The 72,089-nt window shown below is 37.2% G+C and overlaps 3 protein-coding genes across 4 annotated transcripts; 2 read left to right on the top strand and 1 right to left on the bottom strand.

Moving 5' to 3' along the window:
* The first annotated feature begins 21,295 nt into the window (after positions 1-21,295).
* LOC136225872 (probable LRR receptor-like serine/threonine-protein kinase At1g53430) lies at positions 21,296-34,071 on the top strand. 2 transcript variants are annotated; one of them, XM_066014014.1, is made up of 24 exons: positions 21,296-21,704; positions 23,159-23,321; positions 23,456-23,527; positions 23,869-23,940; positions 24,429-24,500; positions 24,597-24,668; positions 24,804-24,875; positions 24,990-25,061; positions 25,143-25,214; positions 25,345-25,416; positions 25,509-25,580; positions 26,021-26,092; positions 26,189-26,257; positions 26,624-26,683; positions 26,764-26,802; positions 26,888-26,937; positions 27,303-27,673; positions 28,149-28,347; positions 29,554-29,700; positions 29,942-30,060; positions 30,155-30,365; positions 31,279-31,516; positions 31,867-32,017; positions 33,263-34,070. In XM_066014014.1, exons 1-24 carry the CDS (start codon positions 21,599-21,601, stop codon positions 33,656-33,658), a joined length of 3,039 nt encoding a protein of 1,012 aa, XP_065870086.1. In that variant the 5' UTR covers positions 21,296-21,598; the 3' UTR covers positions 33,659-34,070. The 2 variants fall into 2 exon arrangements, with proteins under 2 accessions (XP_065870086.1, XP_065870092.1); XM_066014020.1 differs by lacking the exon at positions 21,296-21,704 and having other exon boundaries at positions 23,165-23,382; positions 33,263-34,071.
* A 25,568-nt stretch (positions 34,072-59,639) lies between these two features.
* LOC136225864 (protein IQ-DOMAIN 23-like) lies at positions 59,640-63,980 on the top strand. Its single transcript, XM_066014004.1, has 3 exons — positions 59,640-60,168; positions 62,609-62,809; positions 63,014-63,980. The coding sequence occupies exons 1-3, from the start codon at positions 59,800-59,802 to the stop codon at positions 63,752-63,754; spliced, it is 1,311 nt and encodes a 436-aa protein (XP_065870076.1). The 5' UTR covers positions 59,640-59,799; the 3' UTR covers positions 63,755-63,980.
* Positions 63,981-68,063: 4,083 nt separating this feature from the next.
* LOC136207067 (putative non-specific lipid-transfer protein 14) lies at positions 68,064-68,406 on the bottom strand. Its single transcript, XM_065998366.1, has one exon. The coding sequence runs from the start codon at positions 68,385-68,387 to the stop codon at positions 68,064-68,066; it is 324 nt and encodes a 107-aa protein (XP_065854438.1). The 5' UTR covers positions 68,388-68,406.
* Positions 68,407-72,089: the final 3,683 nt, after the last annotated feature.

Here is a 72,089-nt window from a genome sequence, read left to right as displayed (position 1 = left end):
ACAAAAAAAGACATTGTCGTCCTTTATTTATTGATTCTAATATTTATTTATTCTATAATAAATCTATTATTCTAATTAATTTCCATAAACCTGCGTTTTATAGCAGAAAAAAGACGACTTAACATGTACTGATCATATAAAATGACATGTAATATGAAACACAAAAGAATCTTTAGAAAAACATGTAATATGAAATAAAAAAGAAACTCTAGAAAGACATGTAATATGAAATGGAAATTGATCTCACTGGGAAGGGGGTTTTATCATATTATAATGCAATCAGCTGAAGCTTTAGAATTGGTCTGGGGTCAAGGGGCTATCAGTTTGAAGCCTGGCATTATGCGTCTTATACCATGGACTCCAGGGTTCAATCTGGATTCACATAAATCTACATCGGCTCAGGTTTGGGTTCGCTTCTACAATCTCCTATGGTAATTTTGGGATAAACGAATCATGGCCAACATTACTCGGGCTGTGGGGGTATCGCTTAGGTTTGATCGGAACACTGTGGATGGGGAATTGGGCCATTATGCTAGAATTCTTATTGATGTTGATCTCTCTCGCGATCTTCAATACAAAATTCGAGTTAACACGAAAACTATGATGCATTGGGTCCACCTTGAATACGAGCGGCTGCCTGATATATGCTCCATATGCAAATCAATTGGCCACTCGGCTATAAAATGTAGATGGAACCCGGGTAGGGAAGAGCCTGTGAATGTGTCTGTGCATCAAAGGAAGGGAAAGCAGCATGTCACGGAGCCTGGTGAGGCGCCTCAGCGTGTTTGGAAACAGAAATCTTCCTCCAAGGATAATCCCAAATCAGTCGCGAACTCTGGTAAACAAATCGTTCTTCATGAGAGGGGTGCCTCTTTTGCCTGGGCTGATTGTGTATCAGAAAATGAATTAGAACACAGTTCGGCTGAGTCGGATAACCCCTCAAATCAGCTGGAGAAGGATCTAGAAGAGCTCGGTTGGAAACTATCGGTCCTCCACAGTTTATCAGACCTATTTCCGAAGATCTTTCTGGATTTACAATGCCGATTAGTGATTTAAATAAGGATTCTTCTAATTCTATTCAAATTGTTGAGGAACCGGAAGAGAGGGACTGGACAACTGTCAAAAAAAAGAATAAGGGTAGCAGCGCTATCACTGTTTCCTCAGAACCTCGTGCTAAAAGGCTTAGCCGGCCACCCTCACGTTTCCAATGATTGTGTTATTATGGAATTGCAGAGGTATTGGAAACTGTCAAACTCAAAGGGCCCTTAAGCTTCTGTGTCTTCATCATCGTCCGGATATCCTTTGTCTTGCCGAGCCTCTTGTCGATTTTTCTAGTATTTCAACACAGTTTTGGAGCTCTATGCAGATTTCTTTAGTTGCGCAGAATGATCTTGCCGCCCCATCTATTTGGGTATTCGCTCGTGATCCTGCTTCGGTCTCTGATATATCATCTCTCAAACAACATGTTTCTCTTCGATTCCTTTCTCGGGGAACTTCTCATAAAATTTCATTTGTTTATGGACATAACTCGGCTTTGGATAGACGCACCCTTTGGTCCGAGCTCGCTCTTATGGGAGGTGACTCTTCTGAGAGTTGGCTCATTTTTGGAGCTTTTAATGCTGTGGTCGGAGCTCATGAGAAAACCGATCTTCCGCCCACTTCGGGCTCCTGCGAGGACTTCTGGAATTTTATCAGTGACTGTGATCTCTATGATGTGGAAACTTCTGGGCATAGTTACACTTGGACAAATGGTCGTCGGGGCTCCGCTCATGTTGAGTGCCGTCTTGACCGGGTGTTGGTTTCAGGGGGTTTTCTTGAGGCATGGGATTCGCTCTCTTTCATTGCTTTGGCTCGTTATCGATCGGATCATTGCCCGATGTTATTAAAATGCTCTTCTAGTATTCCCCATGTCGCTAGGTTCAGATTTCATGCTATGTGGCTGACTCATGCCTCTCTCAGAGATGTAATTGCTAGGCACTGGGAATCTTCTTCCGTTTCGCTGCCCCCGGCGCAACTCTTATGTCACAAGCTTCGTTTTCTCCGTCCAGTTCTCCGGGAATGGAATAAAACTGTTTTTTGTCACGTCGATAATAATATTAGACTTGCTGAAGGTAGGCTCAACGACATCCAATCACTAATTGAAACTGAAGGTTGCTTTGATGATTTGATTGACCGCAAAACAGAGGCTAAAAAAGAGCTTGACCTTCATTTACTTCAGCAAGAACTATTGGGTAAAGAAAAAAGTCGTGCGAAATGGCTGGAGGCTGGGGATCGCAACACTCAGTTTTTCCATTGAGCTGCGCAGATCCGTAAGACTCAGTCTGGGATTAATTCGTTAATTATTGAGGGGGATAAACCGTCTTCTGATCCTGTCCAAATTGAAAATCACATCGTCAGTTATTTTTCTTCTCTGTTTAGAAGTGAGGGGGGCCGCGCTGATTTATCTGAGGTTGCTTCGGTTATCCCTACCTTGGTCACCAACGAGGATAACTCCTCCTTGACTGACAAACCCTCTTCTGATGAAATCCATCGCACGGTTTTCCTTATGGATGCGGATAGCGCTCCTGGTCCCGGTGGCTTCGGGGGGTTGTTCTATCAGAATTTTTGGAATGTGGTGGGGCAAGATGTCTGCAACATGGTGCATAGTTTCTTTGAAAATGGTTACGTTTTCCCTGGGCTTAACTCCAACTTGATGGCCTTAATTCCAAAATTCATCGGGGCTGACAAAATTGAAAACTTCAGACCTATTATTATGAGCAACTTCTGTTCTAGCAGAATTGTCTCTTGTAACCAGTTCGGGTTTATAAAAGGTAGAAGCGCTCACCACAGTATTTCCATTGCTTCGGAAGGTATCAATCTGCTTGACAGAAGGGGGTTTGGAGGTAATATGGCCATCAAAATTGATATCAGGAAAGCGTTTGATACGTTGGATTGGGGTTTTCTTCTGGAGGTTATGGAGGCTTTTGGCTTTTCCCTAACTTTCCGTGACTAGATTTTAAACATCCTTGCATCTACTAAAATCTCAGTCTTAATTGGTGGAGTGGCAAAAGGTTATTTTGGTTGTTCTCAGGGTGTTCGTCAAGGGGACCCCCTCTCCCCGATTCTCTTTAGCATTGTGGAGGACTTCTTGTCGCACTGGCTGTCGAAAATCGAATTGGATGGCTGTTTTACGCCTATGCACTACTCTGGTGGTCAGAATTTTGCTTCTCACCTCCTCTATGCTGATGACATGTTAGTTTTTGCTAAAGCAACTATGCGCAACGTCAAAACCCTGAGGGATTTCTTCCAGTTTTATGGGAATATTTCGGGTCAAAAGGTCAGCTGGAATAAATCTTGTGTGTATTTTGGTCGGCATGTCTCTCGGGTGAGGGCGTCCCGTCTTGTCAGCTGTTTGGGCATCCGTATGAATTGTCTTCCATTCAATTATCTTGGGGTTCCTTTGTTTAAAGGTGTGCCCTGTGCTAGGTACCTAAATTCTATGATGGATAAATTCCTATCACAGTTCAGTCACTGGAAAGGTACATCTCTTTCTTTCACAGGCCGGTTAACTTTGATAAAAGCGGTTGTTTCTGGTTCTTTTGTGCACTCTTTCTTGATTTATAAATGGCCGATTGGGCTTCTGAAGAAATTAAACCGTGTTGTGAGGAATTTCCTCTGGACGGGTAATGTTGATAAAAGAAAACTTATAACGGTGCCTTGGAGGACCTGTTGCAGGAGCATCGAGTCGGGGTGTCTTGGTATTAAAGACTTTGGTCTTTTTAATCGTGCACTTATTGGTAAAATTTGCTGGGATTTGATCCAAGGTTCTGGTTTTGCTGTGGATTTGTTGAAATCTCGATTTCTTTCTATATCCGGCCTCCCCAAGAATTGTATTTCGCCATCTTCCATTTGGAATTCTTGCAAGTCCGTCTATGGAATCATTCGGCAACAGACTCTATGGTGGATTGGGGAATCTTCGCAGCTCAATTTTTGGACGGATAATTGGATTTCTCCTACCATCGCGGACCGGATGCTCATCCCTGCCCCGGAGCAGCAACGCCTCTACGAACGTGTATGTGATTTCAGAAATGGGGATCTTTGGTGTAACCTTGATCACTTGCCAGTCGACCTTAGAAACTCTATCTTTGCTGTTCAGAGAGGTTTGGATATGGATGACTTTTGTATTTGGATGCCGGATAAAAAAGGATCCTTTACTGTGAAGCAATTTTATTCTGAACTTGTGTCTTCCTCTGCTCCTGTTATTTGGCACCGTTTTATTTGGGGAAGCCACATTCCGCCCTCTCGCTCGACAATTTGCTGGCGGCTTATCCTTAATCACATCCCAACTCAAGATGCTATTCAGCATAGAGGGATGGTGCCAGCTTCGCGCTGTGAACTGTGTTTGGCTGCTGGTGAATCTGCTGCTCATATCTTTCTCGAGTGCTCGTTTGCTATGTCTCTTTGGCGAGAGATCGACTATATCTTTGAAGAGGAAATACTCCCTCTTCCTAATTTTGAACTCTTTTTTGACACGCTTATCTCCCGTTTCTTCGACGGACAGGTTTCCAAGCTCTGGAGCTCGGCTATTACGAACTGTATTTGGCTCATTTGGAAAGCTAGGAACGCTGCTATTTTTTATTCAGATCGGCCTTCGATCCAAAATTCTTTATATTCCCTTCGGTCGCTTATTCAGGAAAGTAGCTTTTCAAGGCATGGCTATTGCTCCTCCCGTCGAGATTAGAGGATTTTATCTCGCATCAGGGTTGTTGCCCATCCTCCTCCTGCACCGAATATCAAATTAATCCGTTGGGTTCGGCCTGCTACGGGTTGGATTAAAGCCAATGTCGACGGCTCCGCGTTGGGAGCTTCAGGTTTGGCAGGTGCTGGTGGAATTTTTAGAACTCATCGGGGGTTCCCTAGAGGCTGTTTTGCTTTCTCGATCCCTCTTACTTTTGCATATCTCGCGGAGCTAAAAGCGGTTATTTCCGCGGTTGATATGGCTTGGGAAAAAACTGGCATCTCTTATGGATTGAATCGGACTCCTTATACACGGTAAACATGCTCAAATCAAAGTCAACTTTGGTACCTTGGTCAGTTCGGCAATCTTGGCTCCGTTGTCTGGATCAATGCTCTAGGATGCAAATCTGCGTTACTCATATTTATAGAGAGGGAAACAGAGTTGTTGATGCCCTGGCTCATTATGGTGTCTCTTCTGCAGATATCACTTGGTGGCCTTCTGCTCCCACGTTCTACCACTCGTTGATCTCTGATGATTTGTGTAACATTAGCCATGCTCGTTTTGTTTGATGCTTTGTTTTTATTCTCCTTCCCCCCTCTTTTGTTTCTCTCTGACACTATTTTTTCTTTTTTTTAATAATATATTCGGGTTTTTCAGTCCTTGTGTCGGGGTTCCAGCATATCTGGGATGTCGATTTCAAGTGGCTGAATCGTCACAATCTTAAGAAAAAAAGACATGTAATATGAAACGAATATAGTAATTTAAAAGATCAAATACCTAATTAATGAAAAGTAAATAGTCAGCGTCAAATATACATTTTATATATTATATAGAAAAATTTATATAGAAATTCAGATTTGAAAAATTATTTACAACTATGTCAAGTATTAATTTAACTAATGTAAAAAACAAAGTAAGCATACCTTCTACCATTTTTAAGAATTATATTTTATGAATTAGGGGTCTAAAATATATTTTTTAGAGTTTAAAATTTATGAATTGAGGTCTAAAATTTATAAATTAGGATATAAAGTCATATATTTTTTATAATATATAAAAAATAATAACATATTGAGAATTAAATTTTGTAATATGATTTAATTATAATTTTATAATCAGATATAATTTTTATGTAAATAGTCCTATAATTATATTTGTAATTTCAAGGATGATATAGTCAACTATAATAATTATAGCGGACCATATAAGAAATATTCAAGTTTAATATTATCCCATACTTAATTTGGATGGGTCAAATCCATGATTAAGTAGGATAATTAAATTAATCATGGATCAAATTCAGAAAGACATTAGAGAGGAAAAAAAATTGCTTTTACATATATACAGTATGAAAGTTTACTAATAAAATTATGTGATATGTTGTATTTACGAATCAAAATATTTTAAATGCACCAAGTATTTTTATTTTTAAAAAGTATATATATATCTTTTTTTGAATGAAGGTTGGGACGCGAAGGAAGGCTGGACATTCCAACTATGTTGGCACCCCCAGCACAACCAACAACCCTTTTATTAATAAAGAAAAGAAAAAAGTACAGAAGAAGGAAGGAAGAAGAAAAAAGAAAACAGAAGAAAGCAAGAGATTACATAAAGCGAATATGCGCTACATTGCAAATATCGTCAAACACCAGGGCCTGACAGAAGTGAGGTGCCGAATGCCACCAACAGGTAGAGGAAGCCGATTGTCCATGACTCGCAAGCCTATCTGTTGTTTGATTCCCTTCCCTGAAAATATGAGTGGCTCTCCAATTCATTGCCGAAAGCTGAGTTAGACAAGTTTGCCATTCTCTTCTGATTCTCCATGGAACCTCTGTGTGATTATTGTTCAACAATTGAACAGCATAAGATGAATCTGATTCGATCCAAAGGCTCCACCAATTCCTTTCCCACGCAGCTTTGACTGCAAAGGCAATCGCTTTGAGTTCTGCTATGTGTGCGGGCAAATTCTGAATAGGGAAAGCTAAGCAGCCGAGAGCAAAACCCCTAGAGTTTCGAAAAATACCACCTGCCCCGACATTACCAGATGTGCACAAAGCTCCATCTGTGTTTACCTTCAACCAATTAATCGGCGGGGCAATCCAACGCACAACCGCATAGTCGGGATCAGGGGGGCGGTCGAATATCAGCAACAGCAGAGGCGCAACCCTCATTAATTAGATGCAGCAGCCTGTACTTTAACATTTGGATTGAAGGAAGCTCACAGTCAAAAATAGCACGGTTTCGTATAAGCCATATAAACCAAGTGCAGGTAATTACAACAAAAATCCATCTTTTCCTCCTACTGCGTCTAACTCGTATATCACGAATCACGGAGAAAAAATCAGCAAAGCAAGAATTGAGACTACAGTTAACATCAAAGACATTGAAAATCAAAGCTCAGAGCTCCCTTGCAACAGCGCAGCTCACAAATAAATGAGAAGCATTTTCTTCATTATTTTTGCATAGTTCACAACGTTGAGCCATAGAGAAGCCATAATTTTGCAGCAGGGATTGGAGAGCAAGTTTTCCATGCAGCAGCTTCCAGCATGTGGCGGCACAGCAGGGAGGAACAAAAGAGTTCCAGATGAACCGGCTCCACGCTACCGGATCGCCCTGAAGGAGATGCGAATAAACTGAGCGAGCCGTTAGTCTTCCAAAATCCGAAGGCTGCCAAACACAAAGGTCATTTCCTTCAAAAGCTTCCACTTGTCTGATGTTAAATTGGATTTGCGCAGGGAGCTCATGCAAATTAATCCAAGCACCATTCAGCCTGAAGTTCTGAATAGAATCATAAAGCTTTGCCTGTTTTTTTTTAGGGATGCCAATCTGATCCGCAACCGATGGCACAATCCATCTGTCAGTCCAAAAATTCAGATTTGAACCTTCACCAAACCACCAAACCGATTCTTCTTTAATCAAATCAAAATTAGCTCTTATCGAAGACCAGATGGAAGAGTTTGCAATGTATCTTCTAGGCATCCCAGAAGGCTCGAGGAATCGGAGTCTGATCATATTGATGATAAAACCATTACCCTGTATGAGATCCCAACTGAATTTAGCAAGCAGGGCAGTGTTAAAAATTCTGAAGTCTTTGACACCCAAACCACCATTTGCAATTTGTTGACAGCAAGTTCTCCAGGGAACTACAATGAGTTTTCTTCGATCCCTGTCCCCCGTCCAAAGGAAATTATGGATAGCTCTATTAACCCGCGCAATTGGAGAGGCAGGCCAACGATACAGAAGAAATGAACGCATAAGAGCACTAGTTAATGCAGATTTCACCAGGGTGAGCCTACCAGCAAAAGATAAAGATTGCCCCCTCCAAAGACTGAATTTACTAAGAAATTTGTCTATCATAGGATTCAAGAATCGAGATCTAGGGGCTCCCTGAAATAGAGGAACGCCCAGATAATTAAACGGAAGGCTTGTCTGCCTAATGCCCAGGATGTCTGAGAGTCGGTTTCTGCGCACAGAGGTAATGAAATTGCCAAAAAGAACTTGGGATTTGCTCCAGTTAACAGCTTGACCAGAGAATGCTTCATACATGTTAAAGAAGTCCTTAATGCATTTCATATTTTTTTATCATTGCTCTGGCAAAGATAATCATATCATCGGCATATAGCAGGTGAGAAGGAAATGCAGCAGTACTGGTGTAATTCATTGGATCAAATTTGCCTTCTTCAACCAAATTTGTAATCCACCTGCCTAGAAAATCTTCGGCGATCCCAAACAGAATGAAAGATAGAGGATCACCCTGTCTGACTGCACAAGAGCATCCAAAGAAGCCTTTTATTCCTCCTCCAAGAGCAATTGAGATTCTGGCCGATCTCAGAATTTCCAAAATCCAGTTCCTAAATTTCAGAGAAAAACCAAACGATTCAAGAACAGCCAGCAGGAAGTTCCAATCAAGGGTGTCAAAGGCCTTTCTAATATCAATCTTGAGAGCCATGTTGCCCCCAAAACACTTCTTTTTAAGCATATTGATACCCTCTGAAGCTGCAGCAATGCAATGATGAATGCTTCTTCCTGCTATGAAGCCAAATTGGTTGTCAGATATGATCCTGGAGGCAATTGGAGCGAGTCTGTCGGCTAATATTTTCGATATGATCTTGTAGCTGAAGTTCCCCATTGCTACAGGACAGAATTGATGAATCTCATTGGCCCCTTCCACTTTGGGAATAAGAGCAATAATGCTTGAATTCAAACCAGGCAACATATAGCTAGAATCAAAGAAGCCGAAAACCATCTGACAAACATCATAACAAACTATATCCCAATAGTGTTGATAGAACGTACCTCCAAACCCATCAGGGCCAGGTGAACTGTCTCTGTTCATGCTAAAAACGGCTTTGCGAATCTCCTCGCACGAAGGCGTCTGCGTCAGAAAATCGTCATCTATAGTAGTGACACATTGAGGAATAACCGATCTCACAGCTTCATAATTAACTTGCCTTAAGTTGCCAGTGAATAAAGAAGCATAGTAGCTGACTACATGCTGTGCAACTACATTTTCATCATTGACAATTGCGTTGTCTATGAGCAGGCTGTCAAGTGAGGATTGAACCTTACGAATTTTGGCTGACCGATGGAAGAAGGATGAGTTTCTGTCACCGGCGGCAAGCCATTTTTCCCTGCTTTTATCCCTGAATAAGAGCTCTTGTCTGTACAGCTGCATATCAAGATCTTGTTGTGCAACCAGCTCTTCATCAAACCGAGCATCATTGAGACCCTCTCTGGATATAACGCCTTGAATTTCTTCAAGTCTTGCCAGAGCCACATCAATGTTGCTTTCTACACAGCCAAATACCTTTTTATTCCATATTCGAATCTTGTGCCTGAGAGACTTAAGTTTATGATAGAGCAACTGAGCTGGCGGGAGGGAGAGATTGTTGGAGGACCAGTGATCAGCCACTAATTTTCGCAGCGAATCATGTGTAGTCCACATGGAAAGAAACCGAAACCTGTTCTTCTTAGCAAATCTATTAGCGCAGGAGAGAAAGATCGGGCAGTGATCAGACTTATTTCGAGGAAGAATAGAACAAATTATTTTGTCCCAGCAGTCAATAAAATCATCATTAATCAATGCCCTGTCAAGCTTGCATTCAACATGGTCATCGCCCCTTCTTCCATTCGACCAAGTGTAATATAACCAGAGCTTTCGACTTCTGTCAGATCCCCATTTCTGATGAAATCTCTAAAATCACGACAGCTGCTCTCCGAGGGACTTCTTCCTGTTTTCTCATGAGCTCCAGTAATCGCATTAAAATCCCCCAAGACCAGCCTTTTATCACAAACTGGACTCGCTAGGATTGAATTCCAAAGAAATCTTCTCCTGCTAGCATTGTTATCTCCATAAACAAATGAAATTTGATCATCATTATGGTCCAGTCTGTACCTGATAGTGATATGTTGCTCATGACTGAGCACAGTGGAGCATCGATTACTGATACCAATTTTACAAAACACTCAGATAGAGTTGTTGTGATTGTATTCAATCCGCTGCATACCAATAGAGTTCCAGAAGCTAATGTGAATTCTGTCAAATTCGACCATAGGCTCAGCTAAGCACAATAAATCAAGATGATTAGTTCTACAGAGCAGTTTAAGAGCCCTCTGAGTTCCCTCATTCAAAATTCCTCTGCAGTTCCGAATAATAGATTCATATGAATTTTATAGGAGGTCGAGTTCGCCCTATCAGACGAGAGTCACTTTTCTTACTCTTTGATTTCTTATGGGTTGTTATCCAGTCACTTCCCTCAGCAGCATACTCATTCACTGTGCAAATCTCTCTGTTATTTGATCGGATCATGTGCTGAGTCCACTCATCAGTTTCAGTGAGAAAATTTACCTCTTTAGGAAGCCCCGCTGGCAGATGAATTTCAAACTTTGAGTCCGCCCCTGATCTCCTTTCATCTTCACTGTAATCTCCCCAGGCATCATTACCGCCTTTCTTAGTTCCTTGCTCAACTAGCTCGGAATTATGTAACACCAACTGCAGTGAATTGTCATGAGATGTCTCACATACCGTTTCCTCCTCTTTATACAATGGAGAATCAGACTCCGTTTGCCTTGCAGTAGCATCAGCCTGAGTACGACGCCAGACCATATTGTTAGGCTTCTTAGTCTGCGTATTCTTCTTAGCCTGTGGATTGACATTTCTCCGACAGACCGAAGAGGAGTGCCCTACAGAAGAACAAGTTCCACATAGCATGGTAGATTCTCATATTCTAAGAATACCCATTGCTTTTGATTATCAGTATCAATTCGTAGCCTATCTTGAATCTCCAAAGATAGCTCTACATCAATTAGCACCCTAACATAGTGCCCAAATTCCCCATTAACTGTGTTTTTATCAAATCTAATGGGAACACCAACAGCTCTAGCAATACTAGCAATAATTTTGGTATCCCAGAATTCCCAAGGTAAATTGTAGAATCTTACCCAAATGTGGATTTGTGAAGGTCCGGATTGAATCCTGGGTTCCAGGGTGAGAACCTGATGATTCCTGGCTTCAGAGAAATCGCTCCTTGACCCCAAATGGCCTGTAGATCCCTTTCATCCGGCATGACAATTTGATAGAACCCCTTGCCAAGAGATATCAATTTCCAGTCCAGGTTACGTTTCCAAACTTGATTCAGCTTCCGCTTTAAATCAGCATGTTTCCAAGGTTTTTCTCCTTTGCTTAGCGAAACCCGTCCAATGACGGAGTGTTGGACAACTTTGATTCGTTCTTCATATATTTTCTGAGAGATTTTGATTGCTTTGAAACCCCCCTCTTCCGTGACCATCGGCAGTGAAGAGCTGGGGGTAACCAGCGGCGGCGAGGGAATAGCCGTCGAGGAGATGGAATTCTTTACTACATCTGCGAATGAGATTGCAGCAGGACTTCCGCTAGCAGCTGCAGTGAAGGTGGAGAAGGCTTTTCTGTCGAATAAATGTGCAATTGCGAACGCCGCAGCATCTCTAGCGGTCGTCATAGTGGAAGGCGTCATCGAGCTAGGTCATCGCCGCCCAGTTCTCGTTTCTCATGTATTTATTTAGTTATATTACAAATTTCATTTTCTTCTAATCACATTTTAGTATATATATACAGTCTCCTAAAATATAACTTTATAAATCAAAATCATAAATTATATATGGTCAAAATTTTACGTTTTTTTGTTACTAATTTGACCATTTATAAACTATATTGATATTTAAATTTATTTTACACAATTGCAATTGGATTTGGTAACTTGTGTTTTATCAATAAATAAATAAATAAAAAAATATATATATATTTTAAATATAAATTTTGTGATGTAAGTTTGAGAACAACAATTAGGGTTAGTTACATACATATGTTTTTTAAATATAAATTTTGTGATGTAAGTTTGAAAATGACAATTAGGGTTAGATTGATATTCATGATCAACTACAAAATTACAACTAAATTAGATTATCAAACTTAATTCGAAATATGTTATTATTTTCCATATATAACAAATAAACTATGCTTTTACATCCTAATTAAAAAAAGTGGGCGACTATATACCGCACTAAAATTCCGGTTCACCGCCCTGTATTAACCTTTTTACCCTTCTCATTATTTCAAATATAAGTTTTGAAAATTCCAAATCCTCTCAACTTATTTTCCATTCTAAAAAAAACCGACCAAAAGCGAGATGGCACGAAGAGGAGGCATCGGCAAAGGATACATGGGTATTACGGTAAGTATTTCCATAAAAAAATTTATCAAAATCGTGAGTAATCGGGCCGAAATTCGGGATTAAAATACCAGAATTTGGCCTAGGCGGGCGACACGCTCCATCTCCACCTACGGTGGAACGCATGAACTATGCGTTCCACCGTAGGTGGAGATGGAGCGTGTCGAGCGATCCACCCTATGGTGGATCGCACGGCGCACGCGCTCCATCGTAAGGTGGAACGCGCGGCGCATGCGCTCCACCATGGGGTGGGTCGCTCGTCGTACGCGTTCCACTTAAGGTGGAACGCGTACAACGCATGCGCTCCACCTTATGGTGGAGCGCATGCGCCACCCGTTTGGTCTAAGGGCCAAACGTTTGCGGCGCACTGGTCGGCCCTAAGGCCGACTGGTGCGCCGCACCCGTTTGGACCATAGGGCAGGTGGTGTAAACCACCCGCCCAAGCCAAAAAGGGGCAAATTTTGAATTTTTTTTTAAAAAAATTACACGGACCGGGCGTAGGCAGACCCGAACGTATAGAAAAAAAAATTATGTTAAATTGAATATACCTTATAAATAAATAATATTACAGGATCAGGAGGGAGCTGACCCTAGACGCACGTCTTCACGTCCTGTTACTGCATCTGCTCGGCGGGACCGGGAGGAGCAGCAGCGATTCATGGCGAACGCCCGGATGGCACATGCTGCACAGGCGGAGCGTGCTGAGGGACGGGATGAGGCGGCTGATATAGACATGGACGGGGATGCTTCTATGCATCGTCCTAGTGCTGATACTATCCCCATAGATCGTGGCGTTGTGACGAGGGGTCGAGACGGACGATTTTCTTCTACCGCAGCATCTTCTTCTGGTAAGAGAAATTAAAAAATGTGTTTATTTGTATTTGTGTTAATCGTGATTATTGAAAAATATACTAAAAAATTAATGTAAACCGTTTGCTATAATTTCAGGTAGCAGCAAGCGATCGAGGAGTGTAGAGGATGACTGGGTTGTGAAGGACCCCGTCCCCGGGGGTCCATTTGATGGTGCTGTGATCCCGAGCTTTTTGGGACATATTGCATGTGCTATATGGGCCGGTCAGGATAGGGGCGTCCTTAGGTGTCATACCAGATCAGGGTATTGCACGAAGCTGAGATTATGGTACAGTGGTTCTTCCCGAACGATTCAGTCGCATATCGAGTCATCTGGCTTGTTCCATTTACCTGGTATTATGCACAGTCACATAGATGCTGCTCTGATCACGACATTTGTAGAGCGGTGGCAGCCAGACACGTCATCATTTCACATGCCATTTGGCGAGATGACCATTTTGATGCATGATGTGTGGGAGATATTGTGCATCCCCATAGATGGTGCCATGGTGACTGCTGATGCGACTGTTGATGAGCTTAAGGAGTGCATGATGGATTTGTTTGGGGTGACTCGGGTTCAGTTAGATGCCCGTCATTATGCTTCTGGTGGTATACGAGCCGCTTCCATCATGGAGCACTGTAGAGGTGATCGGATTCCTGAGACCCAGGCTATAGCTTGGACGTGGCTGATGCTCGGTTCCACCTTGTTCGTAGACAAGAGTGGTGACCGCATCCGACCTTCTTGTCTGTTAGAGGTGCAGGACTCGGCGGCTGGAGCCGTTGCACTTTCTTGGGGATCAGCTGCACTAGCATATCTATACCGTCATATTGGTATTGCTACCAGAGGAGATTGCGGGCAGATGACGGGTTGTATGACATTGCTCCAGTCCTGGATTTACGAGTATTTTCCTTGCTTCAGGCCACATCGAGAGGCAATTACAGTTGACCCGGATCTTCCTAGGGCTTCGTTGTGGCCATCTATATCGATGGAGAAGAGCGATGAGCGGCTGAGAGCATTTCGTGCCCGGCTTGATGTGTTGACAGCAGATGAGGTATACTTGCTTTATAATTATAAATACTGTTCAATTAAAACAAATTTGTGTATTACTTGTATGTGTTAATGTAATTTTATACATCTGTAGGTCATGTGGATGCCGTATGGCCCTGATGCCATTACTGAGACCCCGAGGACTCTATATTCTGGATGGATACGGTATCGGGATGTGATCGAGCCGTACATGCCGAGGCGATGCCTTCGACAGCTTGGACATGTGCAGACCATTCCTAGACCGATATTGCAGCCTTCTAAGGCTGTTCGCCCGTGGACCAGTTTGAAGTATCGTGTAGAGGTGCCAGCTGTGATGGTGCAGGGTATTTGGGACTCTTTTCCCCAGTCGTCCGTCCTTATACTGTCTGTATTCACTCCAGCACATACTCCATCAGATTGTGAGGATCAGTACATGCATTGGTACACCCGTCACTCACACCCTCGTCTACTTCCGGAGATTGTTGCACCCGGATCGGCTGTTTATACTCGCTCAAACAGTGAGATTGTAAGTTATTTTTGGTTTTTCTTTACTGGTCTAGTAATGTGAAATGATATTTACTGAAATGTGAAATGATATTAACCTTGTTTTTTGTTCTTTACTTTTTTATAGTGGGTTAGTCGATTATCTGGCTGGGGTGAAACTGTGTTGGATCACATGAGTCATCTGGACGAGGATGCTGCGATTGTATATAGGCAGTCGTTAGAGGAGATTATGGATGCTTGGCATTTGGCCAAGTGAGTTATGACTGTATTTTGAAGTATTTTAGTACTATTTTGACTGAATTTGGTGGATTGATATTTTAGTACTTTTTTGTGGTATGTTTTGTTATTATTGCAAATTTAAGAATACATTAGAACGACATAAACGGCATAAACTGTAAAAATACATTACAACGACATAAACTGAAAAAAGACATTACAACGACATAAACCGGAAAAAAAAGACATTAGTCACTATCTTCTTCGTACACCTGAATGTTTGGTGAAGATGTCGCTGGTACACCTGACTGTATTGCAAGGTATATCTCTTTCTCCTCTGCAATATTCGTCTCATATTCCACAGGAAAAATGTTCCATGGAGCATTTCCTCTATTTCTTGGCCAAGCTCGTCCTGGCAGGTGATCGTTCTTTGAAGCGCTGATACTCTGTAGTACTCGAACCTCTAATTTATAGCGATCCCAATTTTTCACGATCGAGTAAGGATAAGTTCGATGAACCTCATGAGAAATTTCAGACTCTGTCCATCTTAAAAAGATGATGGAGTTGAAATTTTTTTTAGGGATGATTCCCCTCTGATTATCACGCAATAGTCTGGCGAACATAGCTTTCCAGTCATCAATAGGCATAAACCACTTCAGAAATGTTTGAATATGACTAGGAATAATTCCTTCATTCAAATTGTTCAACCATTCCTCTAGAGCAAATTCAAAAGGCATGTAATACATATAACATAAGAACCACAGCATGTGTAGTGAGTATATTGGAAACTCACCAGCAGACGGAAGCTTGAAGCAAAACATAAATGGAAATTCAGGATGGAACATTGTTGGACTCACAAATGTCTCTCCATATACACGGATTGCGTAGTATTGGTAATCAAGCATCTTCGTCGTGCAATCAGACTTATTCAAAGTTGAAACTATGCTTTTCTCGGGAGGAAAATTAGGGAACTCGTTGGTAAAATCAGATGAAGCCATTTATGTTTGAGAGTTTTCGTTGATCGTAATGTAAAGAGTAAATGTGGATAACTGAAGTAGCAACATTGTTTAATTTTATAGATGGAGAATATAGCCGTTGGAATATAGATGTTGGAATATAGACGTTGGAATATAGACGTTGGAATATAGCCGTTGGAATACCACATGTTCGAATATATTAATCAGAATTGATTAGAATTCACCTGTAACATTACAGAACCACACATAATTTATCAGAATTCACCTGTAACATTACAGAACCACACAAAATTCATCACAATTCACCTGTAACATTACAGAACCACACATAATTGATCAGAATTCACCTGTAACATTACAGAACCACACATAATTCATCATAATTCACCTGTAACATTACAGAACCACACATAATTGATCAGAATTCACCTGTAACATTACAGAACCACACATAATTCATCACAATTCACCTGTAACATTACAGAACCACACATAATTGATCAGAATTCACTTGTAACATTACAGAACCACACAAAATTCATCATAATTCACCTGTAACATTATAGAACCACACATAATTGATCAGAATTCACCTGTAACATTACAGAACCACACAAAATTCATCACAATTCACCTGTAACATTACAGAACCACACAAAATTCATCAGAATTCACCTGTAACATTACAGAACCACACATAATTGATCAGAATTCACCTGTAACATTACAGAACCACACATAATTCATCAGAATTCACCTGTAACATTACAGAACCACACATAATTCATCAGAATTCACCTGTAACATTACAGAATATCAACCACTAATATCCCCTAAGTTGGGCCAATCTGGTCCACTGTGTCACCCTATCCTGATAGAAGCGCTCCCATCCTACAACGCTTTGGCCTCGGTGCACAAACCACCAGTGTACTATAGGGGGCACCGGAAAGTTAGGCGATAAATTTAAACGTATGTAGTGCTGGCAGTGATTCCCTAAATGAGCTATACAAATCTCACGTGATGGTCTTGTAGCAGTCGATGCGGTATACAATGGTAAGATAGTACCACACAACGCTAATGTGTCCCCACCTGAGAAGCCAAATAACATGATAGCAGAATTGTACATGGTAGCAACCGGCCACAAGTCATCCCAAACGATCATCCAATAATCCGGCGTACAACCTGCACCGTCCCAACTTACTCTACGAAGAGTTGCATCAACAGTATCAACAAACACTCTTTGATACAAACAACGGTTAGCAATTACTTCATTTCGAATGTGATGCCTAACTGTCTGCCACGCTTCTTCGTCACCAAAAATGTAAGTTGCTACCGTACGGAAACCACAATTTCTATCACCTACAACGTCGTAGTATGATTCGACGTATGGTTTAATTATGCCAACTATTTTATCGGAATGTACGAATTCAGAACCATGATACGTTTTTCCATCTGCATTCATGTATATTAGTGTAAAACAACTCTATATTGCAAAACAGTTATAAAAAAAGTTAGGTTTATCAGATATAATTTACCTGATGAGGCAACATTATGTACCGAGGATGACGAGCTAATTCTGCCACTTCTACCACGACTCCTAGATGAACTAGTAGAACTAGCCCGTCCACGACGAGTTTCATTATATTCCCAAGAACTCGGCATACGTTTTGTGGATTTGCTCACCTTAGGTCGCCCCCGCACGTTAATTTTGACATCGGGTTCGGTGTACTGAGCTTGATCAGGGTGTAGTTGATCATGGATAAACATTGAAATATTACGCATTACGGATGGGTCGGCTTTAGAGACTTGGTCCACTAAGGACTTAAAATATCGCTGCTCCTCGTTCAGATCATTACGCCCGTCATTTTCATTAGTGTGACCATGATTGATTAAAAGTGTTCTCCAAAACACGTGAACACTCTCAGAACTGATCATTTGTTCCAGATCACAAGCTCGTTTCAGTTCACATGCACATGGTATCTGATGCGATGTTCTCAATACACAACCGCAATGCACGTACACTTCATGGCTCAACCCTCTCATACGCTCTAACTCTTGATTCAACAACTGCAGACAATAATGAGAGACTTTGAATACAAGTTGGCTTAATGGGCGTCCGGTGAAAGTGACTGCTTGACGAAGCCGCGACTGTTCAAGTATGTACCTGATACGAAGACAAAATTATTATTAGTTAGTGAAATGATACAACCCTAAATGCAAATTCCAAAATCGCAGTAGAAGAAATTGCAAATACCTTATATTGGTTGCTTGTGATTCAATCTGCTTGTGAACCTTCTGCCATACCGTGTCAAGGGACCCAGTTGCCGTATTGAGCCATTGCTTTAGACTAGCATGTTCGCTCTCCACTCGACAAGTAGTTGTGTTACCAAAATGTAGGAACTCCTTTGTCCAAGCAACAACAAACTTCTCCTTATGCACCAACCACGTCTCCTCAACATACGAGATAACTCCTTTGAACCTGCTCATCTTTTCCTTCATCATCATAAGATTGGTCTCGTACTCCTCAATGGTTAATGATTCTAATTTTGTTCTCCATTTGCCATTCTTGAATTTAGAGGCAAGGCCTTTATCTCCAATGATTCTATACACACGATCTTCCACATCCTTATTTATATGCCAAGTGCATAGCAAGTGCGCTGCTTGTGGAAAAACTTCTTGTATCGGCTTTAATAACCCAAGCTCCCTGTCACTAACAACAACGGTCGGGTTAAGATCATCCCCAAGCAAAATCTTCAGCCTTTGCAAAATCCAACGATAGCTCCCTTCGGTCTCGTCTTTAACAATAGCATACGCTATCTTGAAGTTATTATTGCATGGCGTCATCCCAACAATCTCAACAAACGGCATTTTGTACTTGTTTGTTTTGTACGTTGAATCAATGCCGATGTACCAGTGGTAAGTCCTGAACATATCAACTGACTCTGGATGTGCCATGAACACATGCGTTATCACACCTGAATCAGCCTGTGTGTAATTGACATATTTGTTCTCCACAGCAATATGGTAGAATTGACTAGCCAGGTCTCTACCTTCAAACGCGTCCCTCCTCATTTTGTCCTTGTAATTATATATGTGTTTAATTACTGAGTTGTCCTCTGGGTGTTTTTCTTTAACTGCTGCTAAAATAGCACAAGGCTTTGCTTGAGCTGAAGACATATCACGCACAATTTGTTTAGATGCGATACTGAGTCCGCTCATTTGCCGACTTCCCTCTGGATACATACGCATTGTATGGTTATGCATTCCAGTTAACCCAGCCTTAGCCTTTATCCCCCATCCCGAAAGGTCTGCATGTTGATAGGCTTTAATTTGAAATTTACAGCGGCACGCTTTAGTTTTACTTTTCCTAATTGCAGGATCTTCATCATTTTTCACAACACCTCTATATCGTTCACCCCGTGAACAGCGCAACAACTTCTGTTTTCCCCCATTTTTGTGCGAAGATATTACAAGCTCAAACCCATTCTGAATAGCTATCTTTTTTGCCCAATCAATAACATCCTGACTGGAGGGGAAAACGGTATCCGTTATAAAACGCGAACTATAATCAATGTTATCGGGGTTCCAATCTTCTATCGGTACCTGAATATACGAAAAATTTACATTAAAATTACAAAAAAATACTTCGGGGCTATTTCTCCCGTTCGAAATTAATTCGGGGCAATTTCTGCCCATTTTTGCCTGAACGGGCAGGCTACCCGTTCCACCATAGGTGGAAACGGGCAGCGCGTACTGCCCGTTCCATAGGTGAAACGGGTGGCGCGTACCACCCGTTCCATGGGTGGAGCGGGTGGCGCGTACCACCCGTTCCATGGGTGGAGCGGGTGGCGATTACCACCCGTTCCTTAGGCCGGGGTAGTTCATCCATTCGGCCTAAGGAACGGGTGGTATTCGCCACCCGCCCAGGCAAAAATCGAATAAAAAAAATAAAAAAATGCTAAATAACGTTTTTAATTCTCGTAATATTACCTCGTGTTCGAACTCATTGTCTTCGGGAATGTTTTGATCTATTTTTTTCAAATCCGGGATTTGTGCTCGGGAGAGAAAACTAGAGAGAGTTTTGAAGGTTTTAGGGGAAAAAAAGTGGCAAGGGTATAATGGTCAAAACAGTGCGGTGAACCGGAAATTAGGGGCGGTATTTAGCAATACCCTTAAAAAAATTCTAAACTCAAATTCATAAATTCTAAACCCTAGATAACATATCTTAAACCCTCAATTTATAAACTCCAATTCTTAAAATAGATTAAAAGTAAGGATTTTATTAGTTTGATATAATTAAAAATTAAAACTTGACATAATTGTAGATGGTTTTTCAAATATAAATTTATACGTAAATTTCTCAAATATAAATTAGATTCCAATGTGAAAAAGGAGATGAATTGTGAAAAGTGGATAGACCTGTTCATGGGCTGAGCCGTGTCTAAGCGGACTGTCACATAATTACTTTGTCCAAGCCCAATCCAGCCCGCACTATATTTACATCGGGCTCGGACCGGACAAAGCCAAGCTAAAAGAACTAATTCCCAAGTCCAACCCGGTCCAGCCCAACTAATATCTTTGTATTTTTTAAAAATTAAAATTAAACTAAATTTTAGAGGGCTATTTCAATAAAAATCAATTAACGCAATCCTAAATAAAATAAAAAAACTCATTTGATACTAATAAATAAAACAGTAACAACAATATGTGCATGTTTACTAATTCTAAAAAATATATGGTTTGGAAATTTTTATGTTGAACAAATTTAAATTTTTTATTTTTGGAATATAAAGTTTATTAAACTATAAAATTTATTAAATTAAAGTTATTATTAAAATTTCGGATCGGGTTGGGTTGGTCCTTGATTTTGAAACAAATCCCAACCTACTCTGTATTCAGACCTAAATAGGTTTGGACCGGACCGGATCTATTACGAAACATATACGTCCAAGCCTAGTCTTTAAAAAATGTGCTTGGACAGATTAAGCGGGTCCGTGAGCTTTTGAACATGTCTAAAAGTGGATGATAAGGCTTTGATTGGATGAGAGGTTTTGAAGAGTAATTAAAGGAAGGGTAGGGAAGGGTTAGTGGAAACCCTTGTTTGGAAGATTAAAAAATATGAGGGTAAGAGTTTTGAAAGATTAATGAAGGGTTTTGAAGGGTTCAAAATCAACAAGTTTTTAATAGATTTTTAATCCACCAAATCGGTGGGTTTTGAAGGGTTTTGATTAGAGGTGGCAAACAAAGCGTAATGGATTTTTTTTAAAATATCTTCTCCCCTTCTAAAATTTCTATAACGTGAGTATTATTGATCGGTCCACTTCATGGACCACCGTTTAACCAACACTTATCCCCCGGTACACCGTATAACCTCTGGTCTCCTTCCTCACTTGATATTCAACTTTCCAAACCCAAACCCAAATTCATATTTCTTATAATTTGTCTTTCCTCCCTTGCGAAATTCCCTCCAAACACAACACAAACCAATTCTTTCTCCTTAATTACGCTTACACTACTCTTTCTTTCTCACTCATCTTCTTCTTCTCTTCCAGTTTAATTTCTCAATTTCATTCACATCGATCGCTCCATCCATCCATCAAACATGGCGTCCGCTGTCGTTTCAAAGATCTTATATGTTATTGCTTTTGAAATTTTGATTATGCAGTTGGGATCTCTGGCTCAAACATTGCCCTTGTCGCCCGATGAAGGTACCTACTACTTCCGAACTTCTCTACTTACTCATCATTCCATTTCTGGTCTTTGTTTTGCTTTCCTCCCTTAATTGTTTGGTTGATGAGAATTAATTTGAAGGAAAAGGAAAATCGGATGTTTGGGCTTCGTACACTGTCTCCAGTCTGCATTTCACCAGTTTTCACTTTGAATCTGGAGAAAGAAAAACTGAATCTAGGCATGCTGTTTGGAATAATTAATTTTCATTTTCAATTTTCTCGGAAAATCTGTATTTTCCTTTTGGGGATGATATGCTTCATGTTCATAGATATCTTTAGTGCCTGGCTTCTAAAACTCAACATTTATTATTTTTATTTAATTAGCTGAAAATTAGTGAAGGCCGCGACGGCTACAAAAAGTCAAATAAATTCAAACCATACATTACAATGAAATGAATGTTCCAATCTTTTTTTTTGGTTGCAATGAATGTTCCAATCTACTAATCAACTTGTTTGATGATTTTGACAAAAAAGTTTATGTTATGTGGGTCTATGGCTTGAAATTATATGAGAGAGATTACAGATTGAATTAAATAGGAATTTATGGTTGGTAGGGCCTCTCAATTATTACATTTTATTTATTTGACTTTGAGATTGACATTTTATCAAACCTTACCTGGTTTTTAGAATAATAGTTTTAATTTAAAAGAAAAATTCGCTAATTTTTTTCTTTTTGAAAAAAAGTACCGACATTCTGCAAGATTAAATTTGTTTAGTAGTCATTTTGTAACAAAAGCAGATATGTTGACCTTATTATTGTATTCTAATTAGCTCAGTAGTGTGTGGAAAATATTTTAATTTTGTATACTCAGATTTAATTATTCAATTGGATGAACATTGTATTCACGTCTATTTCAAGATGAGATGGATTCATTTTATTCCTAAAGGATTTTCATATTCCATATTCATGTGTGCACCGCTGAGGAAAACAACTTAAAAACTCACATATTTATTTGAATGAGATCATCAAAAGTTAAATACAAAGAACAATTAGTTATATAATGATTACCAAATTGGTACTAACTGTAAATTGCATTTAATATGTGATATGATCTTTGGTGTAATTTTGCTGCTTGTTATGTTTTGGTCTGAATTGATCCAAAAACTTAGTTATCTTCATTTGGTTCTTTAGGCCCATCTAGATCCAGCTTAGGCCCATCAATACGAGTTTGGTAGGGTATCAAATATAAATATTAATTTGAAATTAAATTAAACTTTATAGTATAATGTAATTAAATGTCATATTTCTAAATTCTTTCACTTACATTAAATTTGTAAAGGAGCTTCAAAGTCGAGAAATTTACTTATGCCGAATAATGGGTGATTTTTTTTTTATAAAAATTAATGAATAAACATGCTGTTGAAGAAATAGTAATTGAAGTTGACAATGTTTATTACATTATGCTAATTGGGTGGAATTTTTTATTTAACAGTTGGAATTCTTCGAACAATATCTACGAAATTAAACATTACACAATGGAACGTCACTGAAACTTCTTGCCAAAAGGAAGAGTGGAACAACACCGTGACAGACAAGATTATGAGTATAGTCACCTGCGGCAACTGTTCAGCTGATTTTTGTCATGTCAATAGCATGTATACTATTTTTCATTCAAATTTCAAGCTCGGTTAAAACATACTATAATTTAATTTTCAGGTTGAATTTCGTAAAATGCCTTTCATTTTTCATTTTTATATATAAATATTAAAACATACAATTTCTTTGACAGCCTAATGAAGGGATTCAGCTTGAGCGGAGCAATACCACCTGAGTTTGGAAATCTTTCTCATTTGGTTGAAATGTAAGTGATTCATTCTCTCTTTAAGTTCTTGTAGAGCAATTCCAATATTTACTACACATGTTAATGTAAGTGATTGTTGTATATGGCTCATAATATCAAAGGGGCTAGGGGTATTTCGGTAATTTCTAATCGCATTATAAATACATGTAAAAACTGTATCTTTCGGTTACTCGATCAATAAGAAAACCGCTCATAGCTCCCGGAGACGTAGGCAATTCAAAACTGCCGAACTTCGTTAACAAATCCTTGTGTTCGATCTTTGCTTGTTTAATTTCTGTATAATTTAGCTTTGTTTTCAACAATGATTATTCTTAAGAGATAAATGTTTCATCAACATACAGTGATCTTAGTCGCAACTATCTGTATGGAACAATTCCGACAAGACTTGCTCAGCTCCCTAATCTTCGGAAATTGTAAGTTGCCTGCCTGCTTTTTTATTTTCCAGTACAGGGGAACTTTCTATTTGCATATTGTTGAGTATATCTCAAATCGTTTAAGGAGCAACCTAAATAACTCCTTATATGTGTGAGGCAATCCTCATTTATTGAGGTACCTTTTGAAGTGAGTTAGGCTTTTTCTTTAGAAAAATGTTAAATATCCTACATTGCTTAACAAATGAACTAAATGTTGGTCCGGCTTATATTAGTTTTACACTCCAAATTAATTGAGGGTGAGGGGGAGTGTTGAATATATCCCACTAAGCTAAATGACTTTTTATAGGGAGCAACCATAAATCACCGAAAGACAACTACAAACATTCTAAATTGCTAAATTGGAAATCTATAATATGTGAGGCAATTCTTTCTTATTGAGGTATTTTTGGGCCCAACATTTCGGGTGAGTCCTTTATTTCACATATTATTAATTTGTGACTGCTGATTCTTAAATCTTAATGCCTTAGGTCCCTCCTCGGAAACCGCCTCAACGGTTCGATTCCTCCAGAAATCGCCAACATAAGTACCCTGGAGGAATTGTAAGTGACGGAAAAACTGAGTTTTATACCGAGTAGATCATGTACTGAGTTACACGTATATTGCTTTGTTTACATCTACAATGTGATGCTTTCCAGGGTCTTGGAAAATAATCTGCTAGGAGGACCCCTTCCAAGAAATCTTGGAAATTTGAGAAACTTGAAAAGACTGTAAGATTGCCATTTATTTTTATTTATAGTTTTCCCATATATGCTAATATTAATGGCTCTACTCTATGTATATCATTAAACTGTTTCTTATTTATATCACTTATTATTACTTGTTGCCACTTTTTGCTGGTGTAGTCTTCTTTCTGCGAACAATTTTACAGGAGTTATACCAGACACATTTGGTAATATAAAGAACTTAGCTGACTTGTAAGTAATGAAATTATGACAATACTTTTTTTTTATAATAAAATTATGACAATACTATTATTACTACTTTGTTATATTTATTAGGAATTAATGATCTTGAAACTCTTGGTGCAGTCGGATAGATGGGAATACACTTTCAGGGAAAATACCTGATTTTATTGGGAATTGGACAAACCTGACTAGATTGTAAGTACTAGTAGTATATACTTGTTTTCCAGATAGATTTTCTTCATTTTCTCATCATGAGAAACTGATTCAATTTTCCAGAGATTTGCAAGGAACATCTATGGAGGGTCCTATTCCTGCTAACATTTCCCTTTTGACAAAATTAGAACAACTGTGAGCAAAAGTCACTCTTTTTTATTTTTATTTTATTTTATTATTTATTTACTTTTTTTTCGTGTTGTTACAACTTACAATCTTGAAAATGTATACAAATTAATCAAAGAATATAAATGTCATTTGTCAGGAGAATATCAGATTTGAGTGGACCAGGTTCAAAAATCCCAAATCTTCAGGCTATGGCAAACTTGGAATTATTGTAAGTTTACTTTGACTGTTCAATTTCTACTTTATTATTACTACTACTGGGTTTATGTGCATCATGAGTTGATTTTATATCTTGTGAATCAGAGTACTCAGGAATTGCTTAATCAATGATTCAATCCCAAAGTACCTGGGAGAATTATCCAAATTGGAAACTTTGTAAGTTGATCACACAGAATTCCCTTGAATAAAGGATAATTTAACCTCTCAAGTCTCAACCTAACTTGTGGTATCAATTCTTTTGAAAATAAACGCTTGTGCAATTTGGTACTTCAAGTTAACATTTTGTTTTTACATATGTCCAAAATGGCACGTATTAGTACATGACTCATTTTTCCTTGACATGTATTAAGTTGCCTTTAAAATACAAATCATTTTGGACTATTTAGTAAAAAAAATTGCAGTTGAAGGACAGTATTGTACAAAACAATTTCATTTTGAGCAAATCACCACAAGATAAGCTGAAGGACCAAACTGATTGTTTGCTCAAAATCCTTTCCAAGAGATGCTTTTGCATTTGTGTGATGTTATATATATATGTTATATTAACAAGTAAAGTAACTTAATGACCTTTTGTTTGTTTGTTTATTTGACTGCAGAGACCTTACTTTCAATAGGTTGACAGGCACAATTCCGAGCAGTCTTCAGAGTGCAGAAAAGCTAAAAGACATGTAATTAGTCGATGGATAAAATGCGTGGAAAATAATATTTTGTTTGAGTATTCATTATTCTTTAATCACTTACCTATGTGAACTTAATCTGTGTAGGTTTCTGACCAATAATTCACTCACTGGAGAAGTACACGGTTGGATATTGAATGGAAATGATAAAAATTAGTAAGTCTTTATCTGAAACTATCAGTCGTCATCCGGTATTGAGTCATCTTGCTAGACAGATTCTGGTTTTTACAGTTCTTGTTATTTGGTCAAAAAGTCAATTTGGCCTTACCCTAAAATAAAATTTGTCCAATAAATAAGTCGAAAATGTTAGTACATGATTTGTTGTTTCTAGACAAATGTGAAATTGTGATTGAAACAATTTATTATTTTGAATTGATTTGTCAAAAAATACCAAGCTAAGAGACTAAATTATACAAATTTTTTATTTTGGGACTAATTTACCACAAGGCAGAAGTTGAAAGTCCTAATCAACCATTTTCCTTGTTATTCAGTGATTGATATTCTTGACTTGAATTATTTCAGTGATTTATCTTACAACAATTTTACTGTTCCTGTTTCGCGTAGCTGCCAGAGTGATTATTTGTAAGCATCGCTATTTTTTTTTCTTTTTTCAATCTGTTGTATAGTATTATTTACTCAACTTTATGTATAACATGTAACAGGAACTTAGCTTCGAGTTTTTCGTCTTCTGCAAGCAATGAGTAAGATTTCTCAATCTTTTTTTTTCTTCAGAAGAAAACATTGGAAATATTAGATTATTGACAGTCAATATATGCCATCTTGTAGAATTTCTTGGTGCATGAAGAAGGGCCTTACTTGTTCTCAAAATCCTGAACGTGAGTGTAAAATTAATAATTTCTACACTAACGACACCTGAAAAATCACTCTCAACTTGACTGGTTAGAATAAATAAGTCTGGATTAACTTTTACGTCTGAAAAATCCTCTAACTATTTTGTTCGGGGCCAATTTAGTTGAACTTGCACGTTGACTCACCTAGCTCAATACTTTGTTAAATGTTGCATCAACTTGCAAGTTAGAAACTGAATAGGTTGAATTGAGCAAAAAGAAAAATTAATCCATTTTGTTCCTTCAATCCAAATCCGATATGTTATGTTGAGTGTGCTTTTTGCAGTACTATGTATTTTCACAGTGAGAAAACTGAGTACGTTGTGAAGATAATAAATTGATCAAATTTGCAGATCATTCCTTATTTATAAATTGTGGAGGACCCAGAGTTTCCTTCCAGAATAATCAGTATCAAGAAGATAGCTCTGGGGGAGGGCCGTCCAGCTTTGTCCCATTTGCAGAACAATGGGCATATAGCAGTACTGGACTGTATATGAACAAAGATGACGCACCTTTTATAGCCCAAAACAATTTTAATCTTAATATAAGTGATGGAGAAATTTATCAAACAGCCCGCCTTGCTCCTCTTTCACTCAAGTACTACGCCCTCTGTTTGCGGCCGGCCTCTAGCTATAAAGTGCAACTTCACTTTGCTGAGATTATGTATACTAGTAATCAATCTTTTACCAGCCTTGGAAGACGCATATTTGATGTTTCAATTCAAGTAAGTTGCATCATTTTTATAAATAAGAATTGCACTTCCATATCGAGTTCTTGGATAAAGGTCAATTTGGCTATTCAACTCGATTCATAGAGTTAATTTGCTCCAAAATAAACTCTGCTTATTAATTTAGTCCATAACTCGTCAGTTTTTGTTAAATTAGTACAAAATTGACATGTCTATCTGTGGTTTTGGACTGATTTGTCAAAAAATGCCAAGTTGAAGCTTAAATTGTCCAAAACTTCATTTTGGGCAAATTGAGTCCATAAGCCAAGTTGAAGAGACAAATTTACTGTCCATGGATCCTCTTAGGGAATTATTTGGTTTGAGAAAGAAGTAGAAATCTCCTAAAGTTAGAAGTGACTTGATGTTACCCTAAACATGTAAAATCTAGATCAATACATCTTTTGTAATGAAATTTAATTTTTTTTTACGCTTTGTCAACTTTTGATGTTGTCATTTGACATATTTTACCCAGGGAAATGTTGTTCGTAAAGATTATAATATAATGGAGAAAGCTGGAGGAGTTGGTATTGGGACCACTGAGGTATTTGAAAATGTAACCATTGATAGTACCACTTTAGAGATCCATTTATACTGGGCAGGCCAAGGTACTACTGCAATTCCAGATAGAGGTGTCTACGGGCCTCTCATTTCAGCCATCACAATCACACCAAGTAAGCTTATATGTATTTCTTTTTCTTATTAAATTAGTTAAAAAAATTCCGAAAACTCACTTTATCATTTATGAACAATTTCATCCAACAACAACAACAACAAAGCCTTAGTCCCGAAATGCTTCGGGGTCGGCTAACATGAACCATCATATAAAACCGTGAAATCAAGTCGTGTCAGCGACACAAATTCTCTCCCTCCACTCTTTCCTATCCACTGCTATATTTTCCTCAATCCCCAATACACTCGTATCACTCTCGATCACCCTCCTCCAAGTTTGCTTAGGTCTTCCCCTACCTCTCACCACTACATCCCTTTGCCACTCTATCAAGCGCTCTTCGTCTTACATGGTCAAACCACCTTAGTCGGTTTTCCCTCATTTTATTCTCAATAGATGTAACCCCTACTTTTGTCCTAATTATTTCATTACTCACCCGATCCTTTCTCGTATGATCACACATCCATCTCAACATACGCATCTCCGCCATCGACATCTTATGAGTGTGACAATGTTTCACTGCCCAACACTCCGTACCATATAACAGTGCTGATCTGATTGCCGTGCGGTAGAATTTTCCCTTCAATCTATTTGGCATGCCGGGGTCACAAAGGAAACCCGTAGCACTCTTCCACTTCGCCCAACCAGATTTAATCCTATGAGCAACATCTCCATCTACTTCTTCATCCGTTTGGATAATAGATCCTAAATACCGAAAGCAATCCGATGTCTGAACAACTCTCCCATCTAGGGTGATTGTCTCTGCCTCCCTACTCCTATCGCTGCTAAACTTACACTCCAAATATACTCCAAATATTCTGTCTTACTTCGGCTCAGCTTAAAGCCTCTAGATTCTAAAGTTTGTCTCCATAGTTCCAACTTCCTCTCCACGCCTTCTTTCGTCTCATCAACCAACACAATATCATCTACAAACAACATGCACCATGGTATACCATCTTGAAGTGAACTCGTTAGTTCAAACAATTTCATCCCTATGTATAAAAATATAAATGCTATTTAACCCTTGAATTGGAAATATGGAATCAATTTAGCTCTTGAAGTGAAGTGAGACTATGGAGCCATCTTTACTTGGCAATAAATTGGCGAGATGAGAGTTAAATTGATCTCCTTTTCAACTTTAAAAGCAAATATATTTAGTCTTATCATTGTATAAGGCCTGTTGTTCAACATTACGTTTTTCTTCTTGTAGACTATAAGATAGATGATGGTAGCGGGGGTTTATCGGTTGGAGCAATCATTGGAATCGTAGCAGCTACATGTTTTGTTGTCATGCTCATCCTTATAGCCCTTCGAATGAAAGGTTACTTAGGGGGCAAAACACCTGAGGATAACAATGGTAAGATTAGTTGCACTTCTTTTTTTTTTTGGATAAAGGACTTTTTTGTTCCTTCAACTTGGTTAGTAGCAACAAGTTCAAAATGCATCTTAAGGTGTTGAGACATGTCATTTTTGGATTGATTTAACCTCATTGCTAAGTTGAAGGACCAGTTTGATATATGTTGGAACTATTTGATCTTATTAGCGAAGTTGTTTCTTTCCTGCTTCTTTTCATGTTGGTTAATTCCACAATTTGACAGAACTTCGAGGACTAGATCTACAAACGGGTTATTTCACTTTGAGGCAAATTAAACGTGCTACAAACAATTTTGATCCTACATTCAAGATAGGAGAGGGAGGATTTGGGCCAGTTTACAAGGTAATATATAAATAATTAATGGCTATCATACAATTTGTTGTTTTCAGATATTTATAAAATAATTCTGAAATTTTTAACTTGTTAATAATTTCAGGGTGTCCTCTCAGATGGGGTAGTAATTGCTGTTAAGCAGCTTTCTTCAAAATCAAAGCAAGGGAATCGAGAATTTGTGAATGAGATAGGAATGATATCTGCTTTACAACATCCAAATCTTGTCAAACTCTACGGCTGTTGCATTGAAGGAAATCAATTGCTGTTAGTATATGAGTACTTGGAAAACAATTGCTTGGCTCGTGCACTTTTTGGTAATTTACTCCACCTATCTACTATATCTCCCATCAACTTCCTAAGCTGAACTTGTAGAATTGATCATAGTAGGAAAAAGGGCAATTTTTGTTTGTGTACCAGGTAAACGGTGTCTATTTAGTCTTAGTGTTGTAAACGAGCCGTGGGAACCGAGCTTTGGCATGCTAATGCTCGGCTTAGGAGAAAATGGATGAGCTCGAGCTCAAGCTCCACATTCTGTTTGTAGTTGCTCGCAAGCAGCTTTTTTAATTGTCCACGAGCTTTGCTTGCGAGTAGCTCTTTAATTCTGTTCATAAACTCTGCTCATGAACAACTCATTAATCATGTTCATTTAAAATTTCCTTAACATAAAACTACGTAGTTTTGAAATCTACAAAACTAAAGTGCGAACTACGTGGTTTTACACTTCCCATTTTTAGAAATACTGTTATTAAAAAAATAATCGAGTCAAATCAAGCTTGTTAACGAGGTTGTTCAGGTTCATGATCATTGTAATCGAGCTTGTTCATGCACCTATAACCGAGTCTGCTCGCAAGCTTTCGAGCTGAGTTTTTCCGTGCTCAAGCTTACGGATCGAGCCAAACAAGCCTATACATTTACAACCCTACTTTGTCTTGTATAGAGGACCAATTCGTTGTTTCAACAATCATTTTTTGACAAATCACTCCAAAGTGACACATGTCAATATTTGATTTGTTGTAACACGCGTTATTTTGGACTTATTTGCAAAAATGCCAAGTAAATGGACCATATTGTAAAATAGTGTGACCCTTCCCATTTAGTCTCCATACTTTTCAAGAACATTTAACCCTCAGACTAATGAAACGGCTAAATGCATTAGATGTGACAAAATAAAAGTAATAGGTTAAATTGGCGAATTTCACCATTTGCAGTGATTGGTTATTGTAATAGGTCCAGAGGAACATAGAATTAAGTTGGATTGGCAAAGAAGAAAGAAGATAGCATTGGGGATTGCAAAGGGATTAGCATATCTTCACGAGGAGTCTCGGTTGAAAATAGTACACAGAGATATAAAAGCTACAAATGTGCTTCTTGATAAGGATCTAAATGCAAAGATATCAGACTTTGGTTTAGCCAAGCTTGATGAAGAAGAGAATACACATATCAGCACTCGAATTGCCGGAACTATGTAAAATTCCTACATTTTAATTCTATAATAATGTATTTTAGGCCTTGTTTGTTTGTTGGAAAATATTGTTCAGGAAAATGTTTTACTGATTTTTCGGTATTTGTCAACAGAAAATTTAAGGTTAGTCGACATAGAATGAAAAATGTTTACTAAAACATTTTCCTAAACCATTTTGAACCTTTATTCCATTTCTTCTTATCCTTTTAAAAATTACAACCACCCAATCACTTCTTCAGTTTTCTATTTTCCAACAACATTTTTTCTCTTACCCAATGTTTTTGGGCAAATAAACGAGGCCTACAAAGATAAAATGTATGATTATTTGTTTTTGTTTTTGTTTTTGTTGACAGAGGTTATATGGCTCCAGAATATGCAATGAGAGGTTATTTGACAGATAAAGCAGATGTTTATAGCTTCGGAGTTGTGCTTTTGGAGATTGTTAGTGGGAAGAGCAATACCAATTACAGACCAAAGGATGAGTTTGTTTATCTTCTTGATTGGGTAATATATTTATGCCACTTTCCTCCCTTTTGTTTTCATTTTCAGAAAGAAAAAGCATAAATAGGGCTGAGCCGAGTCACCCGTTCGGCTCGATAAAAAAATTGATTGTATTTGGCTCAATTTATAGACGAGTCGAGCTTGAGTACGATGAAACTCGGCTCGAAATCTCACGAGCAGGCTTGGTTATATATTCGTGAACAAGCTCAATTGCTATGACCACGTTCGTGTGCAAGCTTGGTTATAGGTTCATGAACAAGCTTGATTATAATGTTCATGAACACGCTCGTGAGCAACCTTGATTCAATTTTTTTTAATAATATTATTTCTATAAATGAGAAATGTAAAACAAATTAACTTATGCACATAATTAATGAATTGTCGCGAGCAAAGTTAATGAACAAAATTAATGAGCGGCTTGTGAGCAAAGCTCGTGAACAAATAAACAAGCAGTCGCGAGCAGCTTACGATTAAATAGTTTTCTTAATGAAGCAAGCTCGAATGATGTTTTATTAGCTCCTTAAATTTAGGTAAAGTGACCTATTGACCATGAACTTACTTAAAGTGCCCTATTGACTTCTTGAACTTGTTTGACTTTAATATATTAATTCTTATTCTATAAACTTATTTATATTTAAAGCGATACACGCTTCAACTTGTCCAAATAGTCTCTTACTCTGCCAGGTAGCACTAAGGGGTTAATTATGCCACTTAAAGCAAGTTTAAGGGCTAATGAGACATCCTTAAACAAGAGCCCATTTAGGGTTGTAATCAAGTCGAGCCGAGCTTTATCCTGCTCATGCTCAACATCCTTCAAGCTCGGTTCATTAAGAAAATTATTTAATCGTAAGTTGCTCGGGAACGACTCATTAATTATGTTCATAAGCTATATAGTTTTGAAACCTACAAAACTCAAGTTTTACAGAAAAATAAGTAGCTTTACATTCCCATTTATAAAAATACTATTATAAAAAACCGAATCGAGCTTGCTTACGAGTCTATTCAGCATATATCCGAGCTTGTTCATGAACTTTCGAACCGAATTTTACCGTGCTCAAGTGCGGTTCGTTTTTGAATTAAGCCTTATAATCGTACTCAAGTTTGGCTCGTTTATAAATTGAGCGGAAAACAAGCAAACTTTTATTGAGCCGAACGCTAAGCGGCTTCTAAATATATTCTGACTGTATATATAGAATGTATTATTTATTTAAGAAAGATTCTAAATGGTTTGTTACATGATGAATGAAGGCATATGTGTTGCAAGAGCAAGGAAATCTCTTAGAACTAGTAGATCCATTATTAGGATCAAACTTCTCAAAAGAAGAGGCAAGAAGAATACTTACACTTGGTCTATTATGCACAAACCCATCACCAACATTAAGACCATCAATGTCTTCAGTTGTAAACATGGTGGAAGGCAAAATTCCAGTTCAAGCACCCATTATAAAGAGAGGTTCCATTGATGAAGAAGCTAGGTTTAAAGCTTTTGAAATTCTATCACAGGACAGTCAAACTAACTATTCCAATTTCTCTCAAGAAAGTCAGGCTCATCAGGACGGTCCTTGGATTGATTCCTCTGTTTCTCTTCCTAGTAAAGATGAAATTTCAGATGATCATTCTGAAGGTAGACTTCTTACAGATTAATTTATTTCTCCTTTTAATATTTAATTAATTGATTCAGGCGGAAAGGGTATTATGTTAATTAGTATGGAGGAAGTTAAGGCACAAAGAATACACCTAGGTGATACGAGAGTTTAAGGATTAAACAATGTGGGGTTAGACAGTTTTATTTGTATAAATATCATGTCATTACAAGAGAAGAAGTTGCAAGTGGATATGGAAGTGCACCCTGTTAATTAGAGTAGGTTAAGTAAAACGGTAAGCATATAAGTGTATAAATGTATTGTGGTTTATGATCTGTTTGAGGAGTATGGAATTCGATTAAATTTGAGGTGGATGATGTGACAAATGTTGTAACTATTTGTGATAAATACGAAAAGGATGTGATTGGGTAAGTTGCAATGTTATGAAGAAATGTGGTATGTTGAGTTTTGTGTATATACAAGAAAATGGTTGGATGAGAAAAAAATTTGTAAAAGTGGTTGGATGAGAAAAAAATTTGCACTTTCTTAGATAAATGTGTATAATGGTTCTGGTTGAGAGTATTATCTGAATTAAAGAGTTAGAAGTACATATATTGAGTTATATCTGTGTTCCGTGAATTGAATTCAATTCTTTTATAGCATAGATGATTATATTTCGAATTAGTGAGGCTAATACAGATTGTACCCAATAAAGAGGCAACAAGAATACTTACTCTTGCTATACTATTAGACTATGTATTTAGTTATTATTTATCTGTATCATTCTGTTATTTATCTCTAGCCTAGAATATAGGTTCAGTTGTTGACTATAGTTGTTCACTACAGAGTGAACTGTATTTTGTATAAATACTACACTTCATATCAATAACAAACTCACGGAGAATCACATTGTTACATGGTATCAGAGACCCTAACCCTAACCCTCACCTCTCTTTCTTCTTTACTGTCGCCGCTGCCGCGACACCATCTCTAACCTCACGGTCGCCGCCGCCGTTCTTCATTCCGGCCATCTCCCCTTTACCGATTCAGTACAAAATCGCGACCCCCCTATCCTTCCCGTCGACAATAATGAGCACCAACACAGAAAACTCCTCAACCGGTACCCCGCCCAAAACAAATTCGAACATGGACAACACAGACACAAACCCAAATCACCATCCGTCCCTCACCGTCTCCAATATATCTACCTTCATCAAAATAACCCTCGACATAGAAAAAGGGCATTATCCTACTTGGACTGCTCTGTTCAAGCTCCATGCCACAGCATTCCAGGTCCTGGATCATATATTTCCCCCATCACCCACAAACTCTTCCGCCAATACTCTCCAACAATCCAACCCCAATCTCTGGTCTCGCATTGATGCCGTTGTTCTTCAATGGATCTATAGCACCATCTCCCTCGACCTTCTCCATACTATTATTGAAGCTGACTCCATCGCCGCCAGGGCCTGGAGTCGTCTACAGGAAATCTTTTCAAACAACAAGAATTCCCGAGCTTTCTTTCTCCAGCAAGAGTTCTCCAAAACCAAGCTTAGTGACTATTCTGACATCTCAACCTATTGTCAGCATCTCAAATCTTTGTCTGATCAATTGTCAAATGTGGATTGTCCGGTTACCAATGATCAGATGGTGTTACAGCTTATATCCGGTCTGACTGAGGCTTATGATACCGTTGGTACTCAAATTAGACATGGGGATCCACTTTCATCCTTTCAGAGAGCTCGATCTATGCTGATTCTGGAAGAAACAGCTCGTGCCCGCAAGAATCCTCCTCAATCTGAACCAGTTGCATTGACTGTGTCGTCCGCTGATGCTACGGTTGCGCCGTCGCACCACTCACCGCGACCCGCGCATTATCGCGGCTCCTCCTCTTACCACGGCGGCAGACACGGTGGTCGCTCAAATCGCGGCAGAGGCGGTCGACACCACTACCGGTCGTCTCAGCCACCGCACTATCGCCCTGCTGCCCTTCCTCCTTGGGGATATACCTACCCATGGGCACCACCGCAACAATGGGCTACTCCTCCATGCCCTTACCCTACTTCAGGCAGGCAGCCGTCACAATCTGGTATTTTAGGTCCTCGTCCTCACATGCAGCAAGCACACCTTCATATGGAATCACCATCATATGTGCCTACCGATATTGCAGAAGCTATGCACACCATGACACTTGCTCCACCTCCTGATCAATAGCACATGGACACATGAGCTACTTCACACATGACAGCTGACAAAGGTACACTCACCTCTTATTTCAATTCGAACCTCAATGAAAATATAATTGTTGGTAATGGTCATTGTATGCCTGTTTGTGGATCTGGTAATGCATATCTAGATTCTAATCATCACCGTTTAAAGTTAACCAATGTTTTGCATGCACCTCATCTTATCAAAAATCTCATTTCTGTCCGTCAATTTACTAAAGATAACCAAGTTTCTGTGGAATTTGATCCTTTGGGTTTTTCTGTGAAGGATTTACGGACGGGCACTATTATCATGAGATGTAAGAGTTCCGGCGCCTTATATCCAGTCACCTCTAGCTCCCACAATTTCGCGTCATCTCATTCTGTCTTTACTGCTGTGTCTTCCGCCGTTTGGCATAATAGATTAGGACATCCAGGGCTTCCTGTTTTGAATGCCCTACTCAATAAAAAGTTGATTTCTTGTAATAAAGTTAAGGATACTTCTGTTTGTTCTTCATGTATTAATGGAAAATAAGTAAAATTACCTTTTCAGTCCTCCTACAATTTTGCTTGTATGCCTTTCGATTTAATTCATAGTGATATTTGGACTTCACCCGTTCTTAGCTCGGGTGGCCATCGGTTTTATGTACTGTTTTTAGATTCGTACACCAATTTTCTTTGGACATTTCCGTTAGCCCACAAATCTCAAGTCTATTTCGCTTTTCTTATTTTTCGGTTTTATGTTCGAACTCAATTTGAAAGAGAAATTAAGGTTTTTCAGTGTGACAATGGGGGTGAATTCAATAACAATCTCAAGTCTATTTCGCTTTTCTTATTTTCCGGTTCTATGTTCGAACTCAATTTGAAAGAGAAATTAAGGTTTTTCAGTGTGACAATGGGGGTGAATTCAATAACAATTCCTTTAAACAATTTTGTCAAACAAACGGAATGCAATTTCGGTTCTCGTGTCCGTATACCTCACCTCAAAATGGGAAATCAGAACGCACCATTCGCACCATTAATAATCTGATTAGAACAGTAATGCATCATGCCTCTATTCCTCTTAAATTCTGGCAACATGCTCTCGAATTAGCAACTTATCTCCTAAATATATATCCTCACAAGGTTCTAGGATACCAATCACCCACCAAAATTCTGTATAATCAGGAACCCACCTATTCCCACTTGCGTGTCTTCGGATGCCTTTGCTTCCCTCTAATTCCATCCTCAACACGACATAAGCTCGAGTCTCGCTCTTCTCCATGTGTTTTCTTAGGTTATCCATCTAATCATAGAGGATATAAGTGTCTGGACATGTCTAGAAATAAGATAATCATATCCCGTCATGTCATTTTTGACGAATCGACCCTTCCGTTTTCAACCGCGCCTCTTAATTGCGCATCTCCCTCACAAACTTCTGCCGAGTCGGACATCACCTTCCTACCTGCTGTCCAATTTCGAACTCACACTCCCCGTCACAATTCCGTCCATCCCGAGTCTGTCGCGTCCCCCATTTCCGTTGCGTCTGTATCGTCGTCCGCGTCCCCCGTCACTCCCTCCAGTCCAATCGAGTCGTCCGCGTCGTCTAACCCCAAATCCAGTCGTGTCAGTTCGTCTGTATCGTCTGCTGTCCCGTCAAGTCCAAACAGGCCGTCCGAGTCGTCTCCCGTCTCATCATCTAATCGCAGTCCGTCCGCCTCCTCGTTTGCGCGCACAGCGCAAACGTAGTCCTCCGAGCCTGTCTCGTCTTCCATCTCCTCCTCTAATACATCACAAACTCCTTCTGATACTTCTACCTCTTCTCCTCAATTACAAGTTCTTAGCACTCACAAAATGACCACGAGAGCTCAACATGGCATCCATAAACCTCGTCGAATGCTAAATCTATCCGCCTTAACAAAACCTACCATATCTCCGCTTCCAAAAACACCCTCTCTTGCATTAAGTGATCTAAACTGGCTACAAGCCATGACTGATGAATTTGAGGCTCTTATTGCAAATAAGACGTGGGTACTTATACCCCGTCCAAAATGTGCTAATATTATTCGTAGTTGGTGGATTTTCAGGCACAAAATAAAGTCGGATGGCTCCTTTGAGCGATATAAAGCAAGATTGGTTGGGAATGGTTCCGGACAGTTGGCAGGAGTTGATTGTGGTGAAACATTTAGCCATGTGGTTAAACCAGCCACTATTCGTGCCGTCCTCAACATAGCACTGTCTAAAAATTGGTAAATTCGGCAATTAGACGTCAAAAATGCCTTCCTGCATGGGGATCTTACTGAAACCGTTTACATGCATCAGCCACTGGGGTTCCGGGATTCCAGGTATCCTGATCATGTCTGTCTGCTACAGAAATCATTATACGGCCTCAAGCAGGCACCTCGGGCCTGGTATCAGTGGTTTGCTAATTTTGTCATTCAAATCGGTTTCTCCAATAGCATCTCTGACAGCTCATTATTTATCTAAAGACAAGGCCCTGACACGACATACATCCTTCTGTATATCGACGATATAGTGCTAATCACCTCTTCTGACACACTTCAGGCTTCAGTAATGTCACAATTGAGCTCCGAATTTGCAATGAAAGATTTGGGCCCTCTGCACTATTTTTTGGGCATATCAGTGACTCACTCTCCTGGCTCTCTCTTCCTATCTCAGCGGAAGTATGCTTCTGAAATAATTGCAAAAGCTGGACTCAGCTCATGCAATTCGGCTACCACTCCGGTTGACACCAAACAAAAGCTCAGTATCTCTTCTGGTTCTGCTTACCATGACCCCACCGAATACAGACGATTGGATGGTGCTCTTCAATATCTCACCCTTACCCGACCCGATATTTCATACGCAGTTCAACAGATATGCTTGTTCATGCACAACCCAAAAACTACACACATGGCTGCTCTTAAACGCATCCTTAGGTATGTTCAGGGCACTCTTGACTTTGGCCTCACACTTCTAGCATCTTCTCCCAGTCAATTGATCTCCAACACGGATGCTGATTGGGAAGGCTGTCCCGACACTCGCCGATCAACATCAGGCTATTGTGTATTCCTAGGGGACAATCTAATCTCTTGGTTCGCAAAACGACAGCCAACACTGTCCCGATCCAGCGCAAAGGCCGAATATCGCGGCGTTGCCAACGTCGTGTCTGAGACATGCTGGATACGCAATCTGCTTTTAGAACTTGGCTATTCGATTCAGAAATCTTCAATAGTGTACTGTGACAATATCAGCACCGTGTATCTCACAGGCAACCCGGTTCAGCATCACCGCACTAAGCATGTGGAAATGGATATTCACTTTGTCCGAGAACGCGTTGCAAAAGGAGAAGTTTGTGTCCTTCACATGTCATCTCGCTATCAAATCGCTGACATCTTCACCAAAGGTCTTCCGTCAACACTATTTGAAGATTTTCGCAATAGTCTCAATGTTCGCCCTCCGAACCTTTCGACTACGGGGGTGTATTAGACTATGTATTTAGTTATTATTTATCTGTATCATTCTGTTATTTATCTCTAGCCTAGAATATAGGTTCAGTTGTTGACTATAGTTGTTCACTACAGAGTGAACTGTATTTTGTATAAATACTACACTTCATATCAATAACAAACTCACGGAGAATCACATTGTTACATATACTATGCACAAACCCATCACTTAAAGACCTACAATGTCTTCAGTTGTGGACATGGTTGAAGGTAATGTCTAATGTTTCACTGTAAACTGAACTATAGTGTTTAGTTAGGTTTAGAAATAATTCCAAAAATATCCATATGGTTTCATTGATTTGCAGATTGGTGTCGGTGAATTTTTTATTTTATAAAAGGAAGATTAAGGTTTCTCACAGTTAACAAAACCAAAAACTTTTATATTAACATTATCAATTTGACTGTATTGACCTCAAAATAGAAAAATTCAAAAATTAAATTTGTTTAGTAACATATTTACCAGGGAATAATGTTTTCGATTTTTTTTTGAATTGCCATTCTCGGTGCTTTCTCTTTTTAGAAGTTAACTTTCTCCCTCCTACCCAAACAACACATAAATGATCTCAAAACAAAAAAAATTAAAAAATTAAAGTTGCTTAGTGGATGAGGACTTGTGTCCTCTTTTTGCAATAAAAAACTATAGGCATCCATCTTAAATCCGTGAAATTACATGAGTTATTTTTTAAATTATCCCTTAGATTTGTACAACCGCATCCTTTAGCTTTTTAAATGAAACAGTGGTGTTTTCATTTTTTGAGATTTTTATAAAAAGTTGTGTATTACAATTTGTATGTTTACCTTAGCAAAAAAAAAAGGGTTAGACTATCGCTTTTATTAGCTTTGCAACGGACATTACAACTATTGGAGTGGTCAAAATAGGTTAAAGGATTTTTATGTTAGTAAAATATAAAGAATAGTGAAGTTCATGAGCTAAAAAAAATGTAAACTTAAAATTGTAGGACCATGATTGTAATTTAGCTTTTATAAAAGGTAATATAAGAAGTACTGTAAAATAATAATAAATAATAATTGATAAAACATGCAATCGGATTTGTACGAGAGCCGCTAAAGAGGATTAAGATGCGGCTGAAACAATGTCCAGAAGTCGGACATCAGACATCCTGACAAAGGCCTTTGAAAAATGGTTTAGACTCCATGTAACTAAGGGTTATGATCCGGATGAAAGACCGGATCACTGCTTAAAGAATGCTTGATCGCCAAGATTGGTATTAAAAGAATACTAGTGTGAACACGGTCTAAAAAACACAAGACGCGTGAAGAATTTTCATTAAAACAACACAATCCGATGACGAAAACAGTACACCTGTAAACCTTAATAGGGACTTTAAGTTCGTAACAACCTATAAATAGAGGGTTTAAGAGATTTCAGGTATGTAAATACTTTGTTTCTATTTCTTTATCACTTTCCTAAGAGTGGTACTGAGAGCTCCCATATTTTACGAGAATTCACTAAATCGGAGAAAAAGATTCCAAGATCATTCATGAGTCACAGTATATCAATAATAATAAAGATTTAATGCATACTCAACTGAATTTATATAGATATAAACTTGAAAAGTAAATTTTATATCTCTAACAATAATTTAGCTATGCTCATTTATTCTCCCTAAGATGACATATAGTATATAGTATATGTTATTATGAAATGTATAATTATTGACATTTAATTAGAATTAATCAGAATCAGACAAGTCATTAATTATAATAGGAGATGATGCAGCTTTTGTTTTTGGATTATTTTGTTTCTCTATTAACTTTCTCAAGAATTCTGCATTCTGTTCTATACTTAGCTGCAAATCTCTATGTGCCTGCAATAAAATAAAAATAAAATTCATTATTTTTTTTGAACAGAAAGATGATAACTTTATTCAAGAATCCGGCATAATACCGTCTTTAACAATAACATCTATGAGCCAATGTGGCACAGATGTTGAACAAAAATCGCTAGCATTGGAACGGGCTTGTCTAGCCGTAGCATGAGCTGCACCATTCGCTATGCGATGAGTAAAAGAAATTTTAAACCGTGAATGACTACGAAGAATAGAGATACAATCTTGAATCAAGTCTCAAAACTCAGATAGATCAAACCTTGCTGAATTAATGTGATCCACCACAAGTTTTGCGTCCGACTCAAACTGGACTTGACTGTAACCCAATCCCGCCATCCATAACATACTCGTTCTGGTTGCAAGGGCCTCGATGATTTTCGGGTCTTTTATGCCTGCTATCACGCTGCTGCTGCAGCAAATGAAGTTGCCTTGGTCATCTCGAACCACCGCTCCCATCCCGCTTGTCCCTTCGTCTTTGAATACCGCCCCGTCCACATTGCATTTGACGTAGCCGTGTTGCGGGGGTAGCCAGGGGGTGCCCTGTCTGTTGCTTCTTTAGACGCCACGGATCGGAGCGGCCGTATTGCCAGTCCGGAACGCCCGCCAGTCATTTATATGTTCTCGCACTACCCTGCAGCACTACGTAATACTCTGGACAGTTTCTGTCCAAATCAGTTGATTTCGCCTCTGCCAAATGACCTGCAAACTGATTACCACCCGCACCATCGCGTCGACTCCCACAGTCTCCAATTGAGTAAGTAGCCAATCGGCTAAGTCTTTGTTTCCTAATTGTGGAGAATTGCATCCCGCTTCTCTCCATGTCTCCTTTGCCGCACCACATTGAATGAACAGGTGCTCATCTGTTTCTGGTTCAGGCCTACAAAAAGGACAAACGTCAGTAATATTCACCCCCCGTCTGTCGAGTCTGTTTCGGGTGGGTAAACAGCAGCGACATAATCGCCATAAGAAATTTCTCCATTTATGGGGGATCGGTAACTGCCATAGCCTCCTCCATCCCTCTTTAGTCCCAATCTCATTTCGCCCTTCCATTCCCGCTTTATAACCCGATTTGACGGTATAAACAACATCCTTCGACCAACTCCACACCCATTCATCCTCCACTTCTCGGTATGGTAGGATAATCTCCCTAATGGCCGCTGCTTCTTCATCACAAAAACATCCCCTCACTTTCTCACTATCCCATGCCCGTGCATCCTCTCTAATCAGATCCGACACTCTCATGTCTTTTGTGCCTGCGATACAATAAGAATTAATGCGGAAGTTCGGTAATTTTGGGACCCAGGGATCATCCCAGACCCTCACCTTGCTGCCAGTTCCAACTTTCAGTCGCATACCCAGCTTCAGAATATCGATTCCATTCCATATACCTCGCCATATTGCACTTGGGTTTTTTCCCAGCTTAGCCGTCATTAGGGAATCATCAGGGAAGTATTTAGCTTTAAAAATTTTGCTCACCAAGGTATTTGGGGATCGAATCAGTTTCCAACCCTGCTTTGCTAATAAGGCTAGATTGAACATGCGAAGGTCCCTAAAACCTAGACCTCCCTGTTCCTTACTATAACACAACTTCGCCCAATCAAACCAGTGTAATCCTCGTTTACCATCCTGTTTTGTACCCCACCAAAATGAGTTCATTATTTTCTGCAGATCATCACACACTGAAATTGGAAGGAGAAAAGTGCTCATACAGAAGGTTGGAAGAGCTTGAGCAACCGATTTGATTAATACTTCCTTTCCTGCGCTAGATAAAAACTTGTGTCCCCAGGATCCAAACTTTTTCCTTAGCCGGTAAATCAAAAAGATGAAAATCCGCCTTTTGGATCTCCCAATGAGTGATGGGAGCCCAAGATAGCACCCTGTGTCGAGCGGGGTATTGACCTTCAGAATGTCCTTTATACTTCGTCTTACTTCATCCTTCATATTCGAACTGAAAAAAATACCGGATTTGCTAAGATTCACTGCTTGCCCTGACGCCTGCTCATATTCATTTAGTAGCTCCAGAATTTTCCTAGTTTGACAGTCCTTAGCTCCAAAGAACAAGAAACTGTCATCGGCGAAGAAAAGATGTGTGATCACAGGTGCTCTCCTACACACTTTGCAACCCGTGATAAGGTTATCTCTTTCCGCCTGGGAGATGAGTCTAGATAGCACCTCAGCACAGATGATAAATAAGTAAGGAGAAAGGGGATCTCCCTGTCTTAATCCTCTTCCAGGGACAATTGTGTCAGTTAACTCGTTGTTCACCGTGACCCTGTATTTAACACTTGTAACACACCACATTATCCAAGTGACCCATTTCTCATCAAAACCCATTTTACGCATCACTTTGTCTAAAAACCTCCAGTCAACCCTATCATATGCTTTACTAATATCAATCTTCAGGGCAACCTTTCCCACTTCCCCCTTATTATGCCTCTTCATGTAGTGTATTGCCTCAAAAGCCACTTGGACGCTGTCAATAATTGATCTGCCCAGGATAAAAGCTGACTGAGTTTCACTAATTATCTCTGGCAGAACACATTTGAGCCTGTTTGCAAGGACCTTGGCAATTATTTTGTACAATACATTGCACAGAGAGATAGGTCTGAAATCCTTGAGCGCACCAGGTGAGTTGCACTTTGGGATTAGCACAATTACTGTCTCATTCAGTCTGTCCGGAAATTCATTTCTTTCTAGCCACTCAATACATCCCATCGACACTTCCTTCCCAATCAAATCCCAGAATTCTTGATAAAATTTCGGGTTAAGCCCATCAGGCCCAGGGGATTTATCTGGATGCATAGAGAATACTGCTGCTGTAAACTCTTCCATTGTAAACGGGGCCGTTAATCTCTCATTCATATCCACCTCTACCAATGTAGGCACCGCATCCAATGTTTGAGAAGGTATAGAATTAGATGAAGAGAATACAGTAGAGAAATAGGTCCTTACATGATTCAGTATCTCATCAATGTTATCAACATACTGACCTGTTTCTGTAGTTAAACCAGCAATGAAGTTCTGCTTTTTCCGGCTCTGAACACTGGCATGAAAGAACTTTGTGTTTCTATCTCCATCTTTTACCCAGTATAGTTTTGCTCTTTGTCTCCAGTATGTGTCTTCCTGCTCCAAAACTTCATTTAACTTGTGCTTTGCTAAATAGTATTGTGCTATTGAAACAGGATCAGTTCGATTATATGCTTGCTCCATCTTTCGTTTCCAGTTCTCAATCCATTGTTTGAATTTTGTATTGAAATTTCTCCCCCAACTATCCATTATGCGCGTGCAGCTGTCGAGTTTGCTAATAATGTTGGGTTCTCTGCTCTGATTCCAGTGCTCCCTGACCTTCTTTAGAAACTCCTGCTCTTTTGTCCACATCACCTCAAATCTGAACTTTCTCCTCCTGTTACCACTCTCCCGCCGAACCAGTTGCAGGCATAGGGTATTGTGGTCCGAATACACAGCAGCTCTATTTTGAAGCCTATAATCCGAGAACAATTCAATCCAACTTTCTGACGCAAAGACCCTGTCTAATTTCTCCCTCACCCACCCGTCAGTTCCCCGACCCCTTTCCCATGTGTACATACTTCCTTCCATTCTGAGTTCATGCAAGTTACAATCCCCAATCACAAGAGCAAATTCCCTCATCAAATGAGGTGGGTAAACAGCTCCTCCTTCCTTTTCTTCATCCTGTATGATACAGTTAAAATCACCTGCCAGCAGCCACGGTATTGCCGATGATGCTTCCAGTGTCCGTAATAGCGCCCAGGACTCCCTCTGTCTATTGCATTCGGCGTAGCCATAAAAACCGACGAACCTCCACTGAATCGCATCAGTGTTGGTAATCACCACATCTATATGATGATCAGAGTAGCTTTGCAGTGCTACATTCATACCCGCCCTCCAAATCAATGCCAATCCTCCACTCCTTCCACGTCTATTAACAGCAATACTACCTTCAAACTGTAACTTCTGCCTAATGTTTGTTATCTTGCTTTCCTCCACCAAAGTTTCCATAAGGAAAACCAAATCGGACCTTTGGGAATTTATTACTTCTTTCAGAGCACGAACTGCCCGGTGGTTTCCCAGACTACGACAGTTCCAACTTAAGAGATTCATAATGCTCGGCGGCCCTCATCCTTGGGGCTCGCCGATCCAGAACAACCAGAACATTCCTCATCCACTTGGGAAACAGGTTTGTTCTCCTCCAATTGTGTAACTTTACCCTTGCCCTTCCTACCAGATTCCTCTCTTCTACGCTTCTTAGCATCTGACAATTCAATTTCATCCTCCTCCTCCTCCTCCTCATGCATTTGCTCGTCTACATCATTCCCTCTATCCTCACTCTCATTAGCATCTCCTACTTCACTATGTATTTTTAGTTGTGGACCCAAAGTAGTTGATATTATCACTTCCGGTTCCTTCCCTCTCCCCTCATTTCGGATCCATCCTCCCCTCCCCTGCACATTTGAAATATCCCTCAAGATTGGTCCCCTAGCTCCCCCTGGTATTACATCCCCGAACACAGGTTTACCCCCCAATCACTCTCACGTCCCTCCCGTAACCACCTCACTCCACTCTGATCCCCTCCCCTCTTTACATTTGCTTTTAGCCATTCCCCCCACTCCCTTTCCCCATTGTCTCTCTTTCCCTCAAACAACAATTCGCAGTATTTATCTGAGTGTCCTAGCATACCACATAAGTAACAGAATATCCCAAGGCGTTCGTATTTGAACACAACAATTGAACAACCATTCTTACCCCTTGTGATCTTCTTGAACCGCTTCAGAGGTTTTCTTACATCAATGGCCACCCTAATCCTCATATACGATTTCCTTGCTCCTGTATTATTCTTTGCGTCGTATTCCAGGTAGGTTCCTAAGAAGCCTCCCAACTGCTTCCTAATTGCTTCGGACATTGCCCCGATTGGCAAATCATGAATCTGGATCCAGATTGGCATCTGCACCAGTTCTATCATCTCCGGCTTCGACTCCACAGGCCATTCCTCCATCAGCAAAGTGTAATTATCAAACGTCCACGGTCCTCCTGCAATTACTCTATCCCGATCAACATAGTGAAAGAATTCAATTGAGTACAAATTGGGACTTAATTCCTGTATGTTCACTCCTCTTCCCGGTCGCCACAGTATGGCTAGCCTGTTTTTCAGTACCTGAAAATTAAGCGGTTTGTCAGCCGCAAACCGTCCGACCCATAGTAAGCCTTCACCCTCCTCTGTTTCCTCCGACATCGGGAATTCTAGCTCAAGCTTCGCATTCTCCTCCTCAATCGAGAGACGCGCTAAGTTCTTCTCCATCTCGTATTCACTCTTTCGACACCACAATCTCACTTTCCCAGAGCACGCTTCCGCCTGAGACAACTCTCACAACAGTTATCGGAGAGACGCTTCTTACCGGAGATAAAACCTTGAGCGGCGGCTGGTCGCTTAGGTTATCGCCAGAAGAGACTTTTTATAATTTTTATTTGGTCGCTTAGGTTAAAAAATCGACTTACTCCTAAATTTACAAATTTATTGTTTGTTTCCGTTAACCTTAATTAAAATCATATTATTAACTCTCCTAAGCCTACGTGGAAGACAAAAGAAGATTTACACAAATTGAAATATAATATCAAAAACGAATAACCTCAATTTAAAATGTTATATCATTTTAGGCAAATTCAAAACCCAATAAATAACTGTAAGCAAGTTTATAGGATCAATATGTCAATTTAAATAAATTTATGCAACTAATAAGACATTCTTTGATAATTTCAAGGCCCAATCGAATTTTTGAGCCAATTACAGGACACCGATATATTAAATATTATTTTAAAGTCAATTGCCAAAAAAAAAATATTATTTTAAAGTGGGTAAATAATTTAGTAGTCCTTATATTTTTATCTAATACATTGTTTAGTCCTTATATTTAAGGGTAAAGTTTAAATAAAACCCCTGTGGTTTCACTAATTTTCAGATAAAGGACTGTGGTTTACTTTTTGTCAAAACAAGGATTGAGGTTTCAAACTTGGATTAATGCTATTAAAACCATATTTAACGACCTAAAAATGAAAAGTTTCAAGAATTAAAGTTGTTCAATGTCATATTTTCAATGGAACTACATTTTCGATTTTCGAAAATCATATTTTTTGGAACTTTCTCTCTCTAAACATTAACTTTCTCTCTCTTTACCAAACATCATCTAAACAATCTCAAAATAAAAAAGTTGAAGAATTAAAGTTGCTTAGAATATTAGTAGTTCTTAAAATATGTCATTTTTGAAGTCTTCAAAGGTGATTTTAGTAGTATCAATCGAAAAAGTCCTTATTTTGTTAAAGTTGAAAACCTCAATCCTCGTTTTGACAAAAAGTAAACCACAGTCCTTTACCTAAAAATTAGTGAAACCACAGGGGTTTTATTTGAACTTTACCCTATATTTAATAATACATTATCCAGTCTTTAACTTTTGTTATGTTTAACCGTTTAACCCTTCAAAATATTTGATTGATATAACAAAATTAAATAGGATTAAAGAGTGTGTTAAGTAAAAATGTAGGGACTAATAAGTTATTTAACTTTTAAAGTATTTGAATTGATAAATAGAAAATTATGATTTGCTATAAAAAAAAAACATCACCCACCACCAGTTCATTAAACAAACATATTAAAAATGACAATAGAAAAAAAGAAAAGAAAAAGGAGTAAATGGAAAGAAACCTTAAGTTGATCATGAAGCAGCTTTTGGAGTTCTATTTGCATACGCAGAGCTTGTGTTACTGGCATATTAATATTATCATTACTGCAACACAAAATTAAATTAATTAATTACAACTGAAATTTTAATTAATTAACAAATTTGTCTTAATGATAATTAACCTGCTAACACTGTCATTATTGTGATAAGTCTCCTTGTTTTCTGTAGAGCTGCTGGAATCCTTTTTCTCTAAAAATTGCACAAAGAAACAAAAAAATATTAATAGATCAAATATTTATATACATTTATTGCTCAAAACTTCTACTTTCCTTAAAGATTCACAATTTTCAAATCATTCCTGTTTTTATCTAATTGCATTCAATTATATATTCTAATTCTTAATAAAATTTGTTGGATGCTGAAAATGGAAAATAAAGAAAAATCCTCAACTCATCCCTTCCCAATATGATTCGAATCTATAACCTTTACAGTTATAGGTAAGCTCTCAACCAACAGGTTAAAAGCTTCACCACAACTTATTAAAGAGATTAAACTATTGAATAAAATGAATATTAAAAATTAAACCGTATATTATTATAATATAAGATAATATGTTAGTTAAAAATATAGGAATTAATAAATTATTTTATTATGAAATTGCATTTGATGGTATATCAAAATTAAATTGCTTACCAAGCTTTAGCTCCGGAACATTATTCTTGGCAAGCCGATATTTCTGCAAACCATTGGATTAAAATATATAATTGTTTTGAGAAATTTTATGGTACTATTAAAAATAAATGAAAATTGTTTTACATATCATTGCTTAGAAGATGACAGTAGTGTTCATATGGATTCTGATGACCAAATAAATTATAGACATTCACCGTTAGATTTAGAGTGATTAAATATAAGCTTTAGGATGTTTTGAATCTCCATCCCATATTTTTCACCAGTCTAGATCTAACGGTGAATGACCACATATGAACACTACTGGAGAAGATGATTGGTGTATAAATAAAAATAAATGTATTTATGTGTCATTAATTAATTGATGTATTATCCTAAAATGAAAGAAAAAAATATATACATATATTATTAGGTTTAATATATCATTTGCTCCCTGAACTTGTCAAAAAGTTTGATTGGCCTCCTAAACTTTCAAAGTATCCCGATAGTCCTCTCAAATTGCATAAAATGTTCAGTTAGCCCCTTGAACTTGCGTAAAATGTAATCAATTAATCACTCGATTGTAAAAAAAGTAAATTAAATATGGAAGATGTATTCCACGCATCTTAGAATATTATTACATAATTCAAAAATAGAGTAAAAAGGAAGTTATTACTTGTTCAACTATAAAAATTGTCTTCGCTAATAATAAAACCGTATACCTCTGATCTTGGTCTTTTTTTTAAGACGTGTGCAATACATCTTCCGCATTTAACTTACTTTTTGTAACCGAGTGATCAATTGATTACATTAATTGTGCAAATTGAGGGAGCTATCGAGATACTTTAAAAATTTAGAGGGTCAATCAAGTTTTTTGAACAAGTTCATGAGTCAAATGTTGTATTCAGCCTATATTATCAATTGATTGGTTTGGACCGTAAAATGAAAGAAAATGAAATTACCTGCAAGTGGCTCTTGACATGGTAGATGCTTAGGCTTTTAACGTTCATGATCCCCAATATCTTCTTTGGGGTTGCAACTAATTCATTTATAATTGTCAAAATTTATTATTTTTAAAAATAAGCCTAATATATTTATTGTCTATATTTGGCTCAAAACCTCAAAACCTTGCTGAATTTTTAAGAGTTTCAAATGACCATTTACGGAGGAATTGAAGTGTTGAGGTTATTGAATGCAATCAGTTAAGAATATACGGAACTGGACAAAAATAGGAATTATAGAATACAATTAGATAGAAATATGAAATCATTTGAAACTTTTAAAAGTTCAGGAGGGCAGTAGGCGTCTTGGACCAAGCATGGTAGATAATGTCTTTAAAATATAATGAAGAACAACTAGAAAAGATACGAGTTAATTACACCAATAGTCACTGAAGTTTGGATTTAGTTTCAAAAAGGTCATCAAATTTAATTTTGTTTCAATAATGTCATTGAATTTTCATTTTTATTTTAATAAAGCCATTCCACTAATTTCTTACAAAAAAACATCACCACTAGTGAATGATAATGTTGAAAATGATTGACTTATATCATAATAAGGACATGATGATAGTAAAAAAATAAAAAATATATTTATTATTTACTTAATTCAACTGTTTGAAATTGTCATATGGTAGCCAAAAAATATAAGATAAATAATTAATTAGTTTTTACATTTTTACTTAATACACTGTTTAGTATTTTAATATGTTTAATTTTTAACTTTTGTTCTATTCAAAAGTTTAGTAAACTGTTTAATAATTCAAATATTTTATAGACTAAACTGTTGAATAGAACAAACGTTAAGAACTAAACAATATGTTAAGTAAAAATACAGGAATTAATTATTCTCTCTCACATATATATATACATATGTATATATATATATATAATTTGTTTTAGTTGTCACTGGCATACATATAGTTGCCATATGATAGTCAATGTTATATGTAGCACAATTCTTTCTAATTTGATCGTTACGTTATTATTCCAATAACTTTTCTATCTAAAATTGATTGGAATAACTTTATTGAAATAGAAATCAAAGTTTACTCATTGAAATAAAATAAAATTCAATATTCTTTTTGAAACTAATCCTAAAATTCAGTGACCACGGGTGCAATTTACCCGAAAAGATACTCACGTTCGGGACCACCAAGGGTTTGAATAGCATCCAAGAAGAGGTCATGAAGCTCAGTTGTCCATCTTATTCTTTGCTTATTTTGTGAATTACTCTTCATTTCTTCATTATTACTTTGGCAATCCAACTCTATCATCTTATTAGGATTTAATGTTGATACTTCACTCCTTTTTATTATTTCCTAATTCAATTTCATCCCATTAATAACAATTTCAACCAAAAAGTTAAATTAAAGAGAAAATTAAGGGTCATTAACCACTGAACCTTTATAGTTATCTCATAGTGACTCAACTTCAATATGTTTCAATAAAATCATTCAAATTTGAATTTTATCTTAATAAAATCACTTCGACAACTTGAAAAGAAAAAAGACATAAAAAAAGTGACATGGATGTCATATCAACAGTAGTCAACTTTCACCAACGACACGTGACTGCTACCTAAGTGACATGTGTCTTTCATGTGTCAATGATATTTATTGAAAATAAAATAAAACTCTATATGATCTTAAATTAACATTGGTTGTCACGTATCGTTTCGGTCAGCAACAAAAGTTGACTACTGCTGATGTGACAGTTATATCACTTTTTCAGTGTCTTTTTGCTCATGAAGTCGCCAAAATGACTTAATTGAGATAAAATTTAAAGTTGAATGATTTTCTTGAAACAAATTGAAGTTAAGTTTTAAAACAACCATAAAAGTTCATTGACTAACACTTGAAAATTAAGAGGATATACTCACATGATCAATATTATTAGGAAGAATATCATCCGAAAAATACTCGAAAAGTCCACCATACTTGTCTTGAAAATTATTATTGTGAAGAAAAGAAGTTTGAGTCGGACTCGGATCATCATCGAGCAAGTCTAAAAGCGTATGCAGATTGTCCACGTGAAACGAATCCACACTACTCCCCCAACTGCTACTAGTTAGGGGTATAATTGTACTATTTATGATGTTAAGTGGATCATTATCCGGATGATCGGAGACAGACTTTTTTAAGTAGTCGTGGTGGTCGGAATAATGGAACGAGGATGGATGAGACATGTTATTGTTAATGCAAGGACTAGTACTAGAATTTGATGAACTTGTGAAATTATTGTTAAAAGAAGAATACAATATTGGAGAGGTTTGGGTAGTATTGATGTAATTTTTATGTAGACTACTACTCATCCTTTGGATATTCATGCCCTTCACTTGCTATCAAACATAAAACAATACATAGATGATTAGTACAATATTATATATATTAACTAAATTTAATTTAACATTATTATTAATTAATTTCTTGTTTACGTTTCATGAAAGCTAATAATTACTCACCAAGTTAGTTGAATTGAATATTTTGGTTCGGTTTATTAAAAAAAAAAATCGTCCGATTGTGAGTTGCTCTTGAGCAGCTCAATTATTTATTCAAGAGCTTTACTCGTGAGCAATTTATTAATTCTGTTCATGAATTTCACTCTTGAAGAATTCATTATTTATGTTTATAATAAGCTACGTAGTTTTGAAACCTACAAAAGTATAATTCCACACAAAGTTACATAGTTTTACATTTTTCCTTTTATAGAAACACTATTATTAAAAAAAAAAATCCAACCGAGTTTGTTCACGAACCTATTCATAAACATTATAATCGAATTTGTTAACAAGCTTATTCACAAACCTATAGTCGAGCATCCTTACGAGCTTTCAAACTGAGTTTCTTCGTGTTGAAGCTCGATTTGTTTATAAATCAAACCTCAAAAGCATACTTAAGCTCGATTCTTTTATAAATCGAACCGAACACCAAACCGCGCATCAGTGGCGAATGCAGGATTGTTCGGTTGGGGGGACCGATTTTATACGTGGTGTGTAAAAAAAAATTTGCTAAATCGAATTTGTTCTTTTTTTTTTGTATATATACGTGTTATAATCATAGTGGTCAAGAACCAATTTTTAAGTACCAATGTAAGACTTTTTAAAATTAAATTATATTGTGTTTAAGATTCTTAACATGTAAAAAAAAATTGTGTTTAATAGAAAAAATCGGATTTAGGGTGGCCTAATAGGCCAGAAAAAATAGAAATTTGGATTTAAGAAAGGTCTAACAGACTAAAAGAGATAAAAAAAAAAGAATTTTGGATTTAGAGAGGGTCTCACAAGCCTTGGAATTTTGAATTTAGAGATGAGGCAAAAAAAAAATTGGAATTTTAGATTTAGAGAGGGTCTAACACAACATGTGTTTTTTTGGAAACAAAGGGATTGAACGACCACCGCCTCAAATTTTATGGAGATGGGAGCCGAAACTACTCATGATCATGATGGTTTCGGTGGCCGGAGAGATCCAACCCCCCTTGTCTCTGCCCCTACCGCCCATGAACGGTTCGGTTTATTTACATCTCTACTCTTGATGGTATCAATATTCATTTTCACAATTTCTTCTGCCTAGTTTCATTCATATATATATATATATATAAAGGCTAGAAAAGATGAGGCTAATTAACATCTCATAACTATGAAAAGAAAAAAGAAAAATCACACATATATATATATAAGTATATATATAAAAATAATAATCATGGTAATTGAAAAGAAGAAAAATATGAGCAGAAAAAGAAAAAAGAGAGACTGACCTGAAGAAGTTGAGAGAAGAGGAGAGAAGGAAGATTCAATAAGAATGAGAAGAAATAATGAATATATGGAACAAATTTAATAGTATATGTTTTGGCTTCTTTCTTTTCCCACAAAAACAAGACCATTCTTCTTGTTTTTTCTGTAATAATATATATGTTGTGGATTAGAACGACACCAGAAATAAGAACTGCCTTCTTGTTTTATACGCAATATGCTAATGGTATCTTAAACAACTACCCTATCCTTCCTCTAATTTAAATTACTAAAATATGCTAATTAATTTTGGCTAATAAAAAGGATTACATCAACCCAATAATAATAATACTAATAATAAAGTGTAAAACTAAATTGATCAGTTGAAAACGTGAAAATTAAGTTGAACAAAAGAAAAAACTTAAAATTATTCTTGATATTGTATTAAATACAAGTTTGGACACATAGATCAATAAGGAGTTTAGACAAAATTAATGTCAATACACATGTACCAATCACAAAGTTGGATTTTAAAGGTATGTTTCAACTCTCAAAGTAGTGCTGAAATTTACGGTAAAAGGAAGATAGGTGAAAGCGTACGAAATATAAGCTAATGAGTTGTTGACACGTGGAAAGTTATTTAACACTAGGTACCTTTCATCCATTTATAAATAGTCATTTTTATCTGGGGGCATAGATACCTGATTGAAATTAGCAACATCAAAAAATATCACACAACTGATCGTTGAATCCGACAGCCTGGAAGACGGTAAACATCGTTAACTCTATCTGTCCCATCCACCATCCCTCCAAGTCTTTAATTCGAGCCATTCAAAGGAAAATGGAAGCTTTTCAGTCCATCAGCATTCGTCATGTCTACCGTGAAAGTAATAGGTGTGCCAACATCCTAGTCTCCCTTGCCCAAGAGAAATCTATTAGCGTCCTCTCCTTAATCCAAGCCCCACAGGAAATCTGCAAGCTGTTTCAAGAAGATAAACTAGGGAAATCTTCCCCTAGAAGTATTGTAATGTAATCCGGGTCATTTGGATGGTTTGGCTCTTGGCTTTGTTTTTCTTCTTTTTCTTTTCCCTCCTCTGTTTTCTTTGCTAGTCCTGCTGTCTTTTTTTCTCTTTGTTTTGTTGTTGTTGTTTTCGTGTATTTCCCCAACTACAAAAAAAAAAGTCATTTCTATCTAAAGGTATGTTTCTACTCACAAAGTAGTGCTGTAAATTACGGTAAAGGGAATATAGGCAAAAGCGTATGAAATATAAGCTAATGAGTTGTCGACACGTGGAAAGTTACTTAACACTAGGTACCTTTCATCCATCTATAATTAGTCATTTCTAAAAGAGTACAAGGTATGTAATCACATATATCTTCACTTTGCTTTCAAGTGTACTTATTCTCTTCTTAGTAAAACACTGGCTTAAGCATCAAAGAATGGACACAGTACATCGTCCCCTCTTTGACAGTTTGTTCATTATGTTTAGGTAACTCTAGCTCAGCCTGATCAACATATTTTGTAGATTGACGGACATCATTTAGTGCGTTGAGCGTGGATTTTACTTCGTTAAATGCCTCAGATAAATTGTTTCGTACTTTACTCGATAATCCAACCAGCTTCTAATATCCCCAGCACTTCGGTTACACAAAATCGTGGCCTCGTTGACTCTAGCAATAACACTCTGGAGCTGCTGCACATTACTCTCGCCTTGGATCAAAAGATTGAGGCGTGTTTAAGGTCTTTGGATCATGAGTCGTTGGTTTATAGATGATGTTACAAAGCAACTCATATACAACATGGGCTCCGTCTAGAAATCAATGAACATTTTGAGGGCGGAACATGCAATGCAGATGAAGATTATAAGAATGGAGCTCAATGAGGAAAGGAAAGCAAATAAGCAGCCGGACGAGCATGGTGCCACCACTTGCTCTACCGGAAATCATATCGCTTGAACATGTCCAAGAAAGAGAAATGTCTTTAAGGAATCTCATTAGAAAAGAGCTTCGTCATGCAATGAAGGATTGGAATCTTAACTTCTAGAGACCACAAACGTGGACACTCCTCTTTGCACTAAGATTATCAATCAATTAATGTTGTGTGGATTTAAATATCCATTACTCAAAGACTATAACGGTATGACTGATCCTACTTTACATGTAAAAAAAATTCGCAGGGCATTGCAGACGACGGCTACCGATGCTCTCATATGCAAACTTTTCTCCATAATATTAAAGGAGTTTGAGGCACACTAGTATGAACAACTTCTTCCAGGTTCTATACAATCGTTCCATCACTGCCACTTTCGCTTGCTAAACTGTTTATCCTGAGGTAGAAAGTTTTATTCTCTTTGAAGAATCTATATCATTCTGTTTGTCTTTAAAAAGAGTCACTTAGGTTCGTCTTTCACTATTTTCCAGCAATGAATAAAAGGAAATTTGAACATGTTCCTTTGAACATAGAATTCTTCGTCCCTCTCAGTGAGTTATGAATTAGAATGGCTACAAAGGTTCATGTTAATAACATTGGAGTGACACCTCATGAAATCACTGGTTGATTTACTCATTATGTATAATTTCGTGGAAGCTGTTTTATCTATTGGTAAACAAAGACCTTCCGACTTTCTTATGTTGAACAGATTGACGATTCTCTTCCAAAAATCACCGAGTCGTTAATCCATACTCACGACTTCATCATTTATTGACAACCAAGTAAAAATGTTCCTCAAGTGTATTAGTCCACTTGAAATTTGGTGTTGACCTACCAACATGTTCTACTTGAGTTTCAGAATCTTCTATGCACTCATCAACCAATCCCGTATTTGGAGATTCTACAAGAATTGGGACGGTATCAGAATGATCCCTTCCTGTACTATCTTGAACCATATACAGATGATTAGTATAAGGGATACGAGGGTAGTAGTGCGATACTAGTTGATTATTTTCGGGTGTATTCATATATGGGTAGGGATATTTGGGTTGAATAAGTTTTGGGGGTTCAACATATATTATTGCATATATGGATCATAAAAAGGTCGTTGAGTGGGCATCATCAAAGACCTTTGGGGGATTAGCGTACTTGGAGTGCGAAATCGCGAACTTCATGAGTTTTGGTTTGGTAATTAGAATTGTGCTTTCAAGGTACTGAGTATTTAGAACCTGAGAAAACTATTGGCTAAAGTAATATTGATTGTTATCCGTTGCAACAATAGAATTTAATTTAAAAAAATAGAAAGAGAGTAGAAAATGTTGTAATTAAAAATAAGAAATTGTGTTTAATTTACAGTAAGATTTTTCAAAATCTTTTCGTTATAAATCCGTTGTATATTATCAGAAACAATGGAGTTGTAAATCGGAGGTCAAATTAATAAAAATATAAAACAATCAAGTTTTAACAAAATATTATTTTAAAAAGTAATAAAAAAAATACTATCGATTCAGCCATGAATTTTAAAATTGAAATTATAAGTAAAAGAATAAAAATAAATTAATTTTTTATTAAAATATTCTAAACATTACTGGCAGGTCCACCACTGTCTGCCACTAATCAACCATGCAGGGCATTCAATGCATCGCATGTGGCGCGTGAATCACACGCGCCACATGCAGCACTTTGACGCTCTGCGTGAATGATAATCTCTCATTCTCTTCCGATTAATTCTCATTTTAGGCTCCATAAATTGTTTGTTACTTCAAATGACTAACTTACCATAATTTATAACAAAAACAAGCGATTAATATCTAATGATATCTACTTTAAAATCCAATATTACCAAAATTTGCAAGCACAAATAGAAAAACACACGAAGTTTAATCCAATAAAACAAACAATAAATAAGATTTTTCAAAATGTTTCTATTATATATCCTTTGTATGTTATTAGAAAAAATAGAGTTGTGAATCCCAGATCTAATTTAATAAAAATATAAACAATGAATTTTTAACAAATATTATTTTCAAAAGTAATAAAAAGGTGCTACCGTTTAGCAATGAATTTTGAAATTGAAATTATAAATAAAAGAATAAAAATCAACTAGATTTTAATAAAAAAAAAATTCTAAACATTAGTGTTAAAAAAGAAATGATAGATAGTAGAGCTGTCACTATCTGCCACTAATTAATCATGCAGGACATTCAACACGTCATATGTAACACGTGAATGATACGCGCCACATGCAACATTTTAATATTCTGCCATGATAATCTCTCATTTTCTCTCTTAATTCTCATTTTTAGGCCCTTGAAATTCTTTATTACTTCAAATGACTAACTTACCATAATTTATAACAAAAAAAAAAAGTGATTATCCTCTAATTATACATGCTTTTAAATCCCAAATTACCAAAAATTGCAAGCACAAATAAAGAGAACACACGAAGTATGTGAATCCAATAAAACAAACAATTAGTGAGGTTAATAGAACACTACACATGTGAACTAAAAAGTTGAATTAATAATTAGGATGTCCAATCACAATTAACTTTCTAACATATAGTATTACACAATGCATTATTTTATCATGTTAATTGTTGACATTAATTTAGGCAAAACATACCATTTAGCCCTTAACCTATCCAAAATTTATATGTTTGGCTTCTGAGATATTATTTGATCACATTTGACCCCTTAACTATCCAAATTAGCAAAATCACATCCAAAATAGATGGAAATTTAACTAAAGTTGATTTTGTTACTGCATAGATACTCTATTGTACCATTAATAAAAATTTCAAAACCTCATTAAATCTAAAACAATATTTTACATCTCAACCCAATTGAATCTTCATCTTCGATCCTGTTATTCTTGCTAGAAATCCTATTTGGAAGCAACATTTCATTGAACACTTCGCGTGTCATATCAGCCAACACTATGCTTAAATCATGAAAATCATTAGTTTCACTTGGATTATACTCAATCCAATAAACAACATCATTGAGAAAAACCTGTAGAGAAAGCTCACTGATTACATATTGAGGAGGAGATGTAATTCGAATTCTTCTCTCAAAATCAATCTCTAATACATAAACTTCAACTTGAGGTCTAATTTCAACTCGATTCCTCCTATTATTGCTCATACGATAAACAACTCTTACAACTTTGTTATCACTAGTCTTCCAATTGAATATGAATCCAAAAACAAACATGTAGATTTGATCAAAAGTTATGGAAGGAGAAGGGAGAGTTTGTTTGATAACCCTCCTAATCACTTAACTTAAAATGTTAAACACTTATTTAATTTAAAAGTGTTTGATAACAGTTATTTATCCACCACTTAAATTAATAAATTAAGTTAAAAATTATAAGTCAAAATATTTAACTTAACATTTTAAGTTAAACATTATCAACTGATATTTTTATAACAATTACATCATTTAATATTTTCAACACTTATAATATTCAGCACTTAAAATTCAGTACTTATTTTTTTAGTACTTAATTTTTAGTTTTATCAAACAAGACCTTAGTGATTTTCTCTGTAGGATTCTATAATACGATTGTATGAATAATAGAAGATAAAACGCTAGGGAAAGAAGGAATCGTAGAAGAGAATATGCAGGGAAAGAAGGAGTCTGGGATGTAAAATATCGTAGACTAAATGTGGTTTTGAAATTCTTATTAGTGGCACAATAGATTGTCTATATAGTAAAAAAAAAATGGGTTAAGATGCAAAAATACCCCTAACGTTTTGGGTCAGGAGCAATTTTACCCCTAACGTCTAAAATGATACAATTTTGCCCTTAACGTTTGTAGCCAAGAGTAATTTTACCCCTAACGTTGGTAATTTGGGTCAATTTCCGACACTATTATAAAACACAGATATTTTTGTTCATTATTTTGAACCAATTGCATATCAATTCATTCTAAAAAAAAGGATTTCATGTTTTTTGTAATTTAATAATAGAATTGGAGATTAATATTTATAAATTCAGAGAATTTTTTGAATTTTTTTTGTCTAATTCGTACAAAAGACAATATATTTTTTTTATTTTTTTATTTTTTTTCATATCGCAACATATGTTTATGATTTGTTACTGATGAAATGATGCACATGTGAAGTATAGATGATAAGATTCATGATCGAGAAGACCGTTTGATGAATTATTTCTAAAATTGACCCAATCTATCAACGTTAGGGGTAAAATTGCTCTTGGCTACAAACGTTAGGGGTAAAATTGCACCATTTTAGACGTTAGAGGTATTTTTACACCTTAACCCAAAAAAAAATCAATTCAGTTAACTTTTTATTTATTTTGGGTGTGATTTTACTAATTCGGATAGATGAGAAACCAATAATAGATCAGCCAAACACATAGGGACCAGTGGATTTTGCCCATTAATTTAACAACAACCAATAATAAACTCTTGCTAAAAATAAAAATCAAAATAAAGTAGTGCGTATTCCTCACACTCTAGAACGCGAGTCCCGTTCTCGATTGACGATAACCCAACTTTCCTCATCATATAGCTATTCTATTCTCAGGTTTTAGCTCTGTATTCTCGCTCCTCACTGCTCTTTCTTCCATTCCACTGATGTCTTTTACTCACCAGACCACACCATTTAAATTATGAGCCATGGGCTTTCTCCGGCGAATTTTTGGCGCCAAGAAATCCGGGTCTTCTCCGTCGGTCAAGGAAAAGAGGAGATGGAGTTTTGCTAGTGCTAGATCTTCCAATTCACAATCTCAGTCCATCAAGCGGGACGCTATATCGGGTACATATGACGATACTAATTTGGATTCGAACAAGCACGCTATAGCGGTGGCAGCGGCTACTGCGGCTGTTGCTGAGGCGGCACTAGCTGCGGCACAAGCCGCTGCAGAGGTCGTAAGATTGACTGGTGGTAACGGTGGAGGAGGCAGATGCCAAGTCTCCGAAAATCGCCGACGATGGATGGCGGAGTTTGCCGTGGTCAAGATTCAGTCGGCGTTCCGTGGTTATCTGGTAGGTCTTTCTTTTGTTTCCAGAAATACCCTTCGAATTTGAATTTGAGGACAATTATGTCCATCTGATCTGCTGCTTGTTGTTGGTGGTTGAATAATTCCTTTCTGTTTGCTGCTGAAAATTGAAATGTGGACGATAATAATGGAATTTGATTTTTTTTTTTTTTTTTTTTTGAAAAAGTCTTTTTAGGCATGTTAATCGACCTCACGGTTTCAAAATAAATAAATAGAAAAAGCTACCTTTTGCAATTCATTTGTTTGTAAAGGTAAACATCTAAATTATGGAAGAACATTTTCAATTTGAATGTTCTTATATAAATAGCTATAATTTAATATATTTCTGGGCATTTTGCCATTTATTCTGATTTTTTGTTCTTTAGTCGGTACAAAAATATAATTCAATTCAACAAAGATCGAATGAGATTTGATCTTAACGACAGTTTTAAATTGCTTACTTCAGTTCTGATGCAAGAATAAATTTTGGAAGGATTAAAGTATTTTATACCCTAAAAATGTCGTTTACTTAGTCCTCTTTGCTCACACGTGTGACGTAGCCTGTTTATCTGTGAGAAAAGTCCTAGACGCTCTATGAAGGCGCGTGCCCAAGTTAGGGTTCCAATGCTTTTTATTGAAAAAAGGATTACAAGCAGTGTTAAACTGACTTCCTTGGTAAGCATTGGTAGAACCTAGGTGGTAAAGTTGTAGTCTTTGTTGACCCCAAAAGAGTAAAGTATGCGTTGCATGTGAAATGGGTCTGGTTTGGTCCGTCGTTTTCAATTCACATTGATTAATTAATTGTTATTTAGGTCTGCAAGTTCTCGTTTTTTGTTCTGCTTCTTCTTCAGTTCACACATAACGAAAACAACAGTTTCAAGATGGACTCGCATTTGATTGTTGAATTCATTAAATTGTAGTTATTGCTATTCCTATTAGTAGTATTATTTAAATCTAAATTAAGAAGAATCATATGAGCATGATGGTCCAACTGCATAGTCAGGGCATGGATTGCGTATAGCCTATAGGCAATGGGCCACTTTCCTCTTTGGATGAGTTGGTTGGATCACTTTTTTGGAAACAGTAATGATCATTCCAACTAAGCAATGTTACTTTATTATCACATTTTGTTCACCTTTTCATTTTGACCTCAATTTGAAGCTCTTCTGGCTTAGAAAATTGCAGGACAGCTCTCTTATGTACATTACCTTTTTATTTGCTTAACTTTGATTAGACCGTATTTTGGTGCATTTAGTCTCTGATCTTTCTTTTCAACGTATTAAGTTCATTTTTTTTAATCCAATATTTATCATATTAGCTAGTTGTGAACATAAGACTCGGTTACCAACTCATTTCATGTGTCTAAATTGTATGTTTTACCATTTGAAATAAATGTTTTGTTAACTGATTCTTATGTTAAAACTTACTATGTTTTTGTTAACTGATTTTTATGTTAAAAGTTACGAATGCAAATATTTTTATGTGACAGAATAAAATATCAGAAACTTAATATATATATTGAAATAAAAGATCAAGGATTCCATGTATAAAAATCAGAATGATGAGAGACTGGGGATGCTTTTTACTTAATAAAAGTAATAATCTTGTCACTATTGACATTTCTATTAAAATAGTCCAAGAAGGTGAAATGTATCAGAGGAATTGAAATTTTTTGTACCTTTAATTGTCTCAATTTGATCTGTTCAAAGAAACTTTGCGAACAATATTATTTTGAAATTCTTTAAGCTTTTTTCATTAAGGTCAGACTTTACATCTTTTTTATTGGTATCTTCTAATACAGTAATTGACACCGCCTCTTTGAAGTTATGCCTGTCACTGTTCACTCAAAAGAACATGTAATTTTGGCCTAATACATTCTTAACCCCAGTAATTATCCAGAAAAGTCAACTGCTCTATATATTTTGGAAGCGTCCTATTAACTCGTCCTATTAACTCCTGGATTTTCTTTTCTTAAAATGACCTATTGACCCCTTTTAAGTTCACATGGCAGAGCAAGAGGAGATTTTGGGCAAGTTAAAGTGCATATCACTTTAAGCAAGTTTAGGAAGACAATAAATGATCATAGCAAGTTTAGGGGGCCAAAAAGTCACTTTAAGAAACTTCAGGGATTCAATAGGTTATTTTAAGCAAGTTTAAGAGCTAAATAGTATGTTTTCAAAATATAGGGAGACAGTTGTTCTGGACAGGAACATGTGGCTAGGGATGTATTAAGCCTGTAATTTTATTGCAAATCATGCGACGTTTTGAAGGTTCCGATACTTTGAGTGTAGTTCATAACTGACCATATCGCATGTATGTGCTCTTTTACTTTCAAGCATATTCTGATCCTAACATAGGATGGTTTATTAGGTGTAGTTTAAGAATGAGGTTTACTTGTTTGATTTATCATTTGTTCAACTGTTTGGTTCTTGTGGATGTTACTGAAGGCAAGGAGGGCTCTAAGAGCGCTGAAAGCTTTAGTAAAGCTTCAAGCGTTAGTGAGAGGCCACATTGTGAGAAAGCAGACAGCAGATATGCTTAGGCGCATGCAGACATTGATCAGACTGCAAGCTCGTGCTCGTGCTAGTCGCACTCATGTAACAGAATCGTGGCATTCAGCTGGCAATGCTTCCCGCTCAAATCACTCTGTAAGCCATCCTTTTTCTTTGTTTATTATGTTATTTGTTTTCATTATAGAGACTAGAACTTTGAATCGCTTCTATCAAGCTACGACCTATGAGGAAAAATGAATTTCTATTTTCTGAAATTCGACATGCTTTCGTGGTAATTGACATCCCTATATTGTGAATCTCTAAATAATTGTTATTGCATATGCATTTGAATACATTCAGAGATGTGGTTCAAGCTCAAACTTTAGAGACATCATACATCTAGATGAAGCACAATTAGGTGCAAATTGGTTAGACCATTGGATGGAAGAAAGCTTTCGCAACAACAATGGTAACGCTCCGATAAGAAATCGACAAGAAGATGAGAAAAGTGACAAGATACTTGAAGTGGATACTTGGAAGCCGCACAAGAAAACCCAAAGCATCGGAACCTTCAAAACGTCGCATCATGTCTTCACTTCAGATTATAACCGGAGCTTATCAACATTTGACTCCCCGTCGAAGATTTCAACAAAAGCAACAAACCCGTATGTCCCTTCAGGAGAAGACTTATCATTGAACTCTCTCAAGTTTCCCCTTGGAAAGGATGGAGCTGTGGATAACAGTCCCCATGGGTTTTCGCCATCATCGAGACCTGGAAGCAGCGGGAGGAGGGGTACAGGTACGGGTACATTTACGCCCACAAGAAGTGAGTGCTCATGGGGCTTTTTCAACGGGTACCAGGGATACCCGAACTACATGGCTAATACAGAATCATTTAGAGCTAAGCTTAGATCACAAAGTGCCCCGAGGCAGAGGCATGAGTTAGAAAAATATGGTCTGATGAATAGATCTGTCCAGGAGTGTTATGATGGAGAAACTATTTCTGAAAAAGGGTATTATGCACAACAGGCCGTTTCTAGGAACAGAGCTCAAACATTATCTGGGCGCCTGAATAGAATAGGGAGTACAAATTTAAGGTGACCACAACTTGTTTTCTGATCATCCTTATGTGTTCATCTTTTTTTTTTTTTTTCTTTTCGGTTGTGTGGCAGAATGCTATTGTTGTAATTATGATCTCACGAACTTTGTGGTCACAGAAGTGAATTTGGGGTTGTCACTATTTCAAAAGGATGTAGTGTCAGTAATTAATGATTTTTACTTATTCAGTTATTCTGCCATTAATAATTACAATTGTGCTCGTATCGTATTTTTTACTGTTCTTTGATGTATTTTGAAAGTGGGAATTGTTGATACAATCACAATGTCAGATTTTGTTTGTGTTGAAAATTACTCAAATTGGTAACTAGAATGAGTTGCAATTGTAGAACCAAGTGCTGGTAAATGAGTGTTTATTTAACCTTGTAAGCTTGCTCAGTGGCAAACATAGAAATGTTCGGTTGGGGGGTCGATTTTACACATGGTGTGTAAAAAAAAAATTATTTTTTTACTAAAATGAACTTGTTCAAATTTTTTTAGTATTGCGTGTTATAATTTAAGTATCGATATAAAACTTTTTAAAATTAAGTTATATTGTGTTTACGATTCTTAACATGTGAAAAAAACTGTGTCTAATAGAAAAAATCGGATTTAGGGATTGTCTAATAGGTTAAAAAAAATTAGAAATTTGGATTTAAGAATAGCTAAGAGGTTAAAAAATTAGAATTTTGGATTCAGAGAGGACCTAACAGGAGAGAGTATCTAAGAAGATCTGAGACAATTTTGGATGCTAATTCAGCATCCGATCATTGTTCCTTAAAAACAGGGACCCGGAACTACAACCTAAAATTTTGTGGAGACAGGGAGCAAAACTACTCGTGATTATGGTTGTTCCGGCGGCCGGGTCCGGGCCCCTGCTCTGCCCCTGAACTTGCTGTTATGCTCTTGCATAAATAAAACAGAACTTCTTACAAGCCTTTTGTCTTGGCATATAAAGCAATTTATTTTTGACATGATGTTTATTGCACTTGGTGTGAATATTGTCTAATACCAACTCAATCCTAAAGTTATTAATATTTGACAAATTAATCAAATCTATTTAGTTTGAATACTTAAAATGTGTCAACTTTTGTGTTAATTTGTCAAACATTGTTAGATTGGATACTGAATTGGTATTTGGACTAAATTGATCCTCAAGAAACACAGATTTGTGAAAGTAAAGTCCAAACCAATTTTGTATTTGATGTAAAATTTGTCGTAAGTTATGGAAATAGTGGAATTACAGACAGAATTTTAATTTTCAATTATCATACCACCAGTGTTACAATCTTCTTCTTTTCTTATTTGAGCTCTTGTTTATATTTTCCGACGACATACAACGGTTGTCAAAAGTCAAGAAGGGTTCGTGTCACATCAAAATAATGGAATTAAGGGTCACAACTCAGAATGCCTCTAAAGTTGTTAAATTTTTAAACCATAAACACTTCTGCCATCAAACGTAAGTGCAGAAAATCCAGAAACTAGACTAAATTGCAGCATGACATCATCAAATCAAAGTTACGTAATGAATTCAAAGAAAGAAAGAAATTGAAATCTAAGAACATAGTAACTTTGAATTGCAAAGTAATAGTAAGTCAAAAAGAAAAACACAAAATTGAAGGTCCAAACCAGCAGAAAATCATTAAAAATCATTGTCTATTTGCTTGATTTGCTAAAAAATCACCCTACACTCCGAGTGAGGGTGTCACACGGTGTGCGAGTCACTCCACACGCTGAGTGAGGGTGCCACATGATGTGTGGCTGCTATTCTGTCCTTCAGCATGTGAAATTCGCTCATGCCCATTTCTAGTTGCAACTCGGTGAGTGGACAATCTCACACGCCGAGTGAGGATTTTCCTCTCTAATAGCCTTTTTCTTTACTCCCGTGTGTTGCCCATTTGACTCGGTTCCTTCCGCTTCGTCTAATCGACTATGTGCCCACATCATTCACTCCCTCTTGAAAAGAACTTGACCCCAAATTACTTGTTGAGTATAGACGAAACTCGTAGACCTGGAACGAACTCAAATTTTTCAAATCGAATCAAAATGTTGTTCGAAATGAATTTATGAGGCCCATTCCACAAGCTTCCGGATTCACCTTCTTCACACGAACTTCGTCCCATGTTTCAACTTGTGACTTGCTCCGGTTCTCATCCTCCTTGACATTCACCTTCCATCTTCGACCGACATCAAATAGAATATCAGTACTTCTATTTTGTGATAACTTATCAGCCATCTATCTCACTAACAACTCCACTTTTCATGAGAGGACAAAACATATAGAGCTAGGTTATCACTTTCTGGGGGGAAAAGCATAAACAAGGTTTAGTTCATCCATGGGCGTGACTACACTCAATCAAGTTGTAGATATATTGACAAAGACATTATCGACGAAATTGTTTCATTATTCTTAAACAAACTTAGAGTTTTGAGTATTAGCACTCCACTTTGAGGGGATAATAGAATTAAGATAAATAAAGGGTAATTTAAGTATATAGTTTAGGTTAATAAGGATACTATATTCTTTTTCTTATTTGTATTTGTTGTATATAAACGGTTAGATTAAGTGTGTTAATTACTTTTTCATTCTCTCTTTCCACTTGTAATGGTCATCTTGATCTTCATACTTCAATGTCAATTCTCTCTCATATCCTTTGGAATTGAAGTTTGTTAGAAACTGCTGCAGATTCTATAATACAGTGTTGTCAAATTCAGATCGGACCTGGAACCAGACATGTGTGCAGTTTGGATCATATTGGGTTTTTTGATGCAACATCCTAATGAGAACCGGGGTCAACCCAGAATCGACGGGCCAACTAGGAGCTAGGATGATCCCAAATTTTTATTTATTTAATTAAAAAGATAATAATTTCTCTTTTTTTGGTAGTAAAAAAAGCTAATTTTTTTTTCTACCAACTATCAATCTTTTTCTTTCTTTTTTCCACCTTCCCTTATCTAATTTTTTTTTGCGTCCATATCTCTATTGAAGCCTAGTTTGCGATTTCTAGTTAGTGACCGTTGGGACTATCATTTTATTATCATTTGGGAATCATCTTCTTCTAATCGTTCCTCTAAAACCAGGTCAATGACAGTTCTGGTTTTTTTTTATTACAGTTATGGGTTTGAGACCGGCCTTTAACTTTTTCTTTACTACTTTTGATTTGATTATTTGTCATAGTTTTGAGACAACTCGGACATATATTATTTATTTATTTATTACGTCATTTAAATCTGATTTATCCGAATCACTTGATTGAATTAAGTAATTCATGATCCAACTATAAACCTGGATTGAAAGTTCGGTTCAGTTATGACAACATTACTATAGTGATTATAATACTGAAAATACAAAACCAACGAATTACAAAGATAGGTGGCTCATATATATATAGTCTCCTACCTAACTAACTAATTAACTACCAACTTACTTGTATGGTTAAAATTAACTAATGCTACTAACTAAAGTTAGTAAGTAACTAATAAAATAGAAAACTTTAACTTGACTAACTATTTCTAATTCGGTTTTTTTTGGAAAAATTTCTAATTCGGTTATTACTAATAATATTTTAGACTAATTTTTATATCACTATATACTTTTTGTTTTTTGTTTTCCATCCTAGCTTAAACTTACCATTTTTTTCCTTTTTCCAATTGAAAAAGAAAGAAACAAATTTTTTTTTTTCAAAATAAATGCACCATACAATTAGTGTGTTGAATTGAATCATAGTCTCGACTCCTGATATAAAAAATTTACAGTGGTTCGGGATCATTACCCGTTTCGTCCACTCAAATCATACTACGTAGTATTTCGACCACAATCAAATTTCTCTAGTCTGATTTTACAAAATGAAAAATTCATAATATAAATTTATATATTTAATATGTCAAGGACCACAATTATTTTGTTGAACCAAAATTCAAAACTAAATTGTTGATTACAGGAAAATGGGAATCTAAAAATCATCTTCTTACACATAAACAAGAGCAAAAAGAGAACAGTATTGAACTATAATTATCTGTAAAAATATCCAAAATGTTGTTTACCAACTCTCATTTATTTTCCTCAAACTGTTAAAGTCTTCTTCTTATTTAATCTCCTTTCGCAAGCCGACTCAGTCGCAAGCTACATTATCATATATACACCGTTAGTAACCTCAAAGTATAGGATAAATTACATCTATATGAATGCGTGCAATTTCAAATCTTATTAGATGATCTAAGACAGTGGTTAAAACATTCATTATATATCCTTAATGAAATTTGAAATTACGTAACTTTTAAAAAGAAGTAGTTAGAGAATGGGAAGAAGGAATTACTAGTTGCAATCAGTATTAGGATCAACAATGAAGCCAAGGCTGATACCACAAAGACCAGGAAGAGTAGCAATGGCAGTAGCATTAGGATGATAGGAGGAAATAACACCCATGAAACATCTACAAACAGACCTTCTATTATCACCTGATTCAGCTATAAAATAGAGGTGGTTCATTGCATCACAACAAGGTGATCCCGGCAGTGGATCCGGTAACCCGTACGCTATGAACGTCGAGCAAGCTGATAAGAAACCATTAACGGTGCCGCACTCTACTTCTCCGGTCGTCACTTTGCCACCAAACCAAACCAACATCACCACCATCATCACTATCTTCAATTTATGGTACCCCATTTCAGTTTCAACCTATTTTCTACTCAAATCAAAACATATACTACTACTTTTTTTAATAGTGTTGATTTAGCTGGGGTTGGTGTGCAACCAAGGACTCGTGTCCTTTTTCATGCATGTTAAATGATTTCTTAAGATTTTTAATTAGTTTAATCATTTAATTAGCACAGTAACACTTGGAAAGTCATTTTGTTTAGATAGAAAGAAGAAAAACTGAACTCCATTTTCAACCTTCGGGTTGAGAAAGGTGAACCAGATTGGATAAATTTCTAAAGAATATTACTTTGAATTCAAATATTTTGCAGATCTTAATGGAGCCCAGTGTTTTTACTACCCCATTACCTGGCTACATCCCTGTCTACCAGAGGTGGCAATTGTTTATGGTTCCGGTTCATTAGACCTTGCCAATAGAAATTTTCATTCGTATTGAGTCAATTTTCGGAGTAGAGTGAAATGAGACAACCCTTATCTAATCTAAAATCTTTCATGTCATAACTGTCTTAATCTAACCGGATTAGTGGAAGACATTGTTGTTGCGGAAACGATTAGCAAATTGAAAGCTAAAGCATAAAACAAATATAGAAGACACCAGAATTTAACGAGGTTCGGTCAATATTACCTACGTTCTCGGACACTACTAAATATTATTGCAAAAGAGCAAATATTAAAATAGAGAAAGGAGGATAAAACAACTAAGCCTTAAAAGAATAGAGGAGGCTAGTTGTGGGGTACCTCAAGCCTAAAACACAAGCCCAATAATATAGTCTTCCAAACTCTCCCAAAAAGTCTAACTTTCCAACGTGGGACTTTGAACAACTAATATACACATTTTCCTCTTCTTCCTTTTAGGCTAACACTATGATATTCTTAAAAGAGAGCCATTTTTCTACAATCTTCACCTTGGCGATCTTCTAAGAAACATCAACCAAACTATCTCTCCATCCTTTCTCATACTCAGTAGTATCTTCAAATTGCAACTTCAAGTAGAGATGACATTAATCAAGTTCAAACAATGTTGAAAATTGATTGATGTTACCACATTCGTTGCCATATTTGCAGGATTGTCAGCAGTCGGAATCTTCTGAAGCTGTATTTGACCCGCTTCAAGAATTTCCCAAACAAAATGATAAAGAACGTCAAATGCTTCGTCCTTGCATGATAGACTTGGTTATTTGCTAAATAAATAGCAATTTGACTATCGCAATGCACTTTGACATGCTTCTGTCCAATTCCCATCTCTTTTAGCAACCCTTGAAACCAAATTGCCTCATTAACAGCTTCTGTAACTGCCATGTACTCTACCTCTGTCGTAGACAAAGCAACTGTCGACTGTAAGGTAGACCTCCAACTAACTGGTGCCTTTGCTATGATAAACAAATAACCAGTAGTTGATCGCCGATTATCCAAATCACTGGCATAGTCTGAATCACAATATCCCACTATGTATTGGCTAACTTTCACATCCCGCTCAAACACTAAACCAACATCCACAGTATGTTGGATATACCGTAGAATCCATTTCACAGCTTTTCAATGTCCTTTACCAGGATTATGCATATACCTACTCACAACTCCAACTGCTTGTGAAATGTCAAGCCTCGTACACACCATCGCATACATCAAGCTACCAACTGCATTCGCATATGGAACATTTGACATATGTTCTCGTTCTTTATCACTTTCTAGAGATAGAGTTGCACCAAGTTTGAAATGAGGAGCAAGTGGAGTACTGACTGATTTTGTCTTCTCATCCATGCCAAAATGTCTTAGTACTTTCTTCAGATAGTGCTTTTGAGTCAAACAAAGTCTCCCTAATTTCCTATCTCTGCTTATCTCCATACCGAGAATCTTTTTGGCCTCACCTAAATCTTTCATTTGAAATTCTTGATTCAGTTGAGCCTTCAATTTTTCTATCTCTCCTTTATTTTTTGACGCAATCAACATATCATCAACATAAAGGAGAAGATAGACAAATGATCCATCTTGTAGCTTGCGTAAATATACACAGTGATCATACTTGCTTCTGGTGTACTTATGCCCCATCATGAACTTATCAAATCTCTTGTACCACTGCCTTGGAGATTGCTTCAATCCATACAATTATTTGCTCAACTTGCACACTAAGTTTTCCTTACCAGGAACTTGTATCCCTCTGGCTGAGTCATATAGATTTCCTCCTCCAAGTCCCCATGTAAAAATGCAGTCTTTACATCCAATTGAACTAGTTCCAAATCAAACTGTGCTACCAAAGCCAATAATATTCTTATAGAGGTGTGTTTTACAACTGGAGAACATACTTCATTGTAATCAATTCCCTCCTTCTGAGCGTAGCCTTTAGCCACCAACCTTGCATTGTAGCGAACACTGGACTTGTCAGGAAATCCCTCCTTTATTACAAACACCCATTTGCATCCAATTGCCTTCTTTCCCTTTGGTAGACTTGCTAGCTTCCATGTCTGATTCTTTTCAAGGGACTGCATCTCCTCATCCATAGCATTTCTCCATCTTTCATCTTCTGAAATTTGTACAGCTTCAGAATAAGAGGTAGGAATTTCTTCAACTGAAGATGCACAAGCCATCGTATCTTCATAGCGAGCAGGCTTTTTTTCTATTCCTATGTGGCTTTCTCAATGCAATTGGCATCTCTTATTGTGGCGATTCTTGTGTTGGAACCTCACATTCTTCATCCAATCCTTCTATAACACGACTATCAGATTCCATTGTTGGATCAATTTTTCTACTTCCTTCAAACTCCACCTATTAGGAAGTATCCTCCACCTGCTGTGGAGTACCATCTGCTTGCTTATCTTCTACCTTCTTCAATATGGTGGATTCATCAAACGTAACCTCCCTGCTAAAGATTATCTTCTTGGACTCACGACACCATAAGCGATATGCTTTGACTCTAGAGGAAATGCCCATAAATACTACTTCTTTTGCTCTCGGATCCAACTTTGATTCCCTAACGTGATAGTATGTAGTGGAACCAAACATACGTAAGGAATTATAATCTTTAGCTGGTTTTCCATGCCACACCTCTATAGGTGTCTTGCATTGATAGCAGATGATGGTAACCAATTAATGAGATGGCTAGCATATGTTATAGCCTTAGCCCAGAACTGTGTGCCCAAACTAGCATTGGACAACATACATCAAACTTTCTCCAGTAGAGTTTGATTCATCTATTCTGCCACCCCATTCTGCTGTGGTGTATTTCTTATTATGAAGTGTCGAACAATGCCTTCATCTTGACAAACTTTCGTGAAAGAGCCACTTTTGTACTCTCCACCATTATCTGATCGGAGACATTTGATCTTCCTTCCTATCTGAGTTGTTGGTCCCGTGTGATTAGTTCCAAGGGGGGGTTAGGAACTAATATAACTTTTTCGTTTTAATTATGCTGACTTAATATAATTCTTTGAGTTTTACAACTCAGCTTTGGTCAGCACGGCCGAGTGAGGCGTAAGATAGTTTTAGTCAGATACTGACTAGAGCTGTTTTACTTGAGAGTTGGGAAATGATACTTTTGTGGTCAGCTTCCAACTCAGCACTCTGATTTACTCAGTGTCAGTTTAAACAATTTATATACTGAGTAAATATAACAAGCAACACATACAAATATATATTGAGAGAGAGAGAGAGAGAGAGAGAGTTAGAAATTACTCAGCACGACTTATC

Source organism: Euphorbia lathyris, chromosome 1 (assembly GCF_963576675.1).
Source record: "Euphorbia lathyris chromosome 1, ddEupLath1.1, whole genome shotgun sequence".
Classification (NCBI taxonomy): Eukaryota; Viridiplantae; Streptophyta; class Magnoliopsida; order Malpighiales; family Euphorbiaceae; genus Euphorbia; species Euphorbia lathyris.
Note: the sequence above shows the minus strand (reverse complement) of the source record. Positions and strands in the feature narration are given on the sequence as shown.

Excerpts from the sequence above, each read along its gene's own strand:
- LOC136225864 (XM_066014004.1), top strand. The coding sequence starts at position 59,800 with ATGGGCTTTCTCCGGCGAATTTTTGGCGCCAAGAAATCCGGGTCTTCT. Across the intron at positions 60,169-62,608 it reads CGGCGTTCCGTGGTTATCTG|GCAAGGAGGGCTCTAAGAGC; the intron begins GTAGGTCTTTCT and ends ATGTTACTGAAG. Across the intron at positions 62,810-63,013 it reads CTTCCCGCTCAAATCACTCT|AGATGTGGTTCAAGCTCAAA; the intron begins GTAAGCCATCCT and ends GAATACATTCAG.
- LOC136225872 (XM_066014014.1), top strand. The coding sequence starts at position 21,599 with ATGGCGTCCGCTGTCGTTTCAAAGATCTTATATGTTATTGCTTTTGAA. Across the intron at positions 25,581-26,020 it reads TTATCCAAATTGGAAACTTT|AGACCTTACTTTCAATAGGT; the intron begins GTAAGTTGATCA and ends ATTTGACTGCAG. Across the intron at positions 26,803-26,887 it reads TCGTCTTCTGCAAGCAATGA|AATTTCTTGGTGCATGAAGA; the intron begins GTAAGATTTCTC and ends GCCATCTTGTAG.
- LOC136207067 (XM_065998366.1), bottom strand. The coding sequence starts at position 68,387 with ATGATGGTGGTGATGTTGGTTTGGTTTGGTGGCAAAGTGACGACCGGA.